The 72,089-nt window shown below is 38.4% G+C and overlaps 1 long non-coding RNA gene across 1 annotated transcript; it reads right to left on the bottom strand.

The window, feature by feature from the left end:
• Positions 1 to 13,768: 13,768 nt before the first annotated feature.
• On the bottom strand, positions 13,769 to 69,397 carry LOC131273851 (uncharacterized). The gene is made up of 8 exons (XR_009181018.2): positions 69,280 to 69,397; positions 33,493 to 33,680; positions 32,135 to 32,274; positions 29,375 to 29,435; positions 27,158 to 27,197; positions 26,931 to 27,072; positions 24,157 to 24,385; positions 13,769 to 21,672 (listed from the first exon to the last, which is right to left on the bottom strand). It is a non-coding gene; the product is annotated as an uncharacterized lncRNA (long non-coding RNA).
• Between the last annotated feature and the right edge of the window lie 2,692 nt (positions 69,398 to 72,089).

Raw genomic sequence — 72,089 nt, 5'->3', positions numbered from 1 at the left:
CTACTTAGAATGGGTTCACACCCATAGGAATGGATTACATTTAAGAACATGTTTCTCTGGGGCACATACACCTTCAAACCACCACACCAATAATAGTCTAAAGCCTTAATTATCTAGTATGGCTAAAGAAGAAGATGGTTTGAGTTTTCTAGGTAACTGAAACATAAAGAGTTCGGGCTGAAACTTTGGTTTCTATACATTTTTAATGATTATTTCCCCCAAATACTTTGTAATGGGCTGTTGGCGTATGCAACCTTAACTCATTGAAAAACTCACTGGAATTCAATGAGTGTGGGGGGGGGGGAGGGAGGGAGAGAGAGAGAGAGAGAGAATGCAAGAGAGAATTTAAATACTGTAAGGGAGAAAAGGTAAAGAAAAATGACTTTATATGCCTAAGAGACTTCAGAGTAAGTCAGGTGGTCATATCAGAGGTTACGCTTATGTATGTCTCAGCAGGATCTCATTGATTGCCAAAGTAGATACTACTCCAAATAGTGGGGTTCCTGAGGGCTCTGGAGACACCCAGGCACTATGGTCAGGGCAGATAGTTCATGAGTTTGGTGCCTCGCCAGTGGGTCCTACTTTGGGGTTTGTGCTCCCCAGTGTGACAGAATTGGACTCAGTTGTAGTTTCCCTACACATGGCTCTTCTGTCCCTTCTATTTGAGCCAACAGTCGGTGCTGTAGTTGCTAGGTATATGTCCAAGAGACTTAGAACTTTGGGCTGTCCATGTGCCTGCTGGGCCCTGAATCTCAACAGAGTTGCAACACCTACTCACTGTTTCATTGGTCTCACCCATTGGCCCTATGGTTGGGACTCTCAATTAGAGGTGGTGTATACATCATCATCCCAGAATCCTCAGGATTGGGGAATGAGCAATGGACTAAAGTAGACTTACTGGTATTCTACTATAGACTTATTGTGATTGTAGCAATGGAAGAACTTATATCATTGATGTGGAGGCAGTGGCCACTGGAGGTTCTGAGGGCAGGGAGAGGGAAAAACAGGTGTAATACAGGGACATTTTTGGGCCTTGGGAATGGTCCTGAGTGACATTGCAATGACAGATACAGACCATTATGTATCTTACCATAACCTACATAATTGGGTGGGAGAGAGTGTAAACTATAATGTAAACTTTAATCCACGCTTAGTGACAATGCTCCAAAATGTGCTCATCAATTGCAGTGACTGTACCTCACTAATGAAGGATGTTGTTAATGGGGGCAAATGTGGGAGGTAGGGGGAGTGGAGCATATGGGAATCCTCTATATTTTTTATGTGACATTTCTGTTACCTAAGTATCTTTAAAAAATAATAAAAAATAGAAAAAAAAAGTTTGTGGCAATGTTCCATGTCTACCCTTGCACTCAATGAAAATTGCCATGAAGTGAGAGTGCCACAAGGGTCTGAAACTATTGGTTCTTTATATAGCCACAGTTCCCTATGTCTCCCAAAGTGTGTGTCCACCTTTACTCTCTGAGTGGGGTTCTAGAGTGTCTAGATATAGGAAACGCTATCCTACAGCTTGGCGTCTAATTTTAAGACCACTAAATCATCTGTTACTCAGCCTTAGAAATAAGGATTTATTCCAGTGTAATAGTCTGTGGTGAATTTATAGCAGGTTTCTTTTACAGTGGATATAAAGGATTTTTTTTTTCAAGTATGATTTGGGTGATCTTGTTTTTCACTTAAGCTCAAGTTCTAACCTCTACGTAAGATGTGACTCTACCTTATTCATATTTATTATAATAAAACAAGTATACTATAGGTAAGTTTTATATTGACTTGGAGGTCATAAATTATTATGTAATCTACATGGTGAAATGGTTAGTATGTTAATAAATCTATTGTATCTTTTCACTCCTTTGTTATTTGCTTCTTGTTCTAAAAATTATGGTTCAGAAAGAATAGCAGTATAAAGGATTATGTAGTATTTTGGGAAAAGAATGAGTAAATTCTTTGGGAAGAATGAGTAAAATTTTTTTAATATCATAAAATCACTTATTTCTTTATTTCTTTAACATTTTAAAGACATACTAAAATAATCCAAAATGACTTCTGTCTGTAGTTGAATTCAAAGCCTTTGTTTACTTCCTTTGTACTATATCTGTGTTGCTCAATATAGTGGGTATTAGTCACATGTAACTATTTAAATTTAAATTATGTAAATAAAATTTTAAATGCAATTATTTAGTAGCATTAGCCACAATTCAAGTACCCAGTAGTCACATTGGTGACTCCAATATAAGACAGCATAGATATAAAACATTTCTATTACCCAATAGAGCATTCTATTGGGCAAAGTGGCACTACATTTTAAATCTGAAAAATGGAGAAATTTCACATATCAATTAAATTATAAAGTTATTTTTCCTTTCAACATGAAAATAGATTCATTGCTATTAAATAATACTCATACATTTTTGTATTTCTGCATCTATAGGTAGATTATGTAAGAACATCACCGATTTTCAATAGTGCTAATACTTCAGGATTTTGTTTTTGTTTTTCGTTTTTTATATTTATTTTTGCTGATCTCAAGATTTACTGGGGGGAGACAGACTTGGCCCAGTGGTTAGGGCGTCCGTCTACCACATGGGAGGTCCGTGGTTCAAGCCCTGGGCCTCCTTGACCCGTGTGGAGCTGGCCCATTAGCAGTGCTGATGTGCGCAGGGAGTGCCGTGCCACGCAGGGGTGTCCCCCGCGGAGGGGAGCCCCAGGAGTACCCCGTGAGGAGAGCCGCCCAGCGTGAAAGAAAGTGCAGCCTGCCCAGGAATGGCGCCGCCCACACTTCCCCTGCCACTGACGACAACAGAAGTGGACAAAGAAACAAGACACAGCAAATGGACAACTGGGGGAGGGGGCAGAGTTAAATAAATAAATAAATCTTAAAAAAAAAAGCCAAAAAAAAAAAAAAGGATTTACTGGGGTTTTGAGATATTTAGGTTTGGTAGAATTTGAGGTTGTGGATCATTTGAATTTACAGATATGTCCATGACTTGTAGAAATAAAGCATTTAAAATATATGGTCTGGATTCTTCTTCTGGTAATGGTGAGTAATTTGTTAGGATTAATCCTCCTATGGATAATAATGTTAAAATCTCAACAAAAGCAAAGCAGAACAACAACAACAAATAATAATTTAGAGTTACTTTGGAGAGATGAAAAGCAGGCAGAAACTTGGTGGTGGGGGGATATAGAGTCAGAACCAGAAGAATGAAATTTTATATTTATTTGGAAATTTGGAATTTTTTGCCTTTTGCCTGAGATACTACCCAATATGAGTGTGCTTTTGCTACTAGAAAGCCATTGCTGTGTTGGCTTAAGGTGTCAGAAGACAGTTTGGGGGCTGACAGAGTAGACAAAAAATTAGTGATAAATCCTGGAAAGGTGAGAATTGCAAGGGGTGAGACTCTGAATCTGCATAAAAGCTTTGTTCAAATCCTTAGGTTCCCATTGAACAGCATATAGGTGGAGATGCTAGAAGGCACAGCAAAAGAAGAAGCAGTTGGAAATTATAACACTTAAGCAAACATTTCAGCTGCTAGCTCTGACAGAGGAGACAGAGTTAACTGCCAAACTAACAGGCTGCTATTGCAGAAGTTACTCTACAGAAGAAAACAACAGAATTCAGAGTCTCTACAACATAATTCGAAAAGTCCAGTAGCTAATGGAAATCACTAAATGTGGGAAGAAGCAAAAAATAAAATCCACATCAAGCAAAATTTAGTGAGTGGAAACTTACCCTGAGGTGACTCACATATTACATTTAGCAAACAAGGGCTTTAACATAGCAAATATAAATGTATTCAAGGATATAAAGGCAAATGTTCACAAAATGAAAAACATGTCAAAATATAGCAGAAAAATAGAAACTATAAAAAAGAACTACATGGAAATTTTGGAATTATAAAACATATTAACAGAGAGAAAAAAGTAACTAAATGGCTTAAGAGAGGATTGAATACAACCAAAGAAAAAGTTAGTGAACTTGAAAATACATCAATAGAAATTATCCAATGTTATGGATAGAGAGAAAAATGATTGAAGTAAAATGATTGAACCCTAGAGTCCTGTGGGATAATTTCAAGAATTCTAACATGTATAATTGGTGTCTCAGAGGAGAGGATAGATAGAATGGGACAGGAAATATATTTGAAGAAATAACTGTCAAAATATTTCCAAAATTGGTGAACTATCCAAGAATCTAGATGAAACCCAAGAATAAATCAAAAGAAAACCACACTTAGTCACATGGCAGGTAAAATGCTGAAATTTTAATTTGAAAATAACATGCTAAAATCAGGCAAAAAAGAACTAAACATTACCTAAAAGGGGAAAATGATACAAATAATTACAGACTTTTCATTGGAAAAAAAATAAAAGATGAAAAAATCAAATCAAAACACACAATAGATCATATCTTTAAAATGATGAAAGAAAAAAAATGACCTTGAAAAAAGAATGGTTAGTATTCATTGCCAGCAGATCTGCATTAGAACAAATGCTAAAGGAAGTTCTTTTGGCTAAAGGAAAAGGAAGCCAGAGGAAACGAAGATCACTGGAAAAGTTAAGCATATGGGTGAGTAAAAAAACTAGATATGAACATCTTTTGCAAAGCTCTTATATTTTACGTGTGATAGTGCAGTGTTGATGCAGGTTGGATTGTGTTATTCTAAAAAGTACTATTGCATTCCAAAGCATCCCCTAAAAATTCAAAGAAGCAAACTAAAAAGGCAATGTAGAAGTCAAAATGGAATAGTAAAAATTAGTTAATTAAGCTATTTCAAAAGAGGTTAGGAAGAGAGAGAAAGCAGAGACTGATGAGATAAATAGAAAATAATTCGCAAAAATGGCAGACTATGACAATGATTACATTAAATATAAATGGATGAACTACTACAATTAAGAGGCAGATATTATCATATTGGATTTAAAATAGAGTGGTATTCAACTATACACATGTTAAGTAAAAAGAGAGAGGTATAAAATTAAAAGTACATATAAAGATATTATATAGAAACGCTGATGCTAAGAAAACTGGTATGATTAAATTAAGACCAAAGTGGATTTTAAAAAAAGATGGGGGCGGTGGACTTGGCCCAGTGGTTAGGGCGTCTGTCTACCACATGGGTGGTTTGCGGTTCAAACCCCAGGCCTCCTTGATTCATGTGGAACTGGCCTATGCACAGTGCTGATGTGCGCAAGGAGTGCCATGCCATGCAGGGGTGTCCCCCGTGTAGGGGAGCCCCACGTGCAAGAGTGCGCCCTGTAAGGAGAGCCGCCCAGCATGAAAGGAAGTGCAGACTGCCCCGGAATGGTGCTGCACACACGGAGAGCTGACACAACAAGATGATGCAACAAAAAGAAACACAGATTTCCATGCTGCTGACAAGAACAGAAGCGGACAAAGAAGCAGCAGCAAATAAACACAGAGAACAGACAACCGGGGTGGGGGGGGAGAAGAGGAGAGAAATAAATAAACAAATAAATAAATCTTAAAAAAAAAATTAAAAAATGTACTATTATAGAGAAAAGGGGTATTTCATAATAACAAAAACATCATATATCATGATGATGCAATTATATACATAATTATGGTTATGTAAATTGTTATTAACACACCTGTTAATAAGACATACATTAACGTATTTATTGATAATGTTGTACCTAATAATAGGGTTTCAAAACAAAACTCTTAGGACTAAAGGGAGAACTAGATAATCGCAATTGGAAAATTTAATACTTTTCTCTCAACAGTTGATAAAAAGTGAGAAAAAATTCAATTGTTCCTAGAACTAGGAAAACCAGTTGTTTCTAGAACTAGAAAAATCAGTAAGGATATAAGAGATGTGAATGACACCATTCTTTGACCCAAATGACATTTATGACCACAATACTCAACAATAACAAAATACTCAGCTTTCAAGGGCACGTAGTATGTTCACCAAGGTTTGTTCTATGCTGGACTATGAATAAAGTCTCAAATTTCAGACATCTAACAGAATATCTTGTCTAAATGAAACGGAGTTAAATTAAAATATGTAGTGCAATTTCTTCCCTAAAATCAGATGTTAAATTATTACAGAGTTGATTATAATATTTAGATTTCATTAAAGCATTTTAAGTATCTATAAATAAAATTACAATTGTTGGAAATTAGAATTTCACATAAAAATCTTAGAAACAGAGGTGCTCTTTAGATTTTGTGCAGAAATTGAAATATAAGCTCTTAAGTAAAAGAAAATAATGCAACATAGATCCATTGGATAGAAAATTGGGATTTATATACAGTCTATGTAACATTCTAAAATGTTGTAATCAGCTAGTGTCAATGATATATTTTTACCTTAAATATATATGTTAATTCTTACAACTCAACTAAAAGACAAACAACACAATTTAAAAATGGGCCAAGGATTTGATTTCTCCGAAGAAGATACACAAATGAACAATAAGCACATGGAGAGATGTTCAACATCAGTAACAATTAGGGAAATCAGAACCACAAGATACCATTTCATATTCACTAGAATGGCTATTACGAAAAAAAAAAAAAAAAAGGAAAATAACAAGTGCTGTGAGGATGCAGAGAAATAAGGATTCTCTCACATTTTTGGTGGGAATGTAAAATAGTGTGGCCACTGTGGAAAACAGTTTGGCAGTTCCTCAAAGAGTCACAGGATAACCATGTGACCCAGGAATCTCACATCTAGGAATATACCTAAAAGAAGTGAAAGCAGAGACTCAAACAGACAATTGTGTATCAATGTTCATTATACATAATTGTCAAAAGGTAGAAACAACCAAAATGTCCTTCAACAGATAAATGTATAAACCAAATGTAGTATACACCTAAAATGGAATATTAGGCTTAAAGAGGAATGAAATTCTAATATATGCCACTACATGGGTGAACCTTGAAGACATCATGTTAAGCAAAATAAATCAGACACAAAGGTAAAGTTGTCATATGAGTCCTCTTATATGAAATAAAATATGCAAACTCATAGAGACAAAGTAGAGTACGGATCATCAGGGGCATGAGGGAAGGAGAATGGGAAGTTAATGCAAAATGTATGCAGGGACTGCTTGATGTAATGGGATAGATTTCTTAATGGATAGTCGTGAGAGTAGCACAACTTTGTGAATGTGATTAATCCCACTGAATATTATGATTGGGAGTGACTGAGATGGGAAAATTTGCTTTCTATATGTTTCAATAATATAAAAAAATGAACAACTGAAGAAATAATGATAATTAAATGCAATACATGATCCTACGTGGGAGTTATCAAGGAGGAGAAAAAGCTCAAAAGAATATAATTGGGATATATGAAAAATTGAATTATAGACTAAGTTTTATATCAATGCTAAATTTCTTGAACTTGATAAATGCACTTAAGGTGGTTACATAGGTGAATATCCTTGCACTTAGGAAATTACATGACATAATTAAGTGTTTAAGGAGCATGATGTATATAATCTAAATTCAAGTGTTCAGGAAATGGACTGTTAGAAAGGGAGACAGATAGACAAACAGATGGATAAATAGATGATTTGATAGCTTGATTAACAGAGAAATAGAATAATACCAAAATTGTGGCGAAATGTTAAAATTGACAGATCTGGATATCTGGGGGAATAGGAGCATGTTGGAGTTCTCTGTACAGTGTTCGTATTATTTTGCCAACTGCCCTGAAAGTCTGAAGATATTTCAAAATAAAAAGTTTAAAATAATAATAAAAAAAATCATTAGTTATTTGATGTCTCCATTCTACTCCTGAAATTGACGTGGGCCTTCCTTCAAGATAACTATGTGCTTAGCAGCCCCCGTTAACTATCCCCTGCTCCTCTCATATTTTTTATATTATTGAGTAGAGTTTTTTTTAGTTTCATCCTTAAAATCAAAAGGAAAATAGCATTTTGTTTTACAATCAATTACAGATCAGTTTTACACTTTTTTCTATCCCACTCCTTCTATCCATATCTATTTTCCTTCTCCTAAGCACACCATTAATAATTTTAATATGGATAATAAACTCTTTGCTTTGTCTTTCTGAATGGAAAAAAATCTCAATATTAAACAATAATTAAACTAGGTATAGAATTCAAGGTTGATAGCACTAAAACTATTCGTCTATTATTCTGATATTCTTTACTGGTAATGAGAAGTCTGCTGTCAAAAAAACCTTATATATAAACTGTATTTTTTTTTCAGTTGTGATATACTCACCTCTATGCATTATTAAAAATTCCCATCTCCCAAACATACACCCCACACCCATTTTGTATTAATTCCCCAGTCCCTCTGCCCCCTGTCGTTGGCAACCTATGTTCTAATTTCTGTCTCAACGAGTTGTATATGCTCTGATATTTTCTTTGTAGGTACCATGAAACTTTAACATCTTAAATCTATAGCACTCTTGTCTGCTTAGATACCCATTTAATATCAATGGCATACACTATGTTCCTATACCTCTCTGTCCCCCACCTTTATGTAGTTCTTGTCACAAATTACATGTTTATACATTATGAGTTCCAAATCACTCATTTATCAAGACGTTTTATGCATTTGCCTTTTAGATCCTGTAGAAAGTTCGAAGTGGAGTTGCAAACCAAAAAATACAGCCAGCAGCCCCTTGTCGCAGGCTGCCACTGGACGGCTCTCCACAGCCTTCTGGAGGAGAGCTCTGTGCGCTGCCTCCACACACAGGGCAAGTTCTGAGAGGGTGACTACGTAGCCAGTGTCCCGGTTCCGTCCCTCAGGCCACCACCCGGCCACTGAGCCAGGCATTCATGCTCCCGGTGTGTGCACTCCCTCAGAGTGAGGACCAGGGACGCCCCTGGGCGCTCGGGCTGACACTGCCCCCCAGGGCACCGCGAGAGCAGCTGGTTTCAAGACGCTGTTCTCTTGATTCGCCTCTTGTCGTCTTTCTGCAGTCCTTATCTGTTTTCTCCAGCGTGGAGAAAGAAGTTTCTGCTGGTTCTTGCAGGTTGTTCAAAGCTTCTGTGGGGGGAGGAGCCCTGAAGCGTCTTGCGCTACCATCTTGATCCACCATCCAGCCTGTTAGCAACCTTTATCATTAAAATTGTAGGTTAAAAGTTTATGGATAACTACTACCTTTTTTTTTTTTTTTTTTTAAAGATTTATTTATTTATTTAATTTCCCCCCCTCCCCTGGTTGTCTGTTCTTGGTGTCTATTTGCTGCGTCTTGTTTCTTTGTCCGCTTCTGTTGTCGTCAGCGGCACGGGAAGTGTGGGCGGTGCCATTCCTGGGCAGGCTGCTCTTTCTTTTCACACTGGGCAGCTTTTCCTCACGGGCGCACTCCTTGCGCATGGGGCTCCCCCACGCGGGGGACACCCTTGCGTGGCACGGCACTCCTTGCGTGCATCAGCACTGCACATGGCCAGTTCCACACGGGTCAAGGAGGCCCGGGGTTTGAACCGCGGACCTCCCATATGGTAGACGGACGCCCTAACCACTGGGCCAAAGTCCGTTTCCCTACCTTTTTTTTTTTTTAAAGAAGATTTAGAGTCCATAAATGATACATCAAAAATATAGGGGGATTCCCGTGTACCCTCTCCCTCTCACACTTTTCCCCAGTGACAACATCTTTCATTAGTGTGGTACATTTGTTACAATTGAGGAACACATATGGAAGCACTGCTACTGGCCAAAGTCAATAGTTCACATTATAGTTCACAATTCGCACTGCACATTCTTATAGGTTTTGACAAAATGTATAATGGCCTGTATCTGTTGTTGCAATGTCTTTCAGAACTACTTGCCTTTAAACCAACAGAGGTAAATGAAGAAAAGGAACATAAAAAAGTATTTAACAAATAGAACTCAAGATTAGAAGGAAAGGAAAAAAGGTGCAAAGAAAAAGAATTGCAATAAAAATAGTTCCAACTATTTGTAAATGCAACAAATGTTAATTACTTAAACGTTTATTCACTAGTAGAGTGAATTTTAGCAAAAAGTACAGGAAACATCTGCATATATGAGAAACACCTGAAACAAAACTACATAGAAATATTGACAATAAGAGAATAAAAAGTGATGAAATAGCCCCACAAAACTAGTATATCAATATTCCTATCAGACAAAATAGAATTTATGGCAAAAGTCATTAATATAATTAAATAGTTATATTGTATAATTTTAATGGTTAAAAAACCAGCTGTCCAGGTGACTGTATTTGTGCGTGTACCTGAAAGTATACTTGGAATAGCTATGACCTTGAAGGTCAGAGGGTTAGGGAGGCTAGTCCCCTACTCCCCATTGCACACTCCTGACCCCAGGGTACTGTAAAAGTTTCAATTTTTTTCCTCCTAAAATTCCTGATATTTTGATGCTCATTTTCATGTGTTGAAGGAAGAAGTAATTCTTTTTCCAATTTTATTTTTTATTGTTGTTATAGTTTAATTCTTCTTGCTTAGTTGTTGACACAAGAGAGACGGTGATAAAAAGCAGGTTTAAGAGATAAAATATTTATATATATCATTCTATTTTATTTCTATATATTATATATATTTATATTTTGTATATAAATAAATATGTATATATATAAAACATTCTCTAAGGTGAAACAGAAGAGTATTTCTTATACAACAAGGCAACTAACAGCATGCAAAGGAGGGCATACAGAAATGCAAAGATTGTGGCCGCGAGGAGAAAATTCCTGTGTTTAAATGAAGGGCATCCATTTGACAGTTGAGAAACCACATGTAGTAAAACCCTGACAGCTAAAGGCAACGTCCTCCTTGCAGGAACCCTGAGACTGAGGGAAGATTAAAATGTTTTTAAGGTGCCTAGGATGGAAAAGGAAATCCAATATAGATTGAAAAGTGCCTTCATTTCAAAATCTGGAAATGTGGGTGCAAATCTTATTATAAAAGTGTTAGAAAAAGCCTCTTTCAGATGTTATGAGAAAGATGTGAACTAAAGTCCTTCATGGGTCTTTTGCTTCAAGCAAAAGAGGCAGAGTTTGGTGGCGAAAAATTATTAAACCTAAATAAAAGAAGCTTGGGCATGACTGAATAAATGCCTTCACATTTAAGTAATCCTCAAATTCAATCAGAAGGATTGCACACAAATGTGCGGTAGACAGGGAATGATTATAATTTTTAAGAGATACTTCTTCGCCATAGTTTAAAATCAGAATATAGTTCTCTTTTGGACATAAGGATCATGAGCTCCTTTTTAAAGCTGGGAAGGAAGACGAGGGGTTCTATGTATTCTATCCCTTCCAGGTCTGAAATGTAGAAAGGCTATGACTTGAAAGCAAGCTTCTCTAGCTGTCCTGGAGAGCCATTTAAATCTTGTTTAAATAAGAAGGCAACATCTGGCTAGAGAAAGTCTGGGAAGGAGGATATGGATTTCCACACTAGTTTTTACACTATTTTAAATGTTTACTATTTTAATGTAGATTGAGTTGTCAGCTCAATAAGAAAACCCTGTGCTCTTTAGCTATCACCCACCTGATGAAAATGTCCTAAAATTGACCATATGATTAGTGGTTGATACCTACGAAAATATGGAAAACCATTGAATTGTACATTTTAAATGAGTGAAGTGTATGGCATAAAAAAGTTAAAAAAAACTAAGTCTTTTATTGTGCTTTGTCTCCCTTTCCCAAGTTTCTCTCTAGATCCTTCCAGAAGAGCCCCATCATGCCTGCAGAGCACGCGCTGGAGTACAGCCTGTGAGCTGGAAGTAATGGCGCCCTCACCGCCGTGTAAACACCGTTCCCGTAACTGCAGTCACCGCGGGGATCGTTAGGCAGACCGCCACCTCCCCAAGCCCAGATTAAAACATTTCCTGTACCACGACAACCCCAGAGAGAGAGGAGAAAACCAAAACACAACTGGTTTTCTGCACAGCCATTTTATTTGAAATGGCCCATTTTATATTACCTGCCTAAGCCGTCAAGGAGTCTTTAACGGAGTCATTTTCAGTTACTGTCCATTTAATATAGAAAAAGCATGCTTTAAAATAACCCTTATCACATCCATAAAACACTTTTTAGTCCAGTCCTTACTACTTCCAACAGTTATTGACCCATTTCATTAACAACAGTGAAATGTAGTTTAATGTAACTTCTGTTTTACGTGGCAATTATACGTATATTTTTAAAAATCCCCTATTCTGGAAGAAGAGGAAGAAATTTATTCTTGTCTGGTATAAAATGGGGCAGTGCAAATATTTGTTCTAAATATGTAAGTGTGATTCAAGTGACTTAAGTTTTGGGATTACTGAAAAATTCACATTTTAAAAAATTCTGAACTCAGTAACTCCCACTACTCAATGTGGGATACTTTAGGTGGTAAGTATATACATGTATACATATTGACCTTGTGGTCAATTAAAGTTTACTAGCTATTTTAGTGTTTGGTTTTTGCAGAGCAGTCACCTGGGAATAACTCTTTTTCCAACACTCAGACACTGCAGTGTCTATAAATAACATTATACATTACATTAGGTAGGTGGGAGTCCAATATTTCACTGCAAAGTGGATTTTGAATTTTGAATCAAATGTAGTTTTCGTGGCATTTTGGTTTCAGTAGTAAAATTAAAAGCAAGAAACAAATCACAGATGAGGGACAAACAGATATTTCTCTGATTGTTGGATTCTTTAGAAAACTGACTATAAATTTCATGAAGATAATTATTAGCACTGGATTATATAATCAGCATGATTTGGCTGGGTATCTACAAAGTCATTAGAAAGAACAAAAAGAATCAAATGTATATTATATACCAAACCAGAACTGCTGTTGGTCTTCATTGAAATCCCTTCAGCATATCTTTTTGTATAACTTAATTAGCAAAGTTAAAATTAAGATGACACTCCAGTGTGTTTAGATGAAACGATTTCCATGAGAGGACACTTCATTAAAACATTTAATAATGCAGTAAACGCTCAGTTATCAAAGAAATCTCTTAAAAACTATTTTTGCCAATGGATAAAAATGATTCAATTTGAAATATTTAGGCTGTTCAAAAAAATCAAAATGCTTCTCCTACCAAGCCAACCCTGTGGATTAGGCACATGTTGTATACTCTTCTTAAAAATGCTACTTTCTAGTCTGCATACATAATACCGTTACTTAGGATGTATTCAACGGATGTTTATTGAGTGCCTGGTATGTTCCATGAACTATCATAGGCTATATGGGAATGGCAGTGATTGGGACAAAGTACCTACCCTCATGAGACTTACATTCTGAGGAAGGCAGGCAATAAACAAGAAAACTAATAATTGATACAGTAAGTGTCATGAAGAAAAGTAGAGCCGCGTAAGGTTTTGGAGAGTGAAGCAGGGGTGGGAGAAGGATCATGTGTTTTCCAGATTTATTCATGGGTACTTGATTGCCTTTATATTAGCTTTATTGAGATAAATTCATATGTTATACAATCCTTCCATTTAATATGTTCAGTTCAATGGTTTTTAGTATTCTCATTGGGCATTTGTATCTTCTTTAAAGAAAAGTTTATTCAGATTCTTTGCTTACTTTTTAAATTGGGTTGTCTTTTTACTATTGACATACATATTTTTTTTTATGTTCTAAATGTAAATTTCTTATCAGATCTTCATTTTGATAATGTCCAGGTTATCTGTTTTTTCTTTGGTTGCCTTTCCTTTTAATGTCACATCTTAGAAATCATTATTAAATTTAAGGTCATGAATACCTTGACCCTACATTTTCTTTTATAGTTATAAATTTTACATTAAGTCCTTGATCTATTTTGGTTTAATTTTTGTGTATGGTTTGAGGTAAGGGGTCACATGCTATTTTTGATAGGGTATTTATTTCCCATGGAAGGGATATATTTCCTTTTAGTAAAAGTGGTTTTGGAAAAATTTTAGAAAAATTCACATTTATTAAAAATGACTTATGCTTATGTTGGGCCCTTTTTCTGTGAATTAAATTGAAAAATCACTAGCCCTTAAGGGTAGGTCAGATGTAAACAAATAAATAAATGAGAATTCTAGTGGTAAAAGAAGTATAAAAACTACAGAATGTGAAAGAAAAAAAAGTGCTGATGGTGCTGGTTTGGCCCTGGTTGATGGGCTGGAAGGGCTGCTCGGGTAAGCGGATATTTGTGCAAAGACTCGAAGAAAGGAAGGGATGAGCCCTGGGGATGTCAGGGGAAGAATATTCCAGGTAAAGGGAAAAGCAAGTATAAAGGCCCTGAGGTGGGAGCATGCTAGTCAGAGGAACAGCAGAGAAGCCAGGATAAGTAGAGACAGAAGAGTGAGAGGAGGGGAAGAGAGCTGAAAGTCCTTGAGGAGCCAGGTCCCTTGGGGCCCCATGGATCCTGGTAGAGACTTTGGAGGCAGTGGTTTGAGCAGGGGCATCACATGATCTAATTTATGCTTTAGAAGAACTGCTTTGGTCTAGTCTGGAGAATAGTCTGAAACCAGTTGGAAGTCATTGGTCATTATCCAGGCTAGAGAGGGTGGAGGCTTGATTCAGGGTGGGAATAGTGAGCATGGTGACAAAAGGCCAGGTGTGAGGCATATTTGGACGATACAACCAACAGACATGAGAGGTGAGAAAAAGAGAGGAGTTAGGGATCACTCCAGGGTTTGGGGCCTGGGCAACTGGAAGCATGAGTGGTCTCTAACTAAGATGGGGAAGACTGTGGAGGAGCTTAGCTTAGGAGAAAGGAAGGAGTGAGTTTGAGGTGCCCATTAGACATCCAATGGAAAATGTTAAGTGGGTGGTTAGATATGAGTAGATCAGTCTGACATCCAGGGGAAAGGTCAAAGATGGAGGTATAGATTTGGGGGTTAAACACATAAAGGTGGTCTTTTAAGTCTTAGAACTGGATGAGGCCACTTAGGGAGAGAGGAGGTCAGAGAAGAGAGGAAGAGCAAGGAATGATTCCTGAGGCATTCCAATGGCCAGGAACTGAAGGAAGAAGAATTAGCAAAGGAATCCAAGATGTGATCAGAGAGCCTGGTTCGAGTGGGATCAAGAGGAAATTGGAGGGAGAAGAGAGATTGGAGGGAGAAGAGAGACAGCAAGTAAGCTGTCGAAAATTATTTAGGTTTAACAAATATTTATTGAGTTTATATGGCTACGAGTTTCTAAAAAAGAGTCTGGAGGCTGGCAGAAGGATTGCCCTCATGCACAACTGAGCAGAGTCAGAGAGACAGATAAAGCAGATACAACCCCCAGATATTGGTTCCTTTGAGGGCTAAAGAGACCCATGGGAGTTATGGTCATGGCCGATGGGGTTAACTACCAGGGCAGATGGCCCCTCTTTGGAAATGGTGTTTATGTGTGATGAATCTGGACTCAAATGGGATCTCCCTTCATAAGACTTTCATGCTAATGTGCTGGAGGTGCAGTGAATGTTGGGGTTTAAGATATATTTAGGGGATTTGAATCTCTGGACTGACAATGTGATAGCCAGGTCCTGAGCCTCAACAGACTCCAGCACCTACAATCTGATCTATTGGACTTACCACACTCAGCTAAGATGGAGTTGAAGAAGGACAACCACCACACCATGGAGCCTAGAGTGATTACAACTGAAAATGGGAGGATTGCATCCAGCATCCATGTGGAATCTGAGCCTCCTCTTGACATAGAGGTGCAATGGACACAACCAATCCAATGTCCACATAGAAGAGGTGGCATTGGATTGGGAAAAGCGGACATGGTGGACGATGGGTATGGGGAAAGGCAGGAAGAGATGAGAGGTGGAGGTCTTTGGGACATGGAGCTGCCCTGGATGGTGCTTCAGAGGTAATCACCGGACATTGTAAATCCTCACAGGGCCCACTGGATGGAATGGAGGAGAGTATGGGCCATGATGTGAACCATTGTCTATGAGGTGCAGAGGTGCCCAAAGATGTACTTACCAAATCCAATGGATGTGTCATGATGATGGGAACGAGTGTTGTTGGGGGGGGGAGAGGGCGGGTGGGGGGGTGGGGTTGAATGGGACCTCACATATATATTTTTAATGTAATATTATTACAAAGTCAATAAAAACAAACAAACAAACAAACAAAAAAAACACAAATATTTATTGAGAACCTCCTAAGTGCCAGGAGCTGTTTCAGGTGCTTGGGATAGGTCAGTGAAGGAAGGAGAACCCAGTCTAGACTTTGTGAGGCTGACCTTTCAAAAGGGTGAGGCAGGGAAGCAACTGTGGCTCCATCAGTTGGGCTCCCGTCTACCAAATGGAAGGCCCTGGGTTTGTGTCCCAGGGCCTCCTTGTGAAGGCAAGCTGGCTCATGCGCCGTGGAGAGCCAATGGCTGTGCACAGTAGAGAGCTGGTGTAGCAAGGTGACCCAACAAAGGGAGACAAGCAGATACAGAAAAAACACACAGGAAATGGACACAGAGAAGAGACAGCAAAGAAAGGAACAGGCCCCAAGGTGGGGGGGGGGGGGAGTAAATAAATAAACAAATCTTTTAAAAAAAAGGGTGAGGTAGTCAATAAGGGATAAACACGTAAATTACACAGTACTAAAAGACAATTTGGGTGTTTGAAAACAAATAGAGTAAGGGTTGTGGGGGTGGGAGGGCAGTTTGAAATTTTAATTAGGGTGGTTAAAGGCACCTCTCTTGAAAAGGTGGCATCTGAGCACAGAGTTGAAGGAGGTGAAGGAGGTGGCAGATCCCGCGGGAGCGAGTGCCCCGACAGAATGTGCCTGAAGCGGACCAAGGACAGCCGTCGACCAGTGTGCCTGGAACAGCGTGAGTGATGGGGAGGAAAAGGGACCTGATTCTCAGGGTTTTGCAACCATTTCAAGGGCTTTGGCTTTTACCGAGGGTGAAAGAGGGCGCCCCTGGGGGATAAAGTGGACGAATGGCGCAGTGTGATGACCCAGGGGTGGTGGGATGAGGTAAAATTCTGGACATATTTGAAATATAAACTTCCAGGGTTTATCAGTGGATTGGATGTGGGAGTGCAAGAAAGAGAGGAAACAAAGAGAGCCTAAATTTTTGACTTGAGTCACTGGGAGGCCTGAAATGGGGGGAAAGGTGGGTGAAACAGGGAGGGGGGGAGTGTAACTGAATAATTTTGTTTACTCAGTCACTCTTTATAAAATATGGAATGAGTTTCCAAGGAATTTCCATAGTCAAATATATTTGGTACTAATAGTCTGTTGAACATAATCTCATTTTTAAAGTCTCCTAAGGCCCTTATAAAACATACGGATTTGAATTTTAATAATAGATCTTTGACATTAGGTAGTAAATGTTTTCCTTTAGAGAAATTACGGAATGTGTTTTTATGCCTGTTTTTTGAGCTGTTCAGCTTGGATTTTGAATAAACAACAGGCATCAACTGTGCACTCACTAGTTCATATTTGTGAATGATAAATGCTTTTAAGAAGCAACCACCTTTGGTTGGGTAAAATTAAATACTTTTAAAATAATTAGCTATGTAGTTTTGTACCTATTAAAAATTTTAGATAAAAGAAAAGATGATCTTGTCTGTGTCATTTTTCACTTATAACTTATGGCTCTGTAGTGTGTTATATATTGACCTAAGTTATCTTTTCATTCAGTTATCAACTGAAATAAAAAGGATTTCCAAAACCTTTCCTTTTTTCAACCAAAGTGGTTCTGTGGATGTGAAACACATTTGACCTGCAGCTCAAATATCACACTCCGTTGAACTGTGACCTGACTCCCCAGCACGGTGGTTGCTCATTGAGTTGTCTTCCTGTAGCAGTTGGCTTCTATCTTGATTGTAAATATGATCACATAGTATTTCAATTTTAAGTCTGCACATTTGCCCCCTTTGTGCTGCCAGGTGCTCCCTGAGAGGAGAGGTCAAGATTTATCCATTTTTTAGCCCCAGAGTTTTCATGGTTCCTGGTACATAGAAGGTGTTCTATAGATATTGAATAAATGAATACATTATGAATGAGTAAATGCTTCCATACATATTTATCATTCATAAATTCTGGATCTGAACGCTTTTCATGGAAAGTCAAAACAACCACACAAAAGCAGCTTCTTCCCTGAGGTGGAGTCAAGACTTCTGGGGCCACCTCCAGGGTTCCTCCGTGGCTTGCTAAGGAGCCTGAGAAACTGAAGACAGCACAGGACAGAGACACCTGAGCCCAGGTGTAACCGTGATTAACATAGTCATCCTTTCTCTGAAGCATCCGTTTCATGCCTGCTACAGATGGCAAAGTTTCCTTGCTGAGCTTCAACTTGTAGGTGATAATTATATGAAGTAATGTGCTTAATTTTCCAGATACTAAGTCCAAATTTCTATATGCAAATACATTATGTTCCTTTCTGGCTACTTTCATGGAGATTTCCCAAAGCATTCTGAGCAGTGGATGAATGCTGTAAAACTGCTACTCCCAGTCTTTATTGGGAAAATAAGTCTTTTTGGACAGCATCTTGTCTTTATGGCCACATCTCCTTCTTTGATCATCAGGGTTTCGAAGAATGACGTGATTGGGCATGAGAAAATGTGGCAGGGGGCACAAGGCTGGTTAAAAAAGTCCCACTGTTCTAGGATTTCTCCATTGCTTTAAGGGAGCCAGGGAATTCTCGAGCAGCCATAGCTAAGGGTCACTTTAGCAATTGGAAACAATGATCAAGCAGCAAATTGTTGGCAGGGGAAATCCTGACAGAAGGCAGTTTAAATTGATGGCTTCCTCTAGAGGCCAAGGGAATTCAAAACAGAATTTGCCCAGGATTTTGCTTGGCCAAATCACCTTTACAAAATAATCATGATTACCAAACAATGCCTATACCTCAGATCAGATTCAGAAAGCTGGAATCAGGAGTTTCTAAATAAATAAATGTCACTCTATAGGAGCGATATGACCGTTGTCTGAAAAAAGACTTTTCCAGTTTATTGCTCCAACTTGCTCTATAAGCATTACTATTCTCCAGCTATCCAAGTAACACCTTAAGGTGTTAACCAGCCTCACAGAATCTTAAATATGATTTACATGAATCCCAACTCTATTGACTATAATTGTGTGTGATCTTTCTGGGCAACACTCTTTTGTCATGGATAGCAAGTTACCCCAGTTTGAAGATGAATGAGTCCAGCTGGATATAGGTCTTTGTCCTGAGTAGATTCAGACAGTAGTAGTGACAGTTGTCACCATCATCTTTTGCGATGCTCTGTTAACAGCCCCCATTGGGTCTCTCTGACTCCAGCTTTCAGGTCGCGGTCACTGAGACCTGCTTTAGCATAAGAACGTCAGTGGCCCCATCACCTGCTGGCTTAAGCCAGAGATTTCTGACCGGTATAGTCTAACTGTTGCACAGATAGGATTGCCCCCTCGCTCACCTCCCCAGCCTCTGGTCTCACTATTCTACTCTCTGTAGTTGCTAACCCTTGGCACTAGCTCTACTAAGCTACTTTTGGTTCTTCACACAGGTGGGGGGCTCTTTTGTGTCCCTCCACACAGCTCCTGCTGCTCCCATGCTGGGCCTCCCATCAGACCTTGCCTCTGGCTGAGTCCTGCTCATGCTCCTTTTGTGAACACCAGCGGCTCTCCTCAAAACTCGTACCTCTCAGCATATGTTTCCCCAAGACATTCCTTGCCCTTAACTCCCCTCTCAGCACTTATTGCACTCTGCAACACTGCAGTTGTCAGGGGATATATCTTATTCTCCAGTCTTTTTCCATGCCCAGTTGATCACAGAGGCCCAATGTATATTGAACGAGTAAATGAAACCAAACCAAAGCCAACCCAAACAAAACAAATAAACCAAGCATTTCTGCCCTGGAAAGAAGGCAGTCGTACTGCAAAAGAAAAAAGTATATCGTGATTTTGTATCATAAAAAAGTACAAGCGTGAACTCAGCTCTCTCACTGACTACTCTTGCAACTTAAGGAAATCACTTCCTTTCTAGGAGATTCAGTTTGCTTATCAGTAAAATAACGGTAATGACATTGTCCCATAAGGTGTCTGTGATGTCCAAAAGTGTTGATAAGTGAAAGAGTCAGGACCGTATTTGGAACATTTTTGGTAGCTGGTAGAATTATTCAACACTTTTGTGGCTCTCCTGGTCATGGGCTCATCTGGAACATGCCAACCCTCTGCTTCCTCTCCACCCAGCCACATCATGACCAGTTACCCCAGCCAGCTCCAGGTGTCTCCTCAACTGCCCTAAAGGCACAAGCACGGGTGATGTCTGAAAGAAGTAGGAAGGGGGGAGATTTCTAGGAACAAGGGCCAGAGGAAGTATCTTTGTGGTCTGTTTTAAGCTTATGAGCCACAGAGGAGAGAATGAGATCAAATATGCAAGCTTTCAAAGCAGAAGGAGCTGTGCCCACGTGCCTCTAGTCACCCTTTCTTCAACAATTGTAGTTAATGGAATTAAAACTATTTCTAATAAATGTAGCATCGTTTTCCAAGTGCTGAGTTGACTATTTTATTTAGAGATTTATTCTTTGGAATATGCCTTTGAAGTATGAAGGTCCTCTCAACTTTTATATATAACAATAATAAAAATAACAATGAATGGAGACCTTCCTGTGTGGCAGGCACTGTGATAAACACTTTGCATGTCGTATCTGAATTAGATATTATTCCCCAGTGAAGGTTTCATATATTAAGGGGGAAACTAACTCCCAGTCCTAATGTTTCCATAGAAAGAAAGTAATTTTTTCCCCCTTTCCAGTTGGAAAAACACAGGAAAAATATTTCTAGCTTCTCTCTGCTCCCTTCTCCTCCCCTTTCCGGTTGGGTTGGACTGACTGACTTTGGGAGAAGGAGCTGAGTATAGTGGGCTAGTGCTTGGCTATTGGTCAGCTTGCAGAGGCAGACTTTGCTTCTACAGAAAAAAAGGTGCAGGGGAGATGTGGCTCACTTCAAACGCAAAATCTCATTTCATTTGTCTTATAATATCAACTTCTTCTGGATGACAATAAATTTTCCTGTCCTTCTAAATAGAATTTGTAGAATATTTCTAAAAAGAAAAGATTCAGATTATCTTCATATATTAAAATGAAGTGGAGGAATATAAGTATAACAAGAACTGTATTTTAATCATATACTTATTGCTAAGCTTACCTGTTTGTCTTTTGGATACAAATGTTTGATTTGGCTGAATGACACACAGAAGAACCACATTTTGTGCATTTGGGAAGGTAGACATTATTTAAACTCTAATCCTTCCCCCACTCTGTAATACATATACATTTTCTCAAAACCTTTCAACAATATTAATAGAGAGGCAAGATTTTATTTATACCAACAGAGTGTTTCCTAGAACTCAGACAGTATGACTATTTTGCAGGTTTGTTTTCATATATATTCTTCAGGGGCACCAGGGCACGGGCATTGCTAAATCTGGGCATTTTGGTTACTTTTATCTCCCCCGTGGCTTATAACTGAAATTCTCTGGAACAAGATCATAGAAGGAGTCTATGATGGAGTAAATCAACGAGACAATACTTCCTGGCAATACAACGCTGTGCAGAATTTTCCCCTCTTTTTCTCTGCAACTATAAAAGGAAGGTCGAATTAGTTCTGAGATCACAAGAAAAAATTCCTTGGGAAGTCAACTTTTCTATATAGTAGCAAAAAGTACCACTCAGAGGAGTCAAAGAGATAGTCCTCTCACGCCGAAGGCCATGGGAAATTCAAGTCCACTGGCATTGTTATTGGCAGAAGGAGTTGCCCGATGATTGACATAAATTGCTATCTGGAAGAAACACAAAGAAATGTCATTTCCAAAATTAAATAGCCCGACTCTCTGTGGCCAGGGGATGGGTGGCAAGTGGGAGATCACCTCACAGCAGGGAACTCGCTTGGCATTTAGCTCGGTCACGCGGAGGCGCTGACCATAAAGGTCTATAAAAAGAAAAGAAAAAAAAAAAAGGCGGAGGGGTTGGGGACGAGATTCCGTGGCTTAGAAAACCAACAGACAGAAAGAAGAAACATCCCTTTTCATACCTTGCCCAGCTTTGTATCATATTTTCATCTTTCCAAATAAAGGAAAGAGAAAAGAAAATATTCTGGTGAGTCATCTGGTACCAAGACACCCGAAGCCAGCTCTCAGGGGCCTGGCTGAGGAAGGGTGGCTGCCTGGCCTTACGTGCTCTCCAGGAAGGGAAGGCAAGGAGAATTCGCAAAGTTCACTTTACTGAATAGCATCTTGGCATAAAATGTGCCAGCCTTTCATCCTGTCTTACAAGGCATTAGGAATCCAAGCAGGGGTAGCTTTTAGAGACAGACTGTAGCAACTGCAGAGTTAGTGTATGTGAACTTTGTTCCTTGCATGCTAATCGCATTGTGTCAACAGAAACCATTTCTCTTAGAAAAAAATAACATGATTTATGGATGATAGTGTGGATCTATGTGTCTTTGAAGAGCGAGAAATGCTGTAAGAAATTGCCGATGTTTAAACTCGTTGAAGAGAGCTTTTAGAAAATGAGATGTGTACTTAAATTTTCTGGAAGTAAGGGTTGATTGTTAAAAGGAGTTAAAGAATCCATTAAAAAAGTATATTTTGGGGGTGTTACAATTTGCTTGGAGTTTTGCTTCACTCCGGATCTTTGGAATAACTTCACAGATATTCAGGGGAGTCAAACATATGCTTATATCAGTGTCACCTTGCTCTTCCAATTAGCTAGAGAAAATTCTACTAGCCAGCCAGCAGTTGTGATATCCTAAGTTCAACATCTTTTCACCTTGCCTAGACTGACTCTTTTCAAAACTGTGAGGTAAATTGTCCAGTTACCTGTGCTGTAAAACAAATTACCCTAAAACTTGGACCTTAGACGTTTTAGACCCTTAAAGGACTTTTGATTAGGTTCACGGACTTTTGCAGATCAGGAATTCAGAAAAGATAGGGGGATGCATATTTCTACCCCCGATATCCGGGGCCTCAGCCGGGAGGACTTGAGACTTTTTGGCACTTTTGCATTAAGTGTGAAAAGTGTAACGATTGAAAGATTATAAAATTTAAGAGCCATGGTTGATGATGGATTACCTAACACTTTTTCTGAGACTTTAGAATGGAATCGTTAAACCTTAAAATGGACTGACATTACCTTGGGAATACACGCGGCGGGAAGGAGGCAGACTTCCCACCAGAAGCCTTGCACTAGAATCTTCACAGAATCTGTGAAGGAAACGGACCTGTTTTTGGAGTACAGAAATCAAACTACAGGGTAAACTATTATCTGTGTAGTGCAGCGGTGCCCCAAAATGTGTTCACCGAGTGCGATGAGTGTGCCGCAACGATGAGGGAGGCTGTTGGTGTGGGAGGAGTGGGGTGGGGGGTGGGGGGCTATACAGGAACCTCATATTTTTTAGTGTAACATTTTTTTGTGATGTATATATCTTAAAAAAAATACAATTTACAAAAATGATGTAGTGGGGGGGTGGGCAGGGGGGTTATATGGGAACCTCTTACGTTTCTTGTTTTTTAATGTTTTTTAATGTAACATTCCTTGTGATCTATTAACTTTAATTTAAAAAATTAAAAAAAAAGATGTATATAATTATCTCCTCTCTTTGGCTGCTGAAAACACCAGGGATAGCATTTTATTTGAGAAATTACAAAAAAAAAAAAAAAAAGCACACCATGAGGGATATGCTTTGATGTGCAATAAAAGGGATTGGTACTCAGGACAAGAGGTGTGTAGAAGAAACACGCTCTCCGAATAAGGGTCCGATTAGGTCAACGTTTCCAGCAAGTATGTGCCTGTTTGGAAGAGTTCAAAGGTACATCAGAGAAGAAGGTACTCAAGTCTCCTCTCCAGGTGGACTGAGGGGAAGGACGTCAAAAAGTGTCAGCAAATATGGCCATTTGCTACGAAAAGTCAGACTCGAGGCTTTTTTATTTTAAGAGGTCCTCCTGTTGGAACCATGCTGGGCAGTGAGTCAGTTTGACTTGGGCGGTGCAGTCTCCATTTGGAAGCTTGGTTTGGGGTACCCCGCCTTTCACAGAGAGAACAAATTAGGGGGAGTTCTGCAGGGAACATCAGAAATGATAAAAGATTTCGACAATGTGACCCACGAGGAAAGGTTAAGGGAACTGGACACATTCAATCCACAGAAAAGAAGTCCTGAGGGAGACATAATCACTATTTTACTCTTCCATAAAGGGATACGGGGAGAAGGATGGGGACCAATTATTCTCATTAGTCAATGGGGACAAAACAAGGAGTAATAGGCTTACGCTGCAGTCGGGCGGCTGGAGGTTACATATCAGGACGAGCTTTGACACTGTCAGAAGTTAGAGAAGATGAGGAGGGTTTGAGCAGGTTCAGCTTCCCTCCAGGTGCTCCAGGTTCGATGTGTTATTAATTGGGATGGGTTTCAAATGATCAAATCAGGTTCTCTATGATATATGTAGCTGGATGTGTCATTTCATCCTTTTTCTGCACTTGAACATGACATTTTGGGATCTATGTGAATAAGAACATATATATATAAGAGTCTCCCATTCCATATCTTTACATTATAGTGTCAAGAAAAGAAACACTATTCTTAAATGAGCGTCAAAATACATTTTTACATCTGTTATTAGAGTGTGCACAGTGTACTATTTCATAATTTGTGAAATGTATGACTTCCATCAACCCTTGAAATGTTTTACAGAAACATAACACTCAATAATGTCTAAACAAGTGTGTGACAAGAACATTGAAACAGCTTTCTATAAGGAATAAAACTGTATTACCAGTAGATTCTCTCCCTCCCTCTCTCCCTCTCTCCCTCTTCCTTCTCTCCCTCTCTCCCTCCCTCTTTCTCTCTCACGCATTTCCTGGTTTCAATCAGGCTTTAGAAAACCCTTGGCACCTGGAACCAGGGAACGTACAACCCCAAACACTCACCCCCTACTGTGGCTTATTGGAATTTTATCTGCCTAAAGATTGGGCAAGTTTACCTCATTATTTCTCCACTCTCTCATTGGTCACAAAGTTTGTAGCCCTTGATACATCTTTTCATGGAGCCATTAAGTGAAACAGCCAGTAATGAGTGTCTTCATAATGACTCATTTAGCTCCTTCCACTGGAAATGATGCATATTACTTCTGCAACACTTCACCTACTCCATTCAAGAAACCAGCAACCCTGGCTGGTTCCCATTACCAACCTAACTTCTCTTGAAATCTCTATTGCCACAAAAGGCTTTTTAACTTCCCATGATCTTGATGTTTAAAATATGCTATGTTCTGTTCATTGTAAAAGCAGTGAAATAATTTTAATCATTCCTATGGTTTTTGTACTCTTATATTTTTGGCAAACTGTTTCAGCTGACAGTTGTTCATTAAATTCAAATAAAATGAAGTTACTTATAAGGAATAAAAGGACTTTCATACTAGACTCTATCCATCTTGCCAGGATACTTTGTGAAAATAGCATAACTCCAAAATAATTCTGAATTTCTAAATGGATTGTTTAAAGACAAACTTTCATTTGTAACTGTTGACATTTACACATGCCAGACTTGCATCTCCTGGTAAGCAGAGCCTAAGCTACATCCGGACCCTGGAAATTGCCAGAATCACCTCACCACCAACCAACAGTAGTTTATCATACAGTGAATTAGGTTTCATATCAACATTTATCTAGATGCATCCTTTCAGTACTGTATTGTTGTGTCTGCTGGTTATGTCTTTATTCAACATACATTTAATAAAAATTTATATTCTTAAAAGAAAAAGTGCTTGAGAATAAATCTGGATCAGATTTACTAGAGGAACCATCCATATTCATTCACACTAAAGGTTAATTCCTCATCATCCTACCTGTATCTGGTTGGTACTTCTAATCAGTAGATATTTAAATTTTTCAAAATAGCATTCTAGGTGAGATCTTCCAGAAGTTATTTTTAACTTTAAAAATTAAATAAAATTTCTCTAAATTTCTGATTCATAAATCCAGCCAATTACAAATGACTTATCCTTTTTAGGAATTATTGCCACTATTTAACTTTTGCACCCTCCGATGTTAGTTTTACCTTCTAAATGGCAAATCTGACCGTGCAAGTTGCCTGTTGAAGAACCTTTATTGACTCCCTGTACTGTCTAGAGAAACGCCTAAACTCCTGCAGGCCCTGACTCTTGTCAAACTTTCTTTGATTTTTCAAGCATTAGCTCATTTTTCTTCCAATTATAAAAACGTATCATTTGAAAAATATAAAAAGCATAAAGCTTAAAGCAAAAACCAATCATAATCTCATAGTGAAGTGACTTCTAGTTCACCAAATAAATCTTGATAGGTCCTGCCACCATGCTGTACCTGTGAAGGCTTCTGCTTGAAATGCCTTCCTCCCACTCAGCCACCTTGTGATCGATTGTTAAACCGTTAAGATTCAGGTGACATCTTGGTAATGCTTTCTAAGGCCCCTGAGCCCTAGACATACAATCCCATTGTGTTGTATTTATTTGTTTTAAATGCTTGTTACTCCTTCCCATAGGATGGGAAGTTCTTTCAGGGCAAGGACTGTGCCTAACTCAGTTTCTTATCCTTAGCACCTAGCAGAGTACCTGCATCAGGTGGGTTCAGTAAAGTTTTGATGAATGGGAAAATGAATGAATGATTTTCTCCCAGTTTGCACAACCCTGACAACACACAGCCATTCCTGAGGCCAAGCAGGGACCACTGTCCATCACACAGCTCTGGATTAAAAAGAGCAGCATGTTGGAGCCAATTCCCTTCCCTCTTTCTGCCTCATTCACTTGCACTTGCTGTCAAAGTCTGGTTTTTCTGATATAAAGTTTCAGGCTATAATACTCATCTAGTTATTGGATTATATCCACTTAAAAGGAAAACATTGTTTGTTAAAACTCTTTTTCTCACTGATACAGATTTTTTAAAAAATAGTAGGTGGTTAATGAAACCATTTCACATGCTTTAAATTTTTACCAAAGGACTGATTCTATACTTCACTAAATTTTATTAGACTATCTATTGGAAACATCAGAAGAGAGGTAGCTGCATTTACCTTCTATATAGGCAGATACAGCTCGTGCCCATAGTCTTCCTGCAAATAATTCCCATGTTAAAATGTTTGAAGTCGGTATTCTCACATGTGATGCTCCACTTGATTTCTACTCACGAGATTGATGTCCTGAATTCAAAGAATTCTAGCAAATGATTAGAAATACATAATTTTAGGTGACAACCATAGATCTACAGTAAAATAATTTGATATTTAAACCGAACACTTACCAGGAGGAATATTAGTGTGATGCAATTTGAACCACTGTCACTACAAAAAAAAAGAAAGGGATCATTCTGGAATCTTCAAAAAAACCTTTCTGCGGGAGACAGGTAGTTGTCAATTCTGTCTTGAAATATTACTATGGGCTAGACTTAGAAAGGAAAAACATACTCATTTAATGAGGGAAACATGCACACCTTTCCACTGATTGACATTTTAGAAGAGTTTTAATGTATATAATCATTTGGTTAGCATATAAGTTAATTGATGCAATTTGTTTTCTTGCAGGGATCTCATCTTTTTATTTCTAGAGGGGAATTGTGTGTGTGCATGTGTACTGGGAGGGGAAGAGGCGTGGTGTGAAGGGTTCTGTGTTGAGAATTGGGAGACCTGAGCCCTCGCATTATCTCTCAGTCAGGACAACTTTTTGCAAAAAATCCCCTCCTCTGCCCCTCCAGTTTTGCACTTGTCCCAGAGAGTTGCTGAGGTCTCTTCCATCTCTCCCACTGAATGCTTCCATTTTCCATGGAGCTTTTGTGACTTTTGTAGTCTTTCCCTAGAGATATTATTTTTCTCAGGATAACTTCCCAGCTTTCTGCACAGATGGATCCATGGCCTGAGTGTTGGCAAAATGGTCATCTTTATTGGACTCTACAACTGTGAGTTAAACAACTGACCACCTAGGATCGTCGGAGGCCATCAGGGCCCATTAACCTAAAGGTGAGACCTGCCTCCAGAGAGTCCTGAGAGCACACACTGCAGAAGAGGGAGCAAGGGACATTCCGAATCCCTCCATGCAGAGGACTTGCGTGCCCTGCGTCTGACTTGGTGCCCAATGTGGAACTTGGTGTGGTGGCCTGGGCTGACCGTGTGGTGCCCAAAGATAGCAGCGGCAAGCCATTCGGAGCCTGCGCTGGAGCTCAGGTGCGGAACTGCAGATACCTGCGATACAGATGTGCAGAGCCCTCGCGTTAGCCAGCCTTGCCAAGAGACAAAGGCTATTGTGTACTGGTGGCTTATTTTCCTCCAAGAGAAAAACTTAGTAAGCGTTTTTGACACATGGACTAAGTATGTCTGTGTAGCAGCTGGAATGACACAATGGACCCTAATAGCTTTTTCAGGTTTTTTCATACTATTTGCACACTGCATTTCCAAGCGCCCCTCCTCCCATTCCTCCATCCCTGAAGATTTGCTTACGCGCAAAGACCCTGGGTAATGTTTGGATTTGGATATTATTAAGTGAAATAGAAGAGCCATGCAACTTCTGAGGGCCCATCCCTCAAGGAGATACTTTGCTCTTTAGCATGTATTTATTCCTCCGAGAGGCCAAATGCTACATACATGTGACATTATTTTCCAGTTTGAACAATGGCCTAATTTGTGATGTAAAGACACCAGGTCTGTAACGTCTGTTTTGTTCCACCCAGTTCGGTACAGTACCAGGCGCAGACCCCTGCAAAGGTGGTGCCTTGTAACAAGAGAGGCCACGTGGCTGTCATTATGGGTGAATTAACACATCAGCCTTATGAAGCTCTGAGAAAAACACATTTCCCAGATGTGTGTTTGTGGCTTGCACATTTGTAAATGGACTCCATGAAACAATGACACACTCTCTCCTGCCTTTCTCCTTGCATATTTGTTGGTTTATTTGCTATGTTTTGGATATGGGGATATGAAAGGCAGGTAGGAATGTGTGCATAGGTGCTTATCATTTATAAATAGAGTGTAAATTGAACATGCCATTTCTCCATCAGCCAGGATAGAAATGCTTGATGTTAGAATGCATTTCTCCATAAGTGATTGTCTTTGTGGCTTTGTTTATACCATCTTTTTCTCTTAGTGCTGGTAGGGGGAGTGTGTGTGTGGGGGGTAGGGTGACAAGAGAAAAGCCTGGTGTGAAATTAGAGAGCTGCAGAGTTCCGATGGCGACTTTCTTCTCCAGCAGTTTCTTGTAACAAGGCAAGGAACATTGCTTTAAATAGATCCACAGCAAAGGGTTAAAAACATTAGGTCTCTTTGTTCTTAGGTGGCAAAATAACAACTTCAGCTTGTATTTCAAGATGCATATTTGCTCTGTTGGTCCTGCGGACTTAAAAGTGGAGTTGAAATCAATCTCAGATGGATTATCTGTGTGATATAAACATGTGGGCATGACATGTAGGGAAAGTCCATATGGCAGGCCCATCTGATATAAACAAGCGGGGCTGAGCAGTACACATACATACCGTGATTTATTTGTTAGCTGGGTATGGAAAACGGAGCTGAAAGCCCATTTTCAAGCATGACCTGCGATAAACAAACGTACATAAATACACAATAAACCAAGATAGCACAAGAATAACATCAATTAAAATAATTATGACGACTTCTAGTCATCATGAGGTATTGTTTCAGTTCCATCTTAAAACAGGAAAAGCTTCCAATTGTTCTTAAATCAACTGGGAACTGAATCCACATTTGTGGAGACTTGACACAAAAGGGTTTTTGTCCCTCGTTTGCATTCACTTGAGGACATGTGAGTTCCAAAGCCTCAAAAGGCAAGTTGTGTAGGGCGCCTCTGTTTAACAGAAACAGGTTGAAGTGGTGCCTGTTGAGTTGACACTGCCTTTATTTCATTATTTAAAATACATGTAAAATTTTATATTTCTCTATGAAACCGAAAGGGCAAAATGCTAAGGATTAACATTTTTAATGACTGCTTTGAAGTCAGCAAGCTAAAGAATGTATAACCCACAATTTATACTTTAGTAAGTCAATTTGCAGTATTTGGCGATACCACTGAATTGAATAGAAGGCACAATAACATATTAAATGATCTAAGGCAAAGAATCACTCCCTCTGAAACAAAAATTATTTTGTGCATGTGCCTGGATGCCTGTTTAGCCTAATTGAGCAAGTTTTGTTGCCATGTACCCAGGAGGCCAGCAACACCCAAGCATTCACTATTTCATGTGTCTACATCTGGGTTTTGTGCACATTTTCTTTCTGCCTTAGTCCTTTCTCCACTGTTACTTAAGAGATGACGGGAACACCTACTCTACAGAGCCCTCACTGCCGCCCCTGGTCTATTTCTCCTCGGCAGCAGAGGCTTCTGCTGTAGCTCCCCTCACTTTGGGTTTTGAAAATCCCAGAGCCTGACTTGGGGAGCACAAAGCATCTTATGTGGCTTATCTGACTAGTTGGGCTTAGCCTCAGGATATAATCCACACGAGAGGTTCTCAACGAGTGGATATTGAATGACTGGAACCACTTCTTTATCCAAAGAAGGTCTACAATTGGCTAAAAAGCACATGGAAATTGCTCAACATTATTTGCCCTTAAAGAACTACAAATCAAAATCAAAATGAATTCAAAGGACTTCCTCAAGAAGGTGAAAAGGCAGCCTACTCAATGGGAGAAAATATTTGGAAATCACATATTCGATAAGGATTTGATTTCCATTCTATATAAAGAGATCATACAACTCAACAATAAAAGAGCAAGCAATCCAATTTAAAAAATGGGCAAAAGACTTAAATAGACATTTCTCTAAAGAGGAAATACACATTGCCAAAAAGCATATGAAAGAATGTTCAATATCACTAGCTATTAGGGAAATGCAAATCAAAACGACAATGAGATATTATCTCTCATTGCATAGAAAGGCCATTATTAGAAAAACAGAAAACAGTAAGTACTGGAGAGGAGAAGAAGAAATAAGAACACTCCTTCACTGTTGGTGGGATTGTGAAATGGTGCAGCATCTGTGAAAGAGAGTTTGGCAGTTCCTTAGGAAACTAAATATAGAACCACTATATGATCCAGCAATTGCTTTATTTAGAATATATCCAGAAGAACTGAAAACTGTGATTCGAACAGACATTTGCACACCAATGTTCATAGTGACATTATTCACAATTGCCAAAAGGTGGAAACAACCCAAGGGTCCATCAATTGATGAATGGATAAATAAAATGTGGTATCTACATACGATGGAATATGATCTGCTGAAGAAGAAATGAAATTGGGACACGTATGACAACATGATGAACCTTGAAGACATTATGCTAAGTGAAATAAGCCAGACACAAAAGGACAAATATTGTATGGTCTCACTAATATGAACTAAAGATATGAAGAATAAATGCATGGAATTGAAACCTAGAGTATAGGTCATTAGGAGATAAGAGGAGGGCTGAGAAGGGGTACTGATGCTTAATGTATATAGGAGTCATAATTAAGTTGACTGTAAAAGTGTGGAAATGAATAGAGTTGGTGGTAACACATTATAGTAAGTAGAACTAACACAGCTGTTTTATAAATGGGAATGTGGCTGAAAAGGGTAGTATAGAGATGTAAATGTCAATTGAAAGAAAGCTAGAGAATAATCTAGGGACTGAGTAACATAGTGAACCCAGAGGTGGCTGAGAATTGTGGTTAATAGTACAAACGCAAGAAACTCCTATGAACTAAAACAAATGCACGTCACTATTGCAAGGTGGTAAGAATGTGGAGAAGCATGGGAAATACAATTCATGTAACCTATGGACTATAGTCAACAGCAATACTATACTATTTTTGCATCAATGCCAAAGACGTACTGTGTTAATAATCAGAGGTTTGGAAAAAGTATACCAAATGTATGTTATAGCCCATAGTTAGTGGTAATTGTCTGATGATATTATCTCATAATTGTGTTGTTTGTATAATTTGTTCTGGAATAAATATTGCACAACAGTGTAGTATGCTGATAGAAGGGTATGGTATGGGAATTCCACCCATGTACATGATTGTTTTGTAAGTTCACAACTTTAATAAAAATACATTTTTAAAAAAACAAAAAAATGAGATATCATTTCACACCCACTAGGGTGGCTATCATTTAAAAAATCAAACAAAATTACAAGTGTTGGAGAGGATGTGCTGACATAGGAACACTCATTCATTGCTGATAGGAATATAAAATGGGGCATTTCTCAGAAAGCTATCAGTAAGTATATACTTACCATATGATCTGGCAATCCCACTGCTGAATATCTACCCAGAAGAATTGAAAGCAGGAACTCCAACAGGTATTTGCCTACTGATGTTCATAGCAGCATTGTTGACAATTGCCAAAAGATGAAGCAAGCTAAGTGTCCATCAACTGTTAGAACAGATAAACAAAATGTGGTGTATGCACACAATGGAATATTATTCTGCCATAATAAGGAATGAAGTTCTAATACATGGGACAACAAGGATGAACCCTGAAGACATCATAGGGAGTGGAATAAACCAGACACTAAAGGACAAATATTGTCTGATCTCACCAATAGGAAATAATTAGAATAAGCCAGGTTCATAGAGTCAGAATCTAGAATATAGTTTACCGGGGAGTGGGGTGTGGTTAGGTAATAGGGAATTAAGGCTTAAAATGTGAAGAGTTTCTGTTTGAGATGATGGGAAAGTTTTGGTTGGCAATGGATGGTAGTGATGGTAGCACAATATTGTGAATGTATTAATGGCACTGAATTATATATTTGAATGTGGCAAAAGGGGAAATGTTAGGTTGTACATATGTTACTAAAATAAAAAGTTAAAAAAAAATCCCACAGACCTGCACAACAGAAACAGTGAACCTTAATTTAAATCATGGATAATAGGTTATAGCACAATTATGAAAATGTGTTTTATCAGTTGTACAACTGTACTACATCAATGTAGGTGTTGATAATATGGTGGTATATGGAAACCCTGTATTTTGTATGTGATTTTTCTATAAACCTACAACTTTTCTAAAAAAAGAGAAAGATTGCCATTGACACTGGGCATAACTATAATTTGTGCTCAGGATCAATATGGAAAGTCCTAGAACTCCAGGTAGGACAGGTTAAGGAAGGTGATTAATGGTAGGGACACCGAGGAGAAGACAACTGCTATAATCCAGGCACGAGTGTGTGGGGCCGAGTACAGAGTAGCGGCTGTTGAAACGTCTTGCTATACACAAAGAAGCGGAAAGCTAAAATATTTATTTAAAATGTTTAAATCCACCAGAAGTCAGTTTAATACTATTTGTTCACTGCATCTAAATATTTTAAAACCATATATATGCATATGGTTCTCGAAATTGCACTTCTAATAATTTACTCTTGTGGGGCAAAAATACCTACCCACACTCATTCTGAGCCTCAGGGCTATAGATTCTTTTCACAGGAACACTGAGGGCTGCTGTAGCCCCGTCTGCCCCACAGCAGCTGCATGTTTTAAGGTAGATAACTAGAACTGTATGTTTTTCTTTTTATCTCCTTCAGGAAAAAAAAAAAAAAGTCCAAGGACTGAATGTGTTATTGGGCCAAGCTGATAAAGGAAAATATGTAATCACCTCTGAAAACTTTTACCCAATTGAGTATCCTTGTTTGAAGTTTCAAGAAGAGTATAAGTTCCTCACAAACCCTTTCTCTGAGACCGAAAAGCTTCTCTGATAATCCAACAAAAGCAGTAGGATGCAAAAATTAAAATAAAGGGATTAGGCTGTGATACTTTCCACCGGAGTCCACCTTTTGAGATCACCTAGGATAAAATGAGAAGGTTTTAGGTTGGGGTCTCCAGAAGCATGTGTGAGCTGAGGGTTTGTGTACAAGTGATTAGTGAAGGAAGGGTTCCCGGGAGAAACTGAGGCAATGGAAGAAGCAGGGGAGGGGAGAAAGCCACGCCAGCGAGTAACTTTAAGCCTCAGCCTGATCCCACAGGAAGATCTGGAGTATGAATTAAATTGGAGAGATTGTCCTGGCTCCAGGTAAGAGAGCCAGGTGTTTCCATCCCCCACAAGCCAGACTTTGACTAGGGGCGCCCGGGGCCCTGGGGAAGTTGTTTGAAGAGAGGTCCAGGTGCTGGCCAGGAGGGCGAAGCACACAGCGAAGGCGCGGGGACCGGGTCATCGAAACCATGAAAGGACCTAAAGAACCCGGCTGAGGCTTGACACTGCCCCGGCCAAATCGTCACGAACCAAGGTCTGCGATCACCCAAAGGGGCAGTTTTGAAGTCAGACGCCGTGTCTTTTCTTCCCTGAGTGTCTGACTTTCTTACTAGGTGTACGAACTTGAGCAAGGCAATTCATCTCAAATCGTGCACATGAAAGGCTTCAGTTTTCACGTTTATAAATTGGGACAAGGATATTGCCTCCTTTATAGTATTGTTGCAAGGTTGAAATGCCATAAAATAGGTGTAGTGTTTAGCTTAGTGTCGGCACGTAATAAATGGTTAAGAGAGGTTAGCTAAAATGAATATTGAACTTGTGTGTGCTTAAATATTCATCATTGACCAAGTGACTAACCAATAGGAAAGCCTGTAAATTGTGCAGATAGGGGAAATTACAAATACAATTTGTCCCCATTCTTGAGAGCAAACATACAACCTGTGTTTTTCAACCCAGAGACCTCAACTTCCTTTGATAGGAATTACTCAGAGAACCAGTTCAACTCTCTGCCTCAGCTCTGTTTTGCTTGGACAACACAAATGCTACTGACATTACGATTCTTTCTTTTGCACAAATCGTAGAACTTCTCTGAGCCAAAGCTTCTCATCCATAAAAAAGATAGTTTACAAAATGATTTGTAACTTTCCTTCCAAAGTTTACTATGACTCTATCATCTTGTGCATCTCATTCTAGATTGAATTAATCATAGAAAAACAAAGTTTTCAATTATACTGAAGTTGCAGATTCCTAACCTATACAATTCAAAAACATTATGCCCAAACTACAACTTGGACTTCAAATAGAGTTATGAAACAGGAACATAAAATATTTTCTTTAGGTGCTGTTTTGATGTATTGCAATTTTGGGTATGAAAACAGTGTAAGGCATGAGAAGAAGTGAGAGTTAAGTGAAGAGAACTCAAACATTTTTAATCATTTATAAGGAAAATTTGCAGCCCAAGGGGAATCTATATGCCTTGCTTTGACCTGCATGAGGGAACTGTCAGTATGATAAAGCTCTTTATAACAGATTTATAGTAAGTATGTTGACAGACACTTAACTAGGGCAGTCTTTCTTGCGATATCCAGATGTTGCAAAATACACAGATTCTAAGTTAGAAAAGCTCTTGAGTTGTTAAGGTATATTTATTCTCGTTAAAAGAAATATAAAAATAACAAACAAGGCAATGAGATGTGATCATTTAACTTAGTCTAAAAAAACTCTATAGAATATATAAAATTATATATCTTAAATTACAATTGAGATGAGTTTAAGATTATTATTCCTGATCTTACTAGGAAATTTAATCATCTTTTTGGTAGCTCGTTTTACCTTTAAAAACTCTTCTTGAGTTTTTACACTCACTTTCTTGTGAAAGTGGTGAAGTAGTTAAGAATTTCTTCATGTATTTAAATATTAGATTTGAAAATAAGAGATTATATCTACATTTAGGATGCAGAATCTATGTTCTTAGGTGGTTTTTATATAATTTCATATATAGAGAGATGTTTTTAAAATGGAAGTTTCAGTTTATGAGAAATTGGAATATGTTTTTTAAAAGCTTGAAATGTGTTATGTAATGTTTTCAATGTTTCCACAGTTTTCTTGCCTCCACAATACATTCCACACAGCCTCAAGCAACAGTCTTAGCTGCATGAGGAAGCACGTGGAGCACAATATCAACTCCTCCTTTCAGACTCCAATTAATATGAGCAAAGGAATATAAAAAAGAAGAGGGGCTGTGGGGAAGATCAGGGTTGGAAAGTAAGGTTGCCTTCCAGACATTTTTGGAAATGCAGGTTAGATATTGGGCAGCTGGACTGGATTCAAAGAATATACCAAGAGAAAACTCTGAACTTTGCTTCCATAGAAAGGAGTGTGCTTCAACAAGATAGAAGTTGAGATTCTGGACAAGACCTTGTAACTGCCCAAGTTTGGAAGAGCAAGAGCAAGTCACAAACAAGATGGGAACTACTCCACTCAAAATCTGTTTTTCCAGCGTGCAAATAATGCCATCTAAATGGTTGTGCCAGGAGACCGAGCATGGGCACATCAGGCAGCACACCGGCAGATGTGACAGGCACTCCTTAATGGAGGCAGTAGCAAGACCCGGAGGACAGAAATTTATAAGACAAATGTCTTAAGGCATCCACCTGTGCAATTAAAACAGAAGCTATAACTTCAACATTACCAGAAGAGAGCTAATCAGGTAAATCTTAGTTGATATTGCCAAAGTGAGGAAAATAAATGGGAAAAGTAAAAAGAAGTCATGGTAATAAAGAATGACCAAACATATCACTTATGATAATAGATGAAATGAATTAAAGGTCCCTTTTAATATCAGACAGCATATATTTGATGGTAAAAAAAAAGAAGCATTTGACTAAACAAAAAGGGGTATTTTTAAAAACAGTTTTTAACATTTTTACAATTAAGAATGTAAACAAAGAAGATAATGCTCATTAAGGTTTATATACAGAATCACATAGCACTGAATTATATAAATAAATGTTGGAACACAAGAAGTAATTGAAAAGCAATAGAAGTGAAATATTTTAACATACTTTCATGAGTTCTTCACAGGTCATAGGCAAAAAAGTAATGTATATAACCATGATACTAACTTAATGAGATGAAATAGATACATAATTATACTACACATTTTAAAGTGGCTATGGATAACATACGTATGATTATATTAGTTTCAAAGAAAACCTCAAAATAGTCCACAATCTGAATACTTGTATACTCATTGAAAAATTGATTTTTTTAAATTAAAAACTTCCCCCCCCAAATCTCCAAGTCTAGGTGGCTTCACTGGAGAATTCTACCAATATTTAAAGTAGGATTAACATTAATTCTGCAAATATCTCTTGGAAAATAGAGGTGGAAACACTTACCACCTCACCTTATGAAGCTTGTATTACCCTGATATGAATACCAGACCAAAAGAAGACAAAACTAAAAAAATGAAGACAAATACTTCTCATGAACTTAGCCATAAAAATCTTCATCAATTAGCAAATGAATTCATCAAGGTATATAAAGAATTATACACCATGGCCAAGTGAAATTTCTTTCAGGTATTCAAAGTTTCATTTCAATAAATTAACAACAAACAAGGAGAAATGGAACTTCAAGGCACAATATCATTTATATTTGCTCTAAAGAAAACAAAATAATTAGTTGTAAACCTATCATAACATATATAGGATATCTTTGCTAAAAATTGCAAATAGCTAATGAACAAAATCAAAGAATACCTAACCAAATGGAGACACATCCATGTTCATGGATTAGAAGATTCAATATAGTAAAAATATCAATTGTCTCCCAATTAGTCTATATGTTTAATGCAATTCTTATCCAAATTCCAGCAAGGGACTTTTTTGTAGACATAGATAGACTTAATCTAAAAAGTATATGGAAATCACAGGTTCTACAAGTCTTGGACCTTGAATGGGAACTCATTTGTAAATAAGATCTTCAAAGATTCTGTTAGTTAAGGTGAGGCCAAACTGAATCAGGGTAAGTCTTAATGCGATATGACTGCAATATTTATTAAGAGGAAATTTGGGTGGTCAGGAGTAGGAGACAGAAGGAAGCAGATGGCTATGTGATGGAGGAAGAGATTGAGTTATGGACTGTTGTCAAGCCACCACTAGAATGCTAGATGTCAGAGAAAGCATGATCCTGCCAACACCTTGACTTTGGAATTCTAGCCTCCAATACTATCAGGCAATAAATTCCTGCTACTTAAGCTGACTTGTCTGTGGTACTTTTTTACAGCACCTTGGTGAACTAAGACACTTGGGTTTTACCAGAGCCTAACCAATGTCAGGAAAGGGAAATACTCAACTCCAACCCTCTCTAAATCTCCTGTTACACTTGGGGGATGGAGAGAAGCTAAGGAGCACTTGTGAAGGTCACAGCTGAGGGACACAGGTTCACTAAAAGACTGACACCAAATCATAGATCACAGAACAATTCCACCACTACCTCAGCCACCGCCCACCTATGTTCCAAAATAATACAAGGAGATTAAAATGGGAAGAATTTCAAGGCTCGGACCTCATTTAAGACTATGGAAACCCAAGGACAACAGGGGAGACAAAAACAAGGACACAAGTGGAAATTTTAGCCTCTGGTATCTATAGCTACAAAACAGTAAAAATAGCTAACTCCTGGGCAGATAACCATAAAGCTTCACATTAAAGGCCTACTTACCTCAGTTCCATATATCATCTCATATATCATGTCTGGCTTTCCAGAAAAAATTACAAGCATACAAAAAGGCAAAAAAAATCCCAAACAAAACAAAAACCCACATAGTCTGAAGAGACAGGGCATCAGGGCCTTGGTATATCTTCAGAGCAGATACACCAGGTATTTTGAAATGATCACATTGGGAATTTAAAACAATTATGATTAATATGCTAAGAGGTCTAGTAGGAAAAGTGGACAAGAAGATGGGTAGTATAAGCAGGAAGATGGAATCTCTAAGAAAGAATCAAAGGAAATGTTAACAATAAAAAAAGAACACTGTAACAGAAATGAAGAATGGATTTGGTTCATCAGTAGACTGGACACAACCACAGGAAGGAAGCAGTGAGCTTGAAGACATGTCAGTAGAAACACTAAAATTGAGATGCCAAAAGAAAAAGGATTGAAAAGACAGAAGATCCAAGAAGTACAGGACAATTACACATAATTGGAATAAGAGATGGAGAAGAAAGAGGGAAAGACACAAATATTAAGAGGCAATAATATCTGAGAATTTTCCAAAATTAGTGACAGAGAGTAATCCACAGATCCAGGAAGCACAGAGAACACCAAACAGGATAAGTACCAAAAAATTGACAGCTAGGAATAGCATATTCAAACTGCAGAAAATCAAAGACAAACACAAAAATCTTGAAAGAAGCTAGAGGAAAAAGCCACCTTACCCATAGAGAAACAAGGATAAGAGTTATATTAGACTTCTCCTTAGAAACTATGCAAGAAAGAAGAGAATGAAGTGAAATATTTAAAATATTGAAATAAAAAATAAAATCTACTCAGAATTCTGTACCCAGCAAAATTATCCTTCTAAAATACAGGAAAAATAAAGATTTTCCCAGACAAATAAGATTGAGGAATTTTGTGACCATTAGATCTGCCTTGCAAGAAATATTAAAAGAAGTTCTTCAGAGAGAAGGAAATTATGTAGGCTAGAAACTCTATATATCTATAGATCCACCTAAAGAAAGGAAGAGTGTAAGAGAAGGAATAAATTAAGGTAGAATAAAATCTTATTTTTCATATTCTTCACTGATCTAACAGACAAGAGTTGTTCAATTAAAAATACCAACATGTATTGGATGATTATAACTTACAAGTAAATGAAATGAATTATATATATTATATTTAATAAGTATATAATTAAATAATATTATAATGGATGGGGTAGAGGAATTATTAATATTCTAAGTTACCTGCACTATCCGTAATGGCATAGTGTTATTTGAAAGCAGACTTAGATTAGTTATAAGTTTTTGAAAACTCTAGGGCAACCATTAAAAAATGTGAAAAAGGAATCTAATTGCTATGCTAAAAGAGCAGAGAAAGCCAAAAAAGAATGAAAAGCAAAAAAGAAACTAAGGACAAGGGCAATGAATAGAAGACAGTAACAAATATGGTAGAATATTAATGCAACTATATCAATAACCAGTTTTAATGTGAATTGTCTAAATATAACAACTAAAAGAGAGAAACTATCACAGTGGATTGAAAAACAAGATCAACTATATGTTCTCTACAAGCAACCCACTTTAAATATAAAGACACAGACATTAAAAGTAAAGGGATGATTATTCTCATTATTTTGTATCAGTGAGATCATACAATAGTTATTCTTTTGAATCTGGCTTCTTTCTTTTTTTTTTTTTTTAAGATTTATTTATTTATTTCTCTCCCCTCCGTCCCCCACCCCAGTTGTCTGTTCTCTGTCTGTTTGCTGCGTCTTCTTTGTTGGCTTCTGTTGTCAGCGGCACGGGAATCTGTGTTTCTTTTTGCTGTGTCCTCTTGCTGTGTCAGGTCTCTGTGTATGCGGCACCATTCCTGGGCAGGCTGCAGTTTCTTTGGCGCTGGGCGGCTCTCCTTACGGGGTGCACTCCTTGCACGTGGGGCTCCCCTACGCGGGGACACCCCTGCGTGGCAGGGCACTCCTTGCACGCATCAGCACTGCGCATGAGCCAGCTCCACACGGGTCAAGGAGGCCCGGGGTTTGAACCATGGACCTCCCATGTGGTAGGCGGACGCCCTAACCACTGGGCCAAGTCCACCGCTGAATCTGGTTTAGTTCACTCAATATGATGCCTTTGAGGTTGATCCATGTTGCTGCATGTATCAGAAGTTCATTCGTTTTTATGGCTGAATAATATTCCATTGTATGTATATACCACATTGTGTTTATCCATTCATGAGTTGATGGGCCTTTGGGTTCCTTCCATCTTTTCTATGAACGTTGTTGGGCAAATATCTGTTCAAGTCCCTCCTTTCAATTCTTTTGGGTATATGCCTAGTAGAGAGATTTCCAGGCCATATGGTAATACTATACTTAACTTTCTGAGGAGCTGCCAAGTTGTCTTCCACAGCAGCTGTACCATGTTACATTCCCACCAACAATGAATGAGTGTTTCTATTTTCTGTATCCTCTCCAATCTGGTAATTTTTCATTTTTTAATAGTAGTCATTCTAATTGGTGTGAAATGGTATCTCATCATGATATAAAATAATTAGAATAAGCAAATACAGAGTTGGATTCTAGAATATAGGTGACTAAGGGGCAGGGTGGGAATTAGGGAATGGGAAGTTAGGCTTGAAATGTACAAAGTTCCTATTTGGAATGGTGGAAATGTTTTGGTAATGGATGGTGGTGATGGTAGCACATCATTGTGAATGTAATTAACAGCACTGAAATATGCATCTGAATGTGGCAAAAGGGGAACTGTTAGGTCTTATATATGTTACTAGAATAAATTTTTTAAAAACCCATGGAACTGCACTGCACAGACACTGAGCCTAAGATAAACCATGGACTGTAAATAGTTAATAGTACAATTATAAAAATGTGCCTATCTCAATTGTAACAAAAGTTCCACACCAATGCAATGTGTGTGTAATAGAATGGTATATGGGAATCCCATATTTTATATAAGATTGTTCTGTAGGGAAGCGGACTTGGCCCAATGGATAGGGTGTCTGCCTACCACATGGGAAGTCAGCGGTTCAAACCCAGGGCCTCCTTGACCCGTGTGGAGCTGGCCTATGCACAGCAGAGATGTGCGCAAGGAGTGCCGTGCCATGCAGGGGTGTCCCTCGCTTAGGGGAACCCCATGCACAGGGAGTGCACCCCATAAGGAGAGCCGCCCAGCACGAAAGGAAGAGCAGCCTCCCCAAGAATGGCGCCGCCCACACGGAGAGCTGACACAGCAATATGAGGCAACAAAAAGAAACACAGATCCCCGTGCTGCTACTAAGGATGGAAGCAGTGCAGAAGAATACACAGTGAATGGGCACAGAGAGAAGACAATGTGGGGGGAGGGGGGTAGAGAAATAAATAAAAAGTAAATCTTTAAAAAATAAAAAAGGAACCCACACATTCTCTAATAAAAAATAATAAATTAAAGGTTTAAAAAGGAAGGGGATGGAGAAAGATCTACCATGCTGGCATTAATTATAGGAAAGCTTAGTAGCTATATTAATATCAGACAAAGCAGATTTCCAAGCAAGGAAAATTATCAGGGAAAAAGAGGGGTATTATATAATGATAAAAGAGTCAATACTCCAAGAAGACATAATAATTCTTAATTTGTATGCAGCTAACAACAGAGCATCAAAATACATGAGGCAAAAACTGATAGAATTGCAAGGAGGAAAAGACAAATCCACCAGTTCAGGTGGAGACTTCAACACTCCTTTGTCAGTAACTGACAGCTTCAGCAGACAGAAAATCAGTAAAGATATAGTTGAACTGAATAGCCCTATCAATCAACTGGATTCAATTGACATTTATAGAATATTCATCCAACAACAGTAGAATACACATTCTCCTCGAGCTCACATGGAACATTCACCAAGAAAAGCCCTGCAAATAAATACACCATAAAACACCATTTCACAAATTTAAAAAGAGTAGAAATTATACAAAATATACTCTCAGACCACAATGGACCTAAACCTGGACTCAAACTAGAAGATAGCTAGAAAATTACAAAGTATTTGTAGATTAAACAATGCACTTCTATATAACAGAAGAGTCAAAGAAGTCTCAAAAGAAATTTAATATTTTGAACTAATTAAAAATGAAATGACAATTTCTCAAAATTTGTAAAAAGCAGCAAAAGCAGTGTTTGGAGGGAAATTTATAGCATTGCATGTATATATTAGAAAAGAAGAAAGACCTAAATTCAATCGTCTAAGATTCCTCCTTAGGAAACTAGTAAAAGATGAGCAAATTAAATCTAAAGTAAGTAAAAGAAAAGCAATAATAAAAATTAGAGCAGAAGTTAATGAAATTGAACACGGAAAAACAATAGAGTCAAGAAAACCATAAGCTGTTTTTTGAAAAGTTCAGTAAATTGATAAACCTTTAGCCAGTCTAACCAAGGAAAAGAGCAAACACAAATAAGTAATATTAGAAATGAAAGAGGGGCGGCCACTACTGATCACATGGACATTGAATAGATAATAAAGGGATCTCATGAGCAACTCTTTGCCCATGAATTTGATAACTTAGACAAAATGGACATATTTCTTGAAAGGTACAATTTATAAAGCTCACATAAGGAGAAATAGATATTCTGAGTAGACCTACATCTAATAAAGAAATTGAATCAGTAATCAACCAAAATCTGTATTAGTTTCCTGGGGCTACCATAACAAACTACTAAAGCCTAGGTGGCTTGAAACAACAGAAAATGTATTCTTTTACAGTTCTGGAGGCCAGGAGTCTGAAACCAAGGTGTTGGTAGGTTGGCAATACTGATGGAGCGAATGAGGAATCCTTCCTTGCCTTTGCTTAGCTTCTGCTGGTGGCTGTAATCCTTGGTGTAATCCAAGCCGGGGAGGCTTGTAGCTGCATAGCTCCAGTTTCTGCTCTATCTTCAGGTAGTTTTCTCGGCTGTAAGCTGCTGTCTCTTTGTCTTCCCTTCTTCTTATAAGAACACTAGTGGGATCAGATTAACAGTCCACCCTACTGCAACATGACCTCATTCTGCTGTAGCTAATTACATCTGCAACATTCTAAAACAGAAAGCACCAGGTCAAACGGGTTTCCCTGGTGAATTCTACCAAACATTTAAAGAAGAAATGGTGCCAATTCTTTATAATCTCTTTCAGAAAACAGAAGCAGAGGGAACATCTTCTAACTCATTCTTGAGGCCAACATCACCCTAATACCAAAATCAGACAAAGGTATTTTAAGAAAGGAAAATTATAGACTAATATTGCTCGTGAACATAGGCACAAATCCTTAACAAAATATTAGCAAATTGAATCCAACAACGTATAAAAGGAATTATGTGCGTGATCAAGTAGGACTTATTCCAGGTATGCAAGGCTGGTTCGATGCTTGAAAATCAGTTATTGTAATCCATCATGTCAATAGACTAAAGAAGAAAAGTCATATGATCATATCAACAGATGCAGAAGTATTTGATAAAATCCAATATTCAATCATGATAATTCTCAGCAAACTAGGAGTAAAGGGGAACTTCTTCAACTTGATAAAGAACATCTACAGAAACACTACAGCCAACATCAGACTGAATGGTGAGACACTAGCTGTCCCCCTAAGATTGGGAACCAGACAAAGATGCGCCTTCTTACCACTCCTATTCAACATTGTACTGGAAGCCCCTGCTAACAACACAAGAAAAAGTAAAGTAAAGGTGTACAGATTGGGGAGGAAGAAATAAATTTATCTTTGCAGATTATATGATTGTCTACATAGAAAATCCCAAAGAATTGACCAAAAAAAACCCTCCTGGAAGTAATGTGATGTTGCAGAATCATAGGATATGAAGTTAATATATAAAGTCAATTGCTTTCCTGTATACCAGCAATGAACAATTATAATTTGAAGTTGTAAACATAATAATACTTACATTAACAGCCAAAAACAAAATATGTAGGTATAAATTGAAAAAAAAAAGTACAAGCTCTATATGAGAATAATTACCAAACTCTGAAAGAAATCAATAGAGATCAAAATAAATGAAGAGATATTCTATCATATATTCACAGGTAGGAAGAATCAGTATTATTAAGGTGCCAATTCTTCCCAACTTTATCTATAGATTCAATGCAATTCCAATAAAAATCCCAGTAAGTTATTCTGTGGATATTAATACAAACTAATTTTCATATGGAAAGGCAAAAGATCCAGAATATCCAACAAAATAGTGAAGAACAAAGTCAGAGGACTGACACTTATTTCAAATCTTACTATAAACTACAGTAACAAAGAGTGTGGCATTGGTGAAAGAATATCAACTGAATAAAGAGCCTAAAGGGAGACCCACAGAAATACAGTCAACTGATCTTTGACAAAAGAGCAAAGGCAACTCCGTAGAGAAATGATAGCTTTCTCAACAAATCGTGCTGGAACAACTGGATATCCACATACAAAAAAATGAATCTAGATGGAGATTACTTTCTCACAAAAGTTAACTCAAAATGGATCATAGACCAAGGATGTGAAGATACAGGAACTCTCATTCACTGCTGGTGGGAATGAAAAATGATAAGGCCACTTTGGAAGGCATTTTGGCAGTTTCTTAAAAGCTAAACATAATCTTACCATATGATCCAACAAGCATGTTTCCTAGGTATTTACCCAAATGAGTTGAAAACTTATTTCCATGCACCAACGTGCATAATAATTTTCATACCCGCTTTATTATAATTGCCCGAAATTGGAAGCAAACAATTAATGATAAATACACTGTGATGCATTCATACAATGGCATATTATTTAGTGATAATAGTCATGAAATCAGGGATCAAGTCATGAAAAGATACAGAGGAATCTTAAATGCATATTGTTAAGTATGGGTACATACTCTTTAATTCTGACTATATGACATTCTGGAAAAGACAAAACCATAGAGACAGTACAAAAGGAGTTAGTAAGAAATCGTGGAAGCACAGGGCATTCTTAGGGAAGGGGAACTATCCTGTGTGATGTCTTAATGGTGAAATCATGATATTATGCATTTGTCAAAACCCATGCCACTGCACAACACAAAGAATGAACCCTAATGTAAATGATGGATCTTATGAGAGGTGGAGGCGTCTTTGGGACATGGAGCTGCCCTGGATGGTGCTTCAGAGGTAATCACCGGACATTGTAAATCCTCACAGGGCCCACTGGATGGAATGGAGGAGAGTATGGGCCATGATGTGAACCATTGTCTATGAGGTGCAGAGGTGCCCAAAGATGTACTTACCAAATCCAATGGATGTGTCATGATGATGGGAACGAGTGTTGTTTGGGGGGGGAGAGGGGGGGTGGGGGGTGGGGTTGAATGGGACCTCACATATATATTTTTAATGTAATATTATTACAAAGTCAATAAAAAAAAAGATGGATCTTAGTTAATAATGTATTAATTCATCAATTTTGACAAATATACCACACTAATGTGATATGTTCATAATAGGAGAGGATGTGTGCAGGGAGAAGGGAAGGGGGTGAATGGTTATTCTCTACTTTATGTACAATGTTTCTGTAAACCTCAAACTGCTCTAAAAGTAAAGCCTATTGGAAAAATAGGGGAGTCGAATGTAGCTCAGTGGTTGAATACCTGCTTCCCATGTATGAGGTCCTAGGTTCAATCTCTGGTAGTTTGATTAAAAAAAAACACAAGAAGAAATCACCCCACGCCTAGAAGAGTGGCTAAAATTAAACATAGTGATATCATGCAATGCCAGCAAGGAAGCAGAGAAATTGGAACTCTCTACACTGATGGAGGAAATTTAAAATGAAAAAGGGTATGGCAGTTTCTTGCAAAACTAAACATGTTTGCCATATGACCCAGCAACAATTGTGTATTCTCTCTTGCTCTCTCTCTCTTTACATTTTCGAATAAATGTGGCCATTTATCCAAGAGAAATGAAAACTGAAGTTACCAGAAAAACATGAACATGAATTTTCATAGCAGTTTTATTCATAATAGTCATGAACTGGAAACAAAACATATATCCTTTAACAGGTGAATGGTTGAAAAACAAACTAGTTAATCTGAACGATGAAATACTACTCAGCAATAAAAAGCAACAAACTATAGATACAGCAACAACTTGGATGGCTCTCAAGGGATTCATGCTGAGTGAGAAAACCCAATCTCAAAAGTTTATATGGTGTATGATTCCATTTATACAGCACTCTTGGAATTATGAAAGCAAGAAATGAAGAGCAGATTAGTATTGCCAGGAGTTCAGAAGAGGGACAGCATGAGTGGTGACTGGCTGTAAAAGGGCCGCACAGGACTTCTTGCATGGAGCTGTTCTGCATCTTCTCCAAGTGCTGGTACCATGAAGCTATATTTGAGATAAAATTGCAGGGAACTCAATGTCCACAAATACGTGTACGTAAAACTGATGCAATGTGAGTGAAGTCTAAGTATTTCATCAATATCGATTTCTTGGTGGTGGTATTGTACTACAGTCATGCAAGATGTTATGATGGGAAATTGGATGTATTATTATTCCAGATTATTTTGTATTATTTCTTAAAACTGCATGTGAATCTATAATTATCTCAAAATTTAAAATGAAGTCTTAAACATACCAATTTGGGCATCTTTTGTTGTAATCTTGTGGCTTTTCTCTGTTCACTTAATATTAATAGAGTTTCCAATAATGAACCACCCTTAACATCCTGGAAGAAAGCTGACAGGGCATCAGATATTAATTTTTCCCTGTACTGCTAGTTTTCATTGATTTGATCTTCTAACATGGTTTACATGATTTTTTTTACATCAATATTCACAGCTGATGTTAGCCTGTAATTTTAATTTTGAGCATTGTAGTAGCTTTGTGAAACCAATAGGGAAGCTCTCCTTCTTTTTCTATGCTTTAGTTCAGTTTAAATAGCACAGAGGTTCTTTGAATTTTTAAAAGAATTCACCCCTAAACCTATCTGAATCTACAGCATTTCATAGAGGTAATTCTTTGAAAGCTGCCCCAGTTTCTTCTATGTTATTGTTATATTCAGTTCTTCAATTTCTTCTTCATTCACTTTTGACAATTTTATATTTTCTTAGATTCTTTGATATTTCCAAATATATTATTGAATTTATAGCTGAATTTTATGATAAGTTTTACATCTTCTTGCTTATGTGGTCATAGTTCATTTCTCAATGCCATCCCAACCTACCCAAAACATATGTATTCTTCTAGTTCTTTCAGTTTTAGTTTTTCCATGTAAGCTATGAAACCAAGTGGAATCATTTTGCTATACAGAATCTTGTAGGGTTATTTATTTATTTACTTCACTAGAATGTTAACAGGTTATATCGCTAATTTATAATCATACACACAGTCATATCACTGTCTACCACAATGAATGTCAATTGGATTACGACATAGAATAGAAAAAAAGATGGAGAAAATAAAAAGTCTTCAGTGAAAATGCAATTTACTTCATCTCTTGTTGGAGAAGACATTCCTAAGCATAAAAGCAAAAGAGGAAACAAAAGACAGACTGATATATTTAATTGAACAAAAACATTTTTAAAAAATCTCTAAATCATGGTAATATGTAGACATTTTATCACAACAGTGTTGTAGATATTTCAACAAACAGTTCTGGAATGATTAGATATCCACCTGCAAAACTGAACTTTGACCCATATGTCTCACTGTATGAAAAAATGAATGCAAAATAAATCACAGACCTAAATGTAAGACCTAAAACTATAAATATCTGAAAGATATGTGGCCTTGACTTGGGCAGTTATTTTTTAGGCACAACAGCAAAAGCATGATTCATAAAAGAAAAAAAAAATAAGTTGGACTTTATCAAAATTAAAAACTTCTCTCCAAAAGACCCTGCTAAGAAAAAGAAAGAACAAGCAACAGATTGGGAGGAAATGTTCTCAAAGTGTTCATCTGATAGTTATTTGTATCCAGAGCATAAAGAGGCCTCAAAAGTCAATAATAAGATAAGAAAACTCATAAATAAAAGGCAAAGGATTTGAATAGATACTTCACCATAGAAAATATATGAATGACAAATAAACATATGTAAAGATTCTAAACCTCATTAATCATTGGTTAAATATAAATTAAACCAAAATGAGATACTACTATGCACATACTAGAATGGGAAAATTAAAAAGATGATCATTCCTAGTCTTTATCAGAATATGGAGAAAATGAACTCTCAAACATTGCTGGTGGAAATGTAAAATGGTACAACCATTTGGAAAAGAGTTTGGCATTTTTCTTAAAAAGGTAAACACACCTACTATATGACCCAGTCATTTCATTCCTAGGTATTTACCCAAGAGAAATGAAAGCTTATGTCCATAAAAACACTTGTAATTGAATGTTCATAGCAAGTTTAATAATAATAATCAAAATCTGGAAAGAATCCAAATATCTGTATACTGTGTCATGGATAAATAAAATGTGGTATATCCATAAAATGGATTACTACTCAGCAATAAAAATAATGTGCTCTTAATACAGTAACAATGGATGATTCTCAAGAACAATTATGTTTATTCAGATTACACCCATAATTTGAAAATCATTCTTTAGAGTTGTTGTGTTGGCAATATTTCTCAGATCAAATTCCTAAGTGAATAAAATCAGACATCTCAAGTAAAAATCAGTTTTGTGATCTTCAACAGTTTGGAAATCCTTTCCTTCTTATCAAACTCTTTTTTTCTGTCACTGCTCCTTTCTTCTGGACAAGATTCTTCTCCAGCAAATCATTCCCTTCCAAATACCTGTTTTTCTCTGTCCCGATCAGGCTTTATATTTTCATTTTTATCAAAACAAATATGTTAGTTTGGATATTCTTATTCAAATAAACCATATTTAAACTCAAGAGGTTAGAGTTTCTGCATTTGAAGACACTTTTTTGCATGTAAGTGTAGATAACCCTTCTTTATGAATATTGTTTGATTTGTGTGGGCTTACCCCTGCTGCTTCTTCCTGCCTCTCTATTATTTTTTTTCCCCAAAAACCATTAAAAATGTTCTTTCTCAATGCTAGTTACAGTTGTGCATACTAGAGAAACAAAGTAGAGTGAAATGGAAGAACTAATGGTCTGCATGGACCAGGTAAATACCAGTAACCAAGGAGCTGTTAAGGGGTATGCATAGAATGCTGTAGTGGCCAAGAGGAGGGTCAGAGGGCTTCTTGGACCTGAAGTGTACTATTATTATTTTTTTTAGTACAGGGGCTGGGAATTGAACCCGGAACCTCATATGTGGGAAGCGAGCTCTCAACCACTGAGCCACATTGACTGCCCTAAGTTGGTCGTTTGAAGTGTTTGCTTGTTGTTTGTTTTTGTTTTTTAGGAGGCACCAGGAACCGAACCTGGGGCATGTGGGAAGCAGGCACTCAACTGCTTGAGCCACGTCTGCTCCCTGTGTTGTACTTTTTAACTTTTGAATGCTATGGATAATCAACAATGCCATTGATCAAAAAATCCAAAAATTGCTTCAAAAGTGGAATATAATACACATGGAAATGAAAACACATCTGAAATATATCACTGAACATAGAAATATGATTCAAAGACATATTGGAGAAAACTACTATAGTCTTGGAAAGTCTCATCATTATTTTCATTATGACCCTTGCAAAAGAGCTCCTGGCTCAGCTCCAATAAAGGGATCCTCTGATTTCTGGTTCTAGCAATATTGTAGATTAGATAGCACACATGCCCTCCTGCTACAGATACCATAGAAAGAATATATTTAATCTAAAGAAGGTTCTTTTAAATGTAGAATTGACCTCTCAAGAAAATATGGAAAATCCTCAGGTGCCAGAAATAATACAGTGGAATGATATTGTGAGTGGACTGGGAGAAAATTATTAAACTGTCAGTATAGAATTCCAAATACAGATAAATAATCACTTGAGACTGAAGTTGAACTTCAGATATCCTCAGATAAAGATTCAGATTATTTGCCACTCAGAAATTTCAAAAAATTAAGCACAAACAATTTGTATTAGTCTGCCAAAGGGCTGCCAAAGCAAAGAACCAGAAATCTGCTGACTTTTTTGATGGGGATTTATTTGGGGTAAAAGCTTACAGTTCCAAGGCTGTGAGAAGTCAAGCTTACTGCACCATAAGAAGTACTTTTTCACCAAAGTCACCTGTCACAGGTTGAAGCAACATGGCGGGCAATCTTTGACTGGCGTCTCCTTCCCCTCTGGGCATTCTCTCTTCTAGATTTCAGCTACAAGCTGGCATAGGGCTTGACTCTTAGGGCTTCTGATATCAGTCTCTGCTGCTCCACTCTCTTCCCAAATTCAGCTGTAGCTATCAAGCAAAGGCTATCTCTCTCCAGGGCCTTGGCTGTTTGAGACTTCTTCTTTCTGTCACATGGGAGGATCAAAAATGACAGAGCTCTCTCTTCCTGTATCTGTCTGCCTGTGTGAGTCCATTTATATTGGACCCAGCAAAGGGGCAAGAACTCAAACTGAGCCACGCCTTGCTGATGCAGTAGAAGCAAAAGCCCTCAAAGCGATCTTAACAGGCCATCTAATCAAAGGTCCCTCAACTGAATTTAATACAGTCAAAGGGTATCACACCCAGAGGAATAGATAACCTACAGACATAATATTTTCTTTTTTGATATTCATAAAATAATCTCAAATTGCCATGCAATTCATTCACAAAAGAATAATAATGAAAAGGAGGAAACAGCTATCATAAAAAAAAGCTCTAGTGACTGAAACATTGTGGTATGCAGTGTGACAAACAAATAGACCCCTGGAACAGAATCAGAAGCTCAGAAACAGACTTGCCCATATCATGGAGCCAGTATAGCTCTCCTATATCTGAGCTGGAATGACAAGTAAGAGGAGAAATGACGGACTTGTCAATAAATTTTGTGGTTCCAAATTTTGCTGGGGGAGAAAACTGATGGAAAAGATATAGTATTTGCAAAAATGTATCCCAGATAGCTATTTATTTTAAATATGAATAGCAAAGCCATAAAAATTTAGAAGAAAACATAAAAATATATTTTTGCTATTTTCAGAAGAATCTCTTAAATAACAATGAAAAAGGACACACTTCAAAGCAAAGATTAATTTTTCTCCATTAAAAAAGTGAAAACTCCATAAAATATAAATGCAAAAGCCAGATTTAAATAACAAGCCATAGTATCATTAAAGGATTAGCATCCATAATATATAAAGAATGTCTTCCAATAAAAATACATAAGCCTCAAAATAAGTAGATAAAAAAATAAGTAGGTATATAAAAGAAAGTTGGTTAATGAGTCTAAATTAAGAAAAAATTTTATGGGCCTTTGGGTTAGGCAGACCTGGAGTTCAATTCTGTGCCATTTAACTGTAATATAATGGTGCTTTTAAGCTTGAATTATCAAGCTTGCCTTAGCAGAAAAAAAAGGGGGTGGGGGTAGGGATTGAAGTACATTCCACATGAGATTGTTGTGAGAAAAATTTTCTTTATAATTATTAATAGATACTCGCATGGTGTTTACCATGTAGCAAGGTGTTAGGAACTGTTATTTTCCTCTATTTCAAAGATGGGGAAATGAAGGTTCAGGGTCACTAAGGAACTTATCGAAGTTCACACAATTAGTAAGCAACAGAGTCTGGTCTCAAACCCAGACGGCTGCTCTGGACTGCAGTGGGTGTGTCCCAACATTCTCACAATAGAAGGAAAGCACACGCAGACAAACGTGTGCATGTGCACAAATACTATCAAGAGTAATGCCATTTGTAGGATAATTAGGATTTTCTAAATTAGAAGATTTTGGAGTTTTGCCTTTGGAAATGCTGTGCATTTGTCACTTACAGAATGATGTGTTTGAAGCAATATCCACATTTTACTCTAGCAATCTAAAATTTTTCTTTCAAAAAATATATAAAAACGGTGCCTTGCAAATATTAGTATCAAATTGGAATCAATAAGAGTTCAGTCCTTAAGGGCAGATTTTTTTCTTGAGAGTTGGCAACTTACCTCAATAATTAAATTGGGGGGGACCTCTTTTGCTTCAATAAAGAAACAGAGAGCATACTTTTGAGATTTTTTTCTTTTTCTGCTTTATAAATGAGTTAGTGAAGACAAATTGTGAGTATAAACTAAAAATTACATGTAAAAGCCAATTTGCTGCCAAATAGAGTTGATTTCCTAGCTACTCCTCTAGGTCCCTCGGGCCTGTCTCCCAGTCCAGGGCCACCCATCCCGCACCCTTCCCCTCCAGGTCACAATTGTCTCAGGCATGACTTCCTCTCCCTGCTCAACCCCCACCTTCTCCAACCTGGGAAATAATTTTGGGTCTTCATTCAGCCTTTGAATGCAACGTTTACATCAATTGTTAAAGCTCCTAGCTCTTTGAATTTTAATGATGTTAACTCTGGTTTGTAGGATGAATGTCTTTTTTTTTTTAACTTGTCAGATAAATTTAGGTAAATCTGAGTTGATTGGGCCTAAATGTGGGGACCTACTTGCAACTACGAAACAATACTGGAACATAGTTTGTTCAGTGTGTGTGTGTGTGATTGTGTGTGTGTGTGTGATTGTGTGTGTGTAGCAAGGTGAGAAGCATGTCCTTGAAAACATATAGAACATTTCGGGGCCAGTCCCTTTTTCCTGCTGTAAACATCCCCGCTCTCCCTTTTATCTGAAGATTCCTGGAAGCCCGGGATTTGGGGTCCACGTTGCCGAATTTACTTGCCTCCTACGGTTTTCAGGACTGGTCTCCTGTTTCCTGGGGGTGGATCCTAAGCAGCTCTGGGAAAAATGGTGGCAAGCTAGAACTGTGTCCTTCCCCACACTTGCTCCCACACCCCTGGGGACAAAACAGGAAGAGCAGGGTGGAAAATTGCTGACACTGAGGCTGACTGGAGATGCCAGGGAGCTACGAAGTGAGGAGACAGACCAAATCCCTGACTATTTATGGCTCTTTCTGTGAACAGCTTTCATTTTTCCTAATTACCTTGCAGGGACCATAATGAGTATGTATAATGCACCATCCGATGTGCCTGCTGAATGTTTTTGGATGTTTATTTGTCGACAGCATCAAGAAGTACATGCATGGTCATTTTATGTCGTTTCCCACCTTCCACTCCCCCATGCGTAAGCAAGTGGAGGTCAGAGATGTGATATAGCCCAGTCGTTTAAAACCTGTGTTCTGAGTCAGAGAGTTAAGCCAAGCCTTAGTTTTCTCATCTGTGAAATAAGGATAATAGCAGCTACCCAAAGCATTGTTGGCAACATTAATTGAGACAATGCTCAATGTCTGGCTCACAGGGAGTACAAATAATCATAGATGCTATAGTGGCATAATCATGCAAAATCCCTTACTCTTATCCCTTACATAAAGCCTTCAAAGAAACCATGCCACTTATTTAATGATATATTCTGACATATTAAAACAGAATGTTATTAAACTGTAAATTCTCTTAAAAGCCACCATACAATTAAAAAAAAAAGGATTGGCAGCAATTGGGAATAAAACATTGCTAAATACACTGAATTCTTAAATTTAAAACAGCCATTTTTAAAAAGTTACCTTGAGAAGTAGCGAGCAATTGGAGACAGGATAAGTTTTATCTGTGTACAGACAATACTAATTCTTCATTTAAGTCAGTTTTAACATGACTGTCAGTGATATTTCATGTTTTTTGAGTAACTGATATTTATTTGTACCTCCTGTCTTTTTATTTCCCTACAATTTAAAAAAGTGAGATTTATAAATGAAGAATCGCTCATTGGGAATGAAACAACAGAGAAAAGCAAGAGTCTGAATAAAGCAGCCTTTGGATAAACCGGTTACTACATTCACGGGGTACTGTGTCCTGTGGTTGGAGAGAGAATCCATTATTCATGGGTTATTTATTGGAACAAAGTTTTGGCAGTGCAATTTTCTCCTCATAACTGCCCATATGAACTACTGTGTCATGTTCCCTCCCTAAAAATCACAATGCAAGAGGAAGGCATGGAAGGGACAGGTAAAGGGGAAGCTGATATTCGACTATCTTTTTTTTTTTTTTTTTGCTTTGAAAGTAAAAGAGCAGAGATTTCTGTAGTCTGTTTGAAAAGCTAGAACTTTCAGCTCTCTGCCAACAACCACAGCTGAAACTGACAAGGTCTGACATCTCCCCCTGCTTTTCCTGCTCCCATTTTCTATGAAAATACTGTAGACACTGGATAGGAGAGACAGTGGAGACTTAAAATAATCACTCTTTCAATTTGCCCCGTGTTAGTTTCCATAGGAAACAAAAGTGGGAACTGTAGCCGGCAGCAAGCAACTGTCTTGTTAGAACTCTCCCTTGTCGATTCAGCTGGGGCTGTTGGCTGAAATCTGAAAGTGGCATTTTTCAAAAGGCCCTTTGGCTTCTGAGTCTATGGAGTTTTCACTTTGGAAAGCAATAAAAACGAATGGAAAAAAGTGAAAATTACTTCCAAGACCAAGTTTCCATATACCTTAGGATACTATTTTTCATGCAAAGAACTTTTCATTTCTCTGCCTAGTTGTTTATGTATGAGAACCGAAACCTATTTCATAAAAGCAAAAAGATACATCAAGAAATGGAACGGTGCATCTTTGGAAGGTTAAATCCTGGATCCCGGAAGTAAGCTACCTTAACTGCAAACCTATGGTGTGAAATGGCTTACACAAACACTCGATGGGGAAGGGAGCACAGCTCCCTTCAGAGTAGCATTTGGGATCCTTCATATTTTACAAACACATTCAAGTTACAAATGCAGGACAGCCTGCCACAGTGGAAAGGTAGACAGGATTTCAGAAATTTACATTACCCAGCTATGGAACTTAAATTGTTTTCAAAAATACATTCTTTGGGGGAAGAATTTTACTCAAATCTTTGCTATCGATTCGGACTTCAAGTACTATTTTTCACCCGAGTTTAAAATACTGAAGCCTCAAATAATGATTGTCAGGTGGAGTGATTATTTTGCTGGGGAGACAGCATTTTACAAATTTCATGATTATGAATTAAAGTGTTTTAGTAATTCTGTCTACAAGGGATAAAAACATTATCAAATATCTGTGAGTATCAAAAAGCATCACACAACCATAACTCCAAATGAGGGGTATGACTTCTCTATTGTGGTCATCAAATCCAAAATATGTTCCTTTACAAGGGGAAAAAATATTATGAGGGAGAGAAGAGTGGAAAAACATAGGAAAAGATTTACAGTACATATTTACACAATTTAAGTGGAGTGTAATCCATCAGATACACGCTTAAACCTGAGTAATCCATCAAATACACTTAGGCATGTTATCTAATACAGCTATGAAACCCTCTGCACTTTCACTTTCTCTTTGATTTTCACCTGCAAAACCAACATCAACAAGAACCACAGTAAAAGGATTTGGCTCCGTTTTTTTTTTTTTTTTTTTAATTTTTACATAAGGCACATGTAGATTTAATTTTCCTTTTTACTTTTGAATATTTATGTCTCAAACTTAATGCTCTTTAACTTATTTCCTACTCCCATCACCTGGGGGCATTAGTGTTCACATATCTTGCCTTTTTATTTTTTTTAAATCAAAGGAGAGGCCATGTTTGTACACACATTTATGTATTTTTATGTTACGCTCAAATTTTTTCAGGGAAATTTTTTATATCCAAGGCTTGATGTCGAAGCAAAATTAAATATAAGGCTTGGCACGTGAAAGAGCTCCTGCAAATTGGAAGCTACAGATTTAAAAAGAACAGATAATTCGGAAGGAAAATTACTCAGCTTAAATACGTCAGGAGTCTGGTGCTCCTTTCAAGTGATTGCTAAACAATTTGTGTATAAGTAGGACTGCAATAATGGAAACGCTGTGCAGCTTGCCTACTCTTCCTTCATAACTCATTAATGCTTTTGCCATGGGTTCTTTATGGGACATCCATTAGGAGTGTACACTAATAATAGTTTAATCCCACTACACCCAATTATATATCCCCCTTAACCAGAGTCTAACTCTCTCTCTCTCCGAATTATGCCTAATAAAATAGAGTATGCTAACAGAGAGGATTAAAAAGACAACAAACCTCTCCTTTCCCAACGTTAAAAATTACAAAGAATAACGGTAATGGCAATGCAAAAAAAATTACCGGAGAGTGGGCAGAAGTGGATAATGATGTGCAGAGGGGGGCACTGGCCTTTCACCCCACCTCCTGTCATTAATAACACCACACCTGACAAAAGAAAAGATACTTGCCCTAGAAGAAAACTACATAAACACCCAATATTTTATTAAACAATCCATTTTCGAACTTAAATCATTAAACTGCATCTCAATGGGCTCTTCCAAAGGACTGTCTGAGAAAAATAATGGATTGTCTGCAAACTTTTATCTTAGCTGTTGCCTCTAGAGTTGTGCTATTTAATTATTAAAATGTGGTATTAATGAAACATGCAATCCCGGAAAGGAAACTACTTTTATCACTGCACATGAATGGCAAAAATTTAATTTACTGCATACACTGTATACACATTACAAATGTATTTGCATCCACCTTCCAAATAGCAAGCACCCCCAACCACCCCCTCCCCTCCTTTACAGCTGCTCAATCTGCAAGAATGTGCAGAAGTAATTTATCTGAAATGGCCACTATTGTTCTTGATTCTGATTTGATTCCAAAAAGCCAAATAATAGAAACCATTTTGAACATCTATTTTGTGCACCTGTTGTGCGGCATTATGATACTCTGCGATTTCCATTTACGTCACATCTCTTGACATGCCTTTGATGCACCATGCTGCTTTGCTCAACAAAAATCCAGGATGCTTGAAACCAATGTTGTCTTTATTTTATTAGCAAACTGGCAATGGCAGATGCTATTGAATGATAGCTGTGTCTGGGAAAAGTAGCACATCAACCTACTAGCCAGAGTACATTTAATTAAGTAAAGTTAAGTATATTTAAGATAGCTGAACAGCCTGGGGGGACTTAACAGAAATACATGATATTAATATTGTTAATGATTCTACTACTTAGGCAAAGCAGTAAGACCTTGGTAGTTTTGTTGTTTTTTTCCTGTTGCTTTGGTTCTTGAACCCAATACAGTTGGGAATCTAGATTGATTTCTGTCCGACTGTATGTGTGATCAACCCAAGAGGGCATGGCACACAGTATTTGCTCTTTTTCAGTGGTGGAACATCATCTCACTGTGCATATCAATGTTATGGCTCCAACACTTTCAGACCCTTCCTTGGGTAGCTTGTCTCACCTTAGCTTCTCTGTAAACGAAGACTCACTGGGATACTTTGTCAGAAAGCGGACCTTAAGCCTCGCATAGCACCAACAGCCACGCAGATTTGGAAGTAATTAAATACCTGAGCTGAATTGGAAATCTCTCAGGTTTGTTAACCAGCATCTTCCATACTGAGCAGAGGAATGCAGATGTTCACAATTCCCAGGTGGGTGTGGCTGCCTTCATTTATGGCAAATGACCATAATGCAAATGTTTTATGGAAATGAGATTTTATCTTTTTCTTTTCAGCTAAAAATCTCCAAAAAACTGAGCATGCTTCTTAGGTGGTATTAATGCATCATATAAAGGGCCTTCTTTCAGAAATTCCTGAAGATGATAATTACCTGACTTGCGGAATCTTTGCAGAAGGGACTCTTGAGGTCACATCTGGTTGTGTCCTAAAGTGGCAAGTGGAGTTATGTATCCAGGAAAAAACATGTTCTAAATCTTAATCTGTTGTTGATAGGACCTTGTGCTGAGGTTTCCTCTGTTAAGGTGAACTGTTAACTGAATGAGGGGGGATCCGACTCCTGGAGGCCTGATAGAGAAGACCACAGAGACAGAAGCCACTGGGAGCAGCCGGAAGCTGGAAGTCAACGGACTGACTTCAGAGGAGAAAGGAGACAGCTTTCGCCATGTGCTTTGCCATGTGACAGAAAAGCCAAGAACCTCTAAGATTACTGGCCAGCCAGAAGAGCGAGTGCTCTTGCCTCTGAAACCATATCCAGTGAATTCTTGCTGTTAAGTCAACCCATTGTTGGCTATTTGTTTTAGCAGCAGGGAAAACAGTGCACCTTCTTTTTTTTTTTTTAAGATTTATTTATTTCTCTCCCCTTCCCCCCACCCCAGTTGTCTGTTCTGTGTCTATTTGCTGCATCTTCTTTGTCCACTTCTGTTGTTGTCAGTGGCACAGGAATCTGTGTTTCTTTTTGTTGCATCATCTTGCTGTGTCAACTCTCTGTGTGTGTGGCGCCATTCCTGGGCAGGCTGCACTTTCTTTCGTGCTGGGAGGCTCTCCTTACAGGGCGCACTCCTTGCGCGTGGGGCTCCCCTATGCGCTTGGCATGACATTCCTTGCGCGCATGAGCACTGCGCATGGGCCAGCTCCACACGGGTCAAGGAGGCCCGGGGTTTGAACCGCGGACCTCCCATGTGGTAGATGGACGCCCTAACCACTGGGCCAAGTCCGCCGCCCAGTATACCTTCCTTGAACATCCTTCATAGATGGTCTTTCAGGTTTGGAGTGAACTTTCCATTGTAGGGCAAATCTCTACTTAACAAGGCAGTCTGCTCAGTGTTGTTGGGTAGTTTTCCTTCACACTGAGTCCAAGTCTTATCCTTTGGAAGCCGATCTGGGTACCACGTGAGCTCCGTGGACGTGCGAACTATACAGTCCAAAGGCCCTTGTGCTTGGTTTAATGCTGTTGTTGTCTTGAAATTTTTCATGTTTCAGTAAGGGGCTCCAGATTTCAGTTTTGTACTGGGCCCTGCAAATTATGTAGCTGGTCCAGACAGTGACTATGATTTGAGATGGGGAGCCGATATGAGAATCTTTCATATTGTGCTCTTTTGGGGGCTTCTGGCCTTATTTTATTTTGCTATGTGTATATCTTGTCAGCAGAATTAGATATCATTTTGAACTTATTTGCAAAGCAATTTTTAATTAGTGGGTTTTATACATTTCCAAGAGCTTCCTCCCTCACTTTTCCCCACGGGGTCAGAATACAAAACTTGACTCTCAAGGCTTAGTCTCTGACCTTTAGAGTTATTAAGCTTTTCTCTTCTTGGCTTTTGGAATACTAACTCAAATCCTTCCCTGTTAATCAAAATTAGAAGGATATATTTTGGCTAAGTTAAGCAGTGTCTATGCTAACATGTAGCATAGAATCAGGGCGTTTGGTTTGAATGCTGATTCATGCTTCTTACTGGCTCTGTGACTGTGGAAACGCCACTTAACTCAATGGCCTCCTTTCCTCGTCTGTAAAGTGGGGAGAGCAACATCTGGCCTGCGTACCTCAGAGAAACCTGAAGGAAAGCACTGGAATGTGGAGCAATCCCTGGGGCTTTACTGAATTTAGATTCAGGATTTCTCAAGGGGCCAGCTAGAGCTCAGTCTCTCTTACCTTGCCAGGTTCCCGAGACCACAGAGAAGCTTCGTGAACCCCTATCAGATGGAAATGCTCACAATGAGGTGGTTGTTTTTTTGTTTTTGTTTTTTCCTATTGTTTTGCCATCTGCTCTTCAGGTATTGTGTTTTGTCTCACAGTCATATGGAAGAGATTCTACTAAAATTCCTCAAGGAGGAGAAAAATTTCTGGAACTATTTTAGACAGTGAGACCTGAGCCTGAATACATGGGTTTAAAGCAGTAGCCATTGAACTTGGGGAAATGATCCAAAAGAGTAAAAGCACACATCGTGCTCTCTTCAGTCACGACTCTTTGTTTAATGTGGAAGTGGGGATCACACATGTGTGACTTAGAGAAGCCAGGCCCTAAGAGATTGGCTGCAATATAAATTATCCTCTGAAATGCACAGTCTAAAAACTCTCTGGCCAACAACAACAAAAACACAGAGTTGGGGTATCTCTAATCTCTAGTCCCAAGAAGGACGTGATAATTTGCATCCCTATTGCTTACTTCAGCAAACATGATGGAAAATACATTAAGTGGTTGTGATTTTAAAAAGCAAGCAAACAAACACCAAAACTATTCTATCATGACCAAACTTATCATTAAATGTGAACTTTATTGATGTCACAGCCTCAAATCTACTTTACTTCTACTAGTTGGTTAAATAACATGAAGAGGTAGTTAGATTAAATTGTATGTCGGTTTTAAAAAACCCAAACAAACCAAAAACACAAACATTTCTTAAAAGATATAATGAAATAAAGCACCTGGAATGCTTTGTAAAGTATATGTACATATAGAGTATTATTTTCTTAGAAGTAAATTGCCATATTTGAATCTAGGGAAAAAAAAAACCTCATCCTCTTCATTGAACCTAACAAATAAGCATTTTAATATTTCAATATTATATCTGCCTCGTGTTTACAAGGCAAATTTGAACAACTTTGAAACATATTTAGAAGTGTTGCTTCTTCTACAGTGAAAATTTTTGCTGGTTTTCATTTGCAATGAATACAATTGCTCAGATTCTCTGTTGTGACCTTAAGAAACCCTAACCAGTGTTCTCAGGATTTCTCAGAATATGACCTCGTTCGGAGGCTGCGATCTTAACCAAAAGCCATCAACTTCATGAAAGTGGACCACATGCTTTCTTAATCAGAAAAATTAGTTTGTCAACTAGTAACTTCTCTTGTCAGCTTAGCCAAGAATGGCAGGGGGAAAACATCCCCAAAGCCACCATGGTGTTTTTGCATTTCCCTTCCAATTTGGCCCCTTTCTTTGGCTTAATGGTGCAGAAACACTGCCACATTCCTTGGCCCTCCCAGAGGTCAGGCTCAGCCAGCAGCACTGCTCTCTGGGAGCCGGCTATGGACTTGCCTTCAGGACACATTCGCCAATTGCCCAGAACCTTGAGCTCACAGCAGAAGAACCAGGTTATCTCCCACTATATTTCCTGCTAAGGAAGTGTCACGTGGGTCTTGCTTCAAGCAGTGAGTTTAAGCAAGAGATTACATGTAAGTGTTTGGACTCTGAAATATATATTTCTTTGTGTGCCATCACAAGTTTCTGAAAAAATCCCTCCCTCACCCCAAGGGGAAAAAAAGTTACATATATTTTTTCTTCTGGAAAATATTTATTTCACATGTGAATCCAGTTGGTAGGAGGGAGATATTTTTATTGACTTAGACTACAGAGGTTTTGTAATCAAGTGAAACATTAAACTCATAAAAACAGAAAGAACTCACCAGGAGGAAGAAGTGGGAAACAGAACAGCACATACAACACGTGAGGTAAAATTTTAGTCTTTTCTCTTGACTTTCCCCCTTCATGCACATGCTCTTAGAAGAGAAACTGAAGCTCTGCCTTGTACTTATCTACTTCGGCCTCTAAGTTACGAGGCTCACTCTTACAACTCGACTGCTAGGAAGGTTGAAGCAGAGCAGCCGGCCTCTGGGCGAGAGAGGCTTCACCCGATACAGACTTGCAGGGCACACCCTCTTGACATGGCCATGGCCATCTCCTCTTCCCTCGTCTCTACCACCTCCAGAAACAAGACGACATCGGGCCATGGATGCCGGAGCGTCATCATTTCCATCTCTATCTCCTGCCATCCCTGTCAGTTCAACAATTTATAATCCAGTGTGTGGAAACTCATGCTGCTTTCGCTCAGGCTTTTGCGAGACTGGGTGTGTTTACATAAACCAATGTGTCAGGAAGCCTTTGGAGAAAAGACTAATCTAATACCATATGGAACTGATAGTTTCTCTTATTTTATTATGATGGACAGAACCCTTATCAAAGAGCATGAAATGATATTTCATTAAAATCAGAAGGTATAGCTATATCTGCTCTAATGTATCATTTTCCAGATCAGTTCACATTAAGTAGAAGAGTCTCTTCGGAACTTGACTTCCAGGTACTGAGATGTACCCTTAAGGAACAAAAGGAAATATCCTTTTTTGTCATGCAACCACTGCTATCTGCTTTCATAAGAAGGGAAAGGATTATCAATTTTGAATTAGATTTTTCCCTCTCTATCTCTAGCGGTCTTTCTCATCTCCCATTCTCTTGTCCCTTTTTCTTTCAGGAATGAGGACCCATATATACCCACAAATGCCATGATAGTCATATTTTTAAAGTGCCACTTACCTGGTCACTTTACATTTTACTTTACTGAAAAACAGCTGCATGAAACCAGATACTGAGTCTCCAAGATCTATTGGGTTCCTACGTGGAAAATCTGTATCTTGGGAGGGTGTTTGCTGCCGACAGAACTGTCGATTTTGGGTTCCTATCAAACTGTTAGGGAAGGCCGTTCCAGATAAAAAGTAGAAGAAATATTTAAAAATTATTCCTCCTCTCACTCACCAGTTTGTGTGGGGTAGACTGGGAGGGCTTTTCTCCTCTCTCCCCAGCTTGCCCAGAAGCTTGAGCCTAGAAAGGCGACCAAGGTGAACTTGCTCATTCCACACAACAGGGTGGACTGTTCACCACAGGGTGTTTTTGATGGCGCTCTGTCCACTCTCCTTTTAAGCATCTAAGCAATGGGAGTCCCACCACTTCCCTTGGAAGATTACCCTACAGTCTAATAGACCTCGACATTAAGAAGATCTTCAATTGGTAATTGGTAATCAACCTAAATTTCCCTTGTCTTAATTTCATCCCATTATTCCAAATCCTATCCCCTGTTCCATCCACCTAGTTCTTCACTCTCATTAGTGTTTTACACTCTCCAAATACTAATAGAAAGTAAAAGACATCCTCCATCATCATTTAGCAAGACCACAGACGGTTCATTCTTTTTAAAAAACTATGTCAGTTCTCACATATACTGTTTTCCTTAAAACCTGTTTTTAATATTAAAAGACTCAAGTATTTTTAAAATAACAACAACAAAAAAAGCCTATAAGTGAAAGCACAGCAGTCTGTAATGGACTAGTGGGGAATAAAGATATCCTTAATGTGGGTGGGTGATAATGGTATAGCCAAATTCACCTTCTTTTGCCCTTTACACAGACACAAACTATTGTAACAATCAGAGGAAGCCTTTCTCCAGCCAAAGCTGACTATTTTTGTGTTTGTTCTTCTATAATGTAATCCTTGTATGGTCCTTGTTTAAGAACAATCCTGGATAATATATTATCGATCAACAATCGCTTATTTAATAAAACCATTCATATCAGAATTAATAATTTGTGTGACTCTATAGTTACATAAAACATTAGAAATTGTTCATTAGGCAAGTGAGGACCAGGTCTTAATTTATGCCTCGTTCAAGACACTGTTCTTTTTAATATTTAGATCATTTCACTGATTTTAACTAATGGGAAAGTCAAAAGATCATGGTCCAGTAGCAAATCTTCAAGGTAACATATATTTTAAAAGCAGAGATCCAATGTTACAAAACTCCCTCCCTGGTGCCAGTTCAGAAAATAATTAGATTTCTTTTATAGATAAATCCTTATAGCAGCGACTTGGCTTTGCCTCTATCTTTGAAAGCTGTGATACTGCTTGATAATTTTGACCCTTATCTTGAATTCAAAGCTAGCTTTCTGTTTGTGTTCAACCTGGGATATGTTTTATGTGAATAAACAAGCTAATAGATTGGAAGGAACATCATATAGGCTCAGAAAGTTATTTCATTAACCATACCCTGGAATACTTAATTCTATAAGATGGCATTCTCATGCTATATGCTGTCGGCATTCCTGAACACATTCATTGTACCTTTCTCGAAAACTTCTCATTGAAATCATGAACATTTATAATCATTACCAAATTCAACAACCTTTCCACTTCAGTATACTAGTCCAAGACGAAGTGAGTGTTGACCCTCCCTCTTCTTTTTTTCCTTAGACCACATGGAGGACTGTCTAGAAGGTTGAACTTATTTCTAAGAATTCCTTTTAAACGTATTTGTTGGCCTTATGTAAGATTCCTTTGGGTTGAAAACAACAGAATTACACACTGGAAAATTTAAGCAGAAGTGGGGAATGGCCTGGGATGGTACAGTGGCATTTCAAGGAACTTGACATGAGGGATTGGACTGTCAGGTTTGGAAAAGGGGAAGAAATGTGCTGGTGTCCAGGTCTTCTGGAAGGAGGTGTAAAATTTGTGTCTTCTGCTGTGTTGATGTTAATGTGACTCAGTTCCAACAGCACCTGGCAAATAAGCTTCTTTGTTTCAAATTTCAATTTTTTTTTTTTGCAAAGAAAAACTGACTTTATTTGGGTCTCTGCCGAGCCTGCTCCATGAACTGGACCAGGGCCAGGGACTCCAACTATTGGCAGCTGGAGGCCAACCTTTGTGCATCAAGGATCTTCTCCAAAATGGGAAATGGCTGTGAGAAATCCACACACAAGAATAGTCTAATCATCTGTAGTTAAAATTGTACTGCCTGGAATGTTTTGAAGAAGATCAGTATGACTTATTGTCACTAATACTTTTTGTGCTCAATGCCACTTGCTCTCTTTTTCTGAGCTTGGTATAAGAAGTTTCTAACATTCTCATGGGTCACTGTGGGTAGGCATTGATGTGGAAACCCAGAATCTTTCAAATGTGGCTGGGGTATAAATTCCAGTCACAATACAACTTGCAGATACAGAAAAATAGAATTTATTTTCTTCCTTTTGGTTGTAGCTCATCTGGGCTTCTTCCAGAGCCCTCAGTCAGTAGCAAGTGGGGGTGGGGGAGAGAAATTAATTAAATGTCCTATCAAGTTTGGAGCTGTCAGATCTGATCATTTAAACAGTCTTTCTCAGTTCTTGTTCATTCTTCCAGCTGGATAAAATGCCCAATCTTATATATTCACCATGTGCCCCTGCTTCTCTCCCTAAGATGGCATTCTTGGTGTATAGGGAAAGAGTGGGTGCAAATTATGGATCCTACTGGACTTGGGAATAAGTAGGAGCTCTCAGATTCATGTGGTGTCCTTGTGTTGCCTTCTGGTCCTCTAGTGAGTGCACTGTTGGCCGGGATCTAGGTATCTGCCTTGCGTTCCTGGCAGTCTGATGCAGGTGAACCTAGGCTCTTTTTTTCGGCTTGTACAGGATGATAGGGGAAAAAACATCTAAACTCCTTCCATTGAGGGAGCCTCAGCTCAGCTCTCGGGCTACAGAACCCCGAGTCCCTGCCATTTGCTCCATTCAGCTCACTCCTCAGGTTCTGCTGGGAGCTCATCTTGCCCCATGACCATAGGAATTTGGTCTTCAGTTCTCCGCTCAGCATCCAGCCCTCACAATAACCAAGAGTAGCAAGAGAAGCTCCATCCTGGGGACTCCCTCTGCCTAATCACCCTACAAGGGCAACTGCCATTCTGATGAGGGCTTTGTAAGAAAGGTTATATTAAGTCTTAATTTTTATAAGGACATGCATCACATGGAGGACACTAGTGCTGCCCCTTTAACATCCATGCCTGTTGATTCTGGACATTATAATTCACTGAACACTGTTAGGAGATAAGATGCTGAGGTCTAAATTATTTCCATGTGCATGAAAGCTACAGTTTACAGAGCTTTTCTGACCATGCAAAATCTGAGGGTCAAGTACAAGTCTCCTCTCCCATAGTAAAATTAGATTTAAAATTGTCAAAGGGCTAATCTTATTCGAACTCCCTGCCCTAATCTTCTGAATTTTAGAGATTTTTCAAGTCTGTGTAAGTCTGAACAGAAAATTTGAATTTTGCAGTTTTTGATAAAGTTTCTGGAATTTGGATGTCCTTTAATATCACCACATTATCTAAATATCAGAGTAGTTTTTTGAGATTAAGATTAGTATAGAAAATGATCTTTCTAACAAATATAACTATTTGCATTAAAACAACACAAAGCACAGTTTTATTTCAAGTCCAATGCAATGTTTTGCCTCCAAAGATGTTTTCTAAGTGGCACCTCACCAGAGTCCGGTACCTGGATTGTGGCTAGCATTCTCTTTATTACTTCTAGCTTTTGACTACCACATCTACTGAAATATACAATGTATTTTCCATACAACTCCTTGTTTAAAAAAATACTGTACCTCTTTAGTCCCCGTATATTGAATGCTTTCTTTGTAACCAGAAAGTGGTTAAAGCATAAATCAATTGAAGCCCTTCTCTTATTTTCATAATGACCCTTTCAGATAAACTTGTGATTCGCCTTCTCCTTTTACCCATGCCTCTTTCCTGGATGGATCTGATCATCCTAGAACTCATAGACCCCTAATATTTGAGGGTTCTCCTTAGACCTATCTGAACATGTCATGAAAGTTATTTCCTCAGGAAAATGCATGTAGATTTTCAAATGGGTTTGCAGGCCTCAGAAGGCCGTGTGAGTGCAGTTTGAGAATCCATGTCCCTTAGTCACTCTTCCTAGTTTGTCTTTCCTTTCCTCATGAGTGACCATCGCTAGGTGATGAGGTGACAGGCTCCAGCCCATGGCAACCTCTCCAGTGGCTCTCCTATCTTGTGCTAAACCTGAATCATTCACTCACTCATTCATTCAGTCCCCGGTGGGTTTCTTGAGCAGCCACAGTTTCCCAAGAGTTAGGAGGGGAAATGAAAAACAGAAAAATCTATCTTTGGCCACAATTTACACTTAACTCCAGTCAGTGCTATTTTTTTTCTTACTTGTGGAGGGATCCCATATGAAAAGTTAGATGATGGTCATAGCAAACATTAGCAAACTAAATGTATATGAACTAAACTCACATGACGATGGTCATGAATATATTCATTATGTTCAATATGTCTATCAAATTATTATATTAAGTGCTTGCAGACTTATTGAATTATCCTGTATATGGAGCACATGAACTAAACATGGGGCCACATGCATCAGGCATGAGGGAAACCAAAACAGGCAGGGGTGTATAGGTCTGTGCTAAGCCAAATATCCCTTCTTCACTGAGGTCCATACCTTTAGACCATTTGCTAGGAAAAGTCATACTACAATAATTTGCCTCCATATTTTTCAGAGGTACAAGTCATGTGGATGGAGTCCGAGATGAATACACAAATTCATAAAATACCTTTTCCTTTATGGTAACCTTTGGTGTACATTACATGTAGATGGATAATTAGATCATAGGTTAAATTTTGTCTGCTAGATACTCTTTGTGACTCTTTCCGATAGCATGGCTGATTCAGTTTCTTTCTGAGTGTGTGTATATATAACATATACATATATGCCTGTATGGACAAACAAATCCTTCTTAAGAACTTTGTGTTCCATACCAGTTTTTATATTATAATTCTTAAAAATTATTTTTTTACCATTAAATAATTATAGATAATCAGATTATATAGTAAGAGCAGATTTTATTTTTTTTTAAAACATTTACTTAGTTACCCACCCAAAAAAGTCTCTATCAAGCCAATAGGTGGCCTCCATAAGGACATTTATAAATAAGACTAAAAGGAAATTGGGGCTTCCTAATTAAATCATCAACAAACAGCTATAAAATAACAAAGTGTCTCGGGGGGAGAGGGAACTAGAGCAAAAAGACTTACCATTGGGCAATAATAAAAATTATATACCTGTCAATCCAAACCCTGCCAGTTCTGTCCCCAGCACTCCCTCTTCCTTATGATGGCATCTTTATAAAATAACATTTTGTGCTGTTTTCATGCTCCTGTTTCTTTGAAGTCCTCTTTCACTAACTCTGACTTTATTCTTCAGATCATCAATAAATTACTAAAGCTTTTGATGACTCTTTTCTCCCAAGGCTCTTGGTTAAACAGGCGCAAATTGGTGAACTTAAAAATTCTGCAGTGGGAGGACAATTTATTTTAATTTTAATGGCAACAACCTCACCCATTTGGTCATTTCAGGACTTGCACCAAGACTAGCCCCTGGAGGCTCCCTCACCTCCCATGGCATGCCAGCAGCAGTGTGGCTTTAGCAAAGCACATTTCTGACTCTCTGCAAAGTTATGTGACCTTTTCTCTCTTTCCAGGTGGGAGGGGTCCCCATGAGCCTGCTCATTATTGTTTTGTTTATTGCTCTCTTTCCCATGTGGAATTATTTGTGCTGAAGCTGAGCGTCAGAGCACCTCCCTGCGGGCGTCACTGCTGTCCCACCCCTCTCTTCTCTTAAGCAATTTATTTTTCATCTGCACTATATCCATCTTTATCAGTTTGGAATAATGTAATTTAGATTAATGATGTGCCGATACGTAAATCGGGGAAAAACTTCTTTCCCGCATGGTATCATTTGAATTGGTCAAGGGCAACGACAGTTCCAAGGAGAAATTTGGGTTTGAAAACTGAGTTCTTACCACAGACAGGCCCCCCGCCCCCCGGCCCTTCGCCACCATATCTAAAGATTCTTCTGAGACATCCCCGCAGGTTGTTCAATTGCCAGTACAGCCTCAAAAGGTGGGGCCAGAGCAAGTAGAGCATTTTCCACCATCCATTCTCTAATGTGACGCTCCAGAGGAAGGTCATCATTGGAACTGGAGCCATATTTAGCAGCTCTTCAGGCAAACAGCTCAATGCATTTTCTAAAATACACCAAGACGGCAAAACAGCTCCCTCCCGTCGAAAGGGAGTCTTTATTTTAGATGTCCCCCCTTCACTAAAATGGGTGACGGCTTGTCTGCCAAAGCGGCTCCAGAGCCTGGGAAAACCAAAGTCCTTAGAAGCTGTTAAATCTTCAAATTCACAAAAAAAATCCAACACGACAAATCTTCCAGTAAAATCTCTGGAGCATCACAGCAATACTTACACGATTTCTCTTTAAGTCAGTATTTTGGTATTCAACACCTTGAAAGAGAGGGGGGAATCAAACGTGGGAAGGAAAGCAAAACAAAACAAAAACCAAAGTCGGAAAACCAAAACAAACCAACAACCCAACAACAACAAAGGCAGTGGGGGATAAAAAAATGCCCACAGCCAGGCAAAGCTATTAAACATCTGCCAAAGTAAACAATCGGGTGCGGGTTTGCCACCGCTCTGCCCTGCAGGTAGAAGGCTGGCAGCACGGGAGCAAATGGAAGGAGGAAAGAAAACGACGAGCAGGAAGTGCAGGAGCTGCGAGCCGGGAGAGCAGGGCAGCGGATTGTGAGCCTCAAGATACACCATCAGCCATGCAAAACAGGACATACCTTTCTGGTTGCTGGTTCTGTCGGCTGAGACAAAGCAGTCCCATTCGCAGCGGGAGGCCAAATCAAAATGAAATTTTATTTAGTCTGCACTGTCCCCAGATTGGGTTTCAGAATGACTGCTTTAGGAGATAGCATGGATGTGGCTGATGCATGCTTTGCATATGAAACTGCAGTAGGAAAAGAAATCTACATAATCAAAAAAATCTGTGCTCCGTGTGTGTGACAAAAACGCTGGACTCCAGTGATTTTGCTGCAGTGTATGTTTTCAGACAGACCCTGGAAAGACACTTTTTATTTCTTAAACATTATTATCAACAAATACTGATAAATATATAATGCTCTAGCTTATGAAATATAGAGAATCTTCTGGTTACAGCTCTGTCACATTGAAATTACTGGGATGCATTTAGGAGTGCATCAGAAATTTGTGCGAGAAAACTAACTGAATTAAAAAACAAGCACAGGTTATTTTTTGGAGGGGTGGTGTGTTCTGACAGTTACTATACTCTGAGCCTCGATGGCACAAATTAAAAGCTTAAGTCTCATGCAGAAGTCAAATAAAGACTAAGACCCTCTTTGGCTTTTCACTGGGAAGGCATTTCAACTCATTCTTATTTTGAGGACATTTTTTTAAAACAGGAAAAAAAAAGCTTTCAAAACCTTCTAAATTTAGACATCAGAAATGATATTTTTAAAATCAAGAAAGGGGACTGAAAAATGTATGTACAGTGCACACCATGGAATCTTTGGGAAAAAATGTACATCCCAGTCCACTAAATGTACATCCACATCCACAACCCTAACACAGAGTTACCCCGTGCCTTGGTCAGAACAGGAAAGTTGTGCACAAGGTACAGAGCGACAGGGGGCAGAATAGAGTCTGCTAGTAAATACAAATTATTTCTCAAAGAAATACTTATGCCAGCTTGATTTTGATAGATCAGACCCTTGTGGTTGGGGGTTGCTAATTGTTTCCTTTAAAGAAGAAGAAGAAAAAGAAAAGGAAAGAAAGAGCACCTACCTGTACAAAATGGCAGCAAAGCGTAACAAAACAAAACGAAACCCCAAAAGACACGACTTTCTGTCTCACTGCACAGGGCTCTGAAAAACGTGGACAGTCATCATTCTGTTTTATGAAGTATTCCCAAGGACAAGGGGACACACAAAATCTGCCCATTTAAGCTCTGGGGAGGCAGTCTCCAATCCACAGCCCAGAGTAGCATGAAAACTTCAATAATAATGAGATACAAATAGCTCAGGCAACCTGCTTTCCCATAGCCCCAGTAGAAATCATAAACAACGGGACCACGTACATTAGTCTTTGACTGTTTCCCTAATTCTGTGATTCAGCTATGGACGGAATTTTCTTAGACAAGCTTGTCCCTGCTCGGAGTTGGATTGGCGGCCTGTCAATAACAATATTTACAAATGTAAAGGTCTCCTTCAGTTGATAATTTTACATCCAGTGTGATGGCATTGTGCTTCTGCTGTGCACGCCCTCAGCATAATTAAAGCCTAAAATCCAAAGAGAGCAAATGGCATTTGTTTCCTTCCCACTCCAGGACCACTGCATCCAGGTCTCCTTATCACAAGGGCAGTGTGTTTGCTTCTCTGCTGCTTTCAAGTAAGATCCTCTTTTCCTTGCCTTCCTATTATATCATAATTATTCCGAGAGTCCTTAAGCAGGAGTTTTTGCCTGCATTATTATTTTTAGGGACATCCCTCTTCTGAGGAACGGAAAGACGTTAATTTTTAACAAATCCTCTCTCCCCCAAATTCAGTGCACCTGGCATTCACTTTCTACCTAATAAGCATCCACGAATATGCAAATGTTCAGTGTCTCAGTAACCTCATTAATTTATTCCTCAGGCAATCACAGAATGTGAACCAGTCCTGTGCCACTAGTCCTGGAAGTGGTGCTGATCAGGGCTGCGAGAATGAGCTGAACGCTCAGGCTGCCTATTGAAATACTGTTTCATCTTCATTCCTTCTTTTGGCACTCTAATTCAAACAAAGGCTCTTAACCTTCCTCTACTTAACTGACAGCAAAATGCAACAGTGAAAAAAAAAATGTCCAGGGATAATAATTAAGACCTCCCTTCCCCCACCAAATACTATTCAGAGGTGATTCATGGTTTCAACAAAATCTCCACAACAGAACAGTTTTCAAACTGCCCGAATTGTCTTATGTTGTTTTTGTGTCTTATGTTTTTTTTTGGGGGGGGGGTGGTTTGGGGGCGAGAAGGGGATAGAGGGTGCCTGCTTTCCGTACTGCAATGCAGTTGAATAATCCTTTGCTTTGCCCACATTAAAAGCCCTGAATAATGTTTATAAAATGTTAGGGAATCCCGGTAGGTTTCCTATTTAACAAGCCATGTATGACAAATCACAGTGTAATGTACTACGTTCTTAATCTTTAATTAGAATGTGAATATCTGCTAGAGAACGCAGTTAACTTTGACACGTTAAATCTTCTGGTTAAAGTGCCTTACAGGAAGAGCAAAGATGAAGCGCTGTAACAATCTCCCGCTTCTCTCCATTCACCCAGACAGTTGGGGAAGGATGATAACATCTTGTAATACCTGCTCTGTAGTAATTAATCGCTGTGGTATTTAGGACCATTCAAGTAGACAAATATGACAGAGACAGGGACAATTAGGAACCTTGTTCAAGCTACATTAACTTTTCCAGCTATTACAACACAGCAGCTCAAGTTTGCTTGTAAAAGCTGCAGAGGGATTGTTATGCATTAGCCGTGCGATTATTAATGAAAGAAAAGGAGAATTGTGTTTATTGTAGTTTGAAAATTG

Source organism: Dasypus novemcinctus, chromosome 17 (genome assembly GCF_030445035.2).
Source record: "Dasypus novemcinctus isolate mDasNov1 chromosome 17, mDasNov1.1.hap2, whole genome shotgun sequence".
Taxonomy (NCBI): domain Eukaryota; kingdom Metazoa; phylum Chordata; class Mammalia; order Cingulata; family Dasypodidae; genus Dasypus; species Dasypus novemcinctus.
Note: the sequence above shows the minus strand (reverse complement) of the source record. Positions and strands in the feature narration are given on the sequence as shown.